Genomic DNA, 72,089 nt, shown 5'->3' on the forward strand with positions numbered 1-72,089 from the left:
GCTTATTAGTTTTAATAAATATAGACTCTAAAACACTTAAATGATACATGTTACGTCATTTACAAACAATTGAAAACATATTATCGTTATAGTTTTTTGCGCATTCTAAATTATTTAACAAATGTTCACCTATTGCCGATTGACTTTTTATTGGCTTATTAGTCCCATAGATCATCCAGTTTCTCAAGGCGTTGGTCACGTGTTGGTCCCTTCTTATGTGAAATCGTTGCGAATTTAAATTACTCTATAATATTCATAGTTTTTAGCAATTTTATTCTGAAGAGAGCTAAACGAAATTAATCAATAAACTTTTTTCGAAAATGAGTGAGTTATGTTTAAACTTTTTAATTAATACTTTTAATAATTGATAAAAATAGCTTATCTACAAGATAAACAAAAAATACTATTATAACTCTAACAAAGTAGTTTAGAATTCAAAGTGGTTGCAATATATATAAAAATACAAAGAAAGTGTAGATTGTTTTTTTGAAATTTAAAGTATTTAAAAATTGAACTTAACTTTTAAAAGAACTGTACTAAAATGTTTAAAAGATACTTTTAAAATCCCTAACAAATATTTTTATATGACGAAAAACAGCGAAATAGCTCAGCAGCAATAGATAAAAATAATAATATATAACGGCTTTTTAACCTGCTATCAGTTATCTTTGACTATATTCAAGTCGTTCAGGTAGTAACATATTATGCAAATTACTACATGAACTTAGTCAAAATGTTCTCGATTTTGAATTTAGTCTGTTATAAATTAACGATTTTTTAGAATTTATTATGATTTAATAAGTCTTTAAAAATTGTAAATAAAAGTATCTAATTTATTAAAAAACTTTTAAGATAAATAAAAATGAGCTTTATTTGATAATCAATCCATAATCAACGATACGGTGGTCACTTGCTTTTACATTTGATAAAAAAGATCAAACTTAGAAAAAAATAAGTATACATTCTAAACAGTGACGATTTGTAATTAAATGACAAACTTTTGATCAAAACGCAAAGTAAAAATTAATTTAAAATCGCAAGTTTATCAAAAATTACTGGAGACTGTATATGATGACGTGTTAAAATTGGTCAAAAGGATTGAACTGAAAAAAACTTGAACTATATTGTAGTTATAACGTCACGATTAAAAAAGTCAAAAACATTAAAAAGTACAAATCCAAAGAATTTTAAAACTTTAATTTTTTCACCTAAATTTTTTTCTTGCTTATCTAGTTCACTTACTCTTATCCTAACTTAACTATTTTTATGTTTTATTTAATGATCTACCGGATAAAGAATACGGCCGAATTTTACCTTCTTAGATCGGGATTTTAATTAAACAAGATCCGGATCTTGCTGCATTCTGATCAAAAAAAAGTCTGGATCCTAATGTTAAGGGTTCGGTACATCACTGAACTCACTTTCTTCGTATCCGCTCCTTCCAGTTTTTATATCTTAATTACTAATTTTTAGCTTTAAAGTTCTACTGTTGGAAACAGCTTACATTAGTGATCTACCGGATCCATTCAGAAACTGACTTTTTAGATCGTAATCTAAGTCTAAAAAAAGTATTTTGATTTAGTATCTGTAGTTTGAAAAAATATCCAAATCCGGTGGATCACTAGATAATTAACTAGTTAAAACAACTAGTTTAAATAAATACTGACCAAAACTTTAGCATTAAGTTTGAACATAGTGTATCGTGTCTTATTTACAGTGTTGAAAACACATTAAAGCTTAGAAAAGCCTAAGTTAAAATTTGATAGTAGACTAGAAATCTTTAAGTTTTATAATATTATTAATTATATGTTAATTTATAGCGTATTGTATTTAACATTTATAATGAAACTTTTATACATAATTACAAGTAGTTTCAATATGTTTTATAAGTTTATTGACATGAGATATGAATAACTATGTGAAAAACTCTTTAAATCTGTAAATTAGCTGATTTTCATTCACAACAAAGAAAATAATTTTGCAGAGGTAATGAGTTTTAAAACTTTAAGTTATTTGTTCAAGTTAACTAGCAGTAGTAATGGTTTATATTGAGTAAACCCGCTAATAAATTCAAATTTGGAAGACAAGTGCTATTAATTTTAATTATGTTTCGATTAAGAGTTTATAGAATTGACAAGTTTTTGAAAAAAAAAAAAAAACTAAACTTTATGTGAAAACTAGTTTTTTGTTCAACCAGGAAAAAATACAATTTTATCATTGGTATAATAACTTACTTGGTATAATTTGTTATCTTTAAACATATATTCGTAGCTCGGATCTTACCTGCTGCCCGTATGTTGTCAACCCTTATTTTATAACAGTGAACGGCCCCCAAAGCTAAGGTCTGCGGTCCGTGAGGTACTTCTCAGTCTTAAAACATTTTTTTTTTGTAGTGATAAGTTACAATTATGCTTTTAACTTAATAATTACTCGTTACTAGCACGCTTTTGTCACTTGTGCTTTAAAATAATATTTTCATATTGATTACTAAAATATTTTTGAATAACTACAACTCGCGAAGACTTATATTTTTGGTATAGTGCGGAACGCAAGCAACTTTTATAAGAAAGTTGGCCCGCAACATACAAAAGGCTGCCGAAACTGTTCTACAACAAAGTCGATTAAATTGAAAGCTATTTAACTATAACATGCTTATCCTATTTTTTAAACTAGAAAGTTATAATACGTTAGGAAATGACAAATTGGCTGGAGCTAGCTCGCCAAGTAGAAACCTCCGGCTTGATACTCAGTTTCCAATTAAGAACAAACTGTTATTGAGCTTTTTTCAGACGAATGTGCTACGAATTAGATTTTTTAAACGTAATTGTAGTTAAATAAAGATTATTTCAATACAATTTAAGGTAATTTTTTATAAATATGTCCCGTCAACTGAAAAATATCTAACAATCTATTAAAGATTTGGTGATTAAAATAAAATTAAGAAGTCTAGTTCACCTTAATTTTGAAAATTCTGAAATTTGTTTACTAAATCCGGAACGGCCGGGTCTTAATTTTGGAAACAAAATCCGGATGCTTAAAGCTCAGTAGAATGAACAAATTTATTAGAGATTTGTATCTTTTCTATTTTAGGACTTTGCTAAGGTATTATTTTTTTTTTGTAAGGAGCCCATTTTATTTTAAGTTTTACTTTGTTTTATAATTTTAAACAGTTGCAATCGTTAATGTTTTATTTCGTTTTTTGTAGCAGCAAAAATTTAACTTTAAGTTGAACGTAAAAAAAAACTTAATTGTATTTCGTTCTTTCTTAACCACTTCATAAAGTCGCTATTGAAATTGTTTTATTACAGCATACAAATAACAATAATACAAGTTTAATGTAAATGTAGATTGTAATCTTATCAAAACGATTAAACTGAAATCCCATTTATGTAGCTTGAATTTTTTAAATCTTATTGATACGTTTATCTTTTAATCGTTTTTAAAATATAGCCTTCAAAAATACTAGTTTTGATTTATCTGTTAAAACGTGAAATTTTTTTTGTTAAAAACATTTTTACTCGAGTAATAAAAAAATAGTTATTGTTATGTGTAAGCTTGAATTATATTTACATCACAGACAAGTTAAAAACTTTAGGATTTAAATTTTAACTTGAAAAAAATCTGAATCCAGTAGATCACCAAATTTACTTTCCCAGCTCTGTACTTTTATGTAGCTTTCTATGTTTCTAATACTAACATTATGTTAAAATATATTTATATTTTGCTTTTGTAAAAATTTTCAGTTAGTACTACAAAAAAAGTAGAAAGAGAAAAGCTTTTCTTCAAAGTCAGGTGTTTGAGGACTTAGTTAAAATTTCCAGATTTGTCCAAAACTATGAAACTCAAACGCTCAATTTTTTTCATAATTTTACACCTTGGTTTTGGATTTTTTAAAAAAACTTATTCAAATAGGCTAACTACAATTGAACTATTTTGATTTTATATTTGAAAACTTTGTTTTTTTTTTTAAAAAATTATTAGGTCGTAATAATACTTTCAGCAAATATTCGCTATAATAAATTAATTTAAAATATTATCTAAATAGAACAAGGGTTCGGCAAACTGCGGCCCTCAAAGTCAAAATCTGCGGCCCGCGAGGTCCTTTTCTGTCAGAAATATACATTTTGAAAACAAAAAAATTATAGAACTTCTGTTAAAAACTAACAATTAGGCTCTTAATTCAATAAATACTCTTTATTAGTACTCTACTATTGCTTAATTTATAATCTTTTTGATCTTAAATAATATTTTACTACTGATTACTAGAACTTTTTTTTAATAAATGCGGCCCTTTAAGGGTTTTTTCTAAATAGTGCGACTTTCAAGCAATTTTTCCTAGGAAAATTTGCCCGCGAGTTACATAAGGCTGCCGACCTCTGATCTAGAACAAATTAAGAGATTAATAAAACAGTTGTATATTATTTCTGTAGAAATTAAGACTTAACAAACCAACATACTTAATTTTTTGTGGATCTGTACATTACATAGTATAAAAAAAAATTCAATTATTTAAGTCACTTTTGAAATTAAATAAAATGGTATTTATGTACAAAAAATTTAAATAAAGTTAAACTAACAACAGAGATTTCAAATTTCTTAACTTTTTATAAATAAACTTTCATTATAATTGAGAATGATGCCGATCAACAAAAGACTAATAGGTAGGTTTAAAATCTATATTTTTAAAATAATGCACACTTAAAGATACTTTAATACTGAATTAATTCGTTCATATGATTTTAAAATGTACTGTACATAAATTGTTTATTTTAAAATTGTCGAAAAAAAAAAAGAAAATACAATATCTATTAACATAATTTATTTCAATATGATTTTTTTAATTACAAGAGCAGAGAAAAACATACTTAAAGTTTTTTATTAAGTTACATTATATAAAACCAGCTGTTTATTACAGGGTTTGTACACAAAACTTTGCATTTTTAGATTGACATTGCTCAGTTGAGACCGAAATTTTCCGTAGTCTTTGTTTGTTGGTGTCCAGTTTAGCTTACAATCAGATGATAAAACATAACCTATTAGATTAGTTGTATCTGATTAGCTTACTAATAATATAAAAATTTAGTTCAACTTTTATTTTTCAATTTCAAAATATTTAGTTAGATATGACCCCAGAACAGTAAAAAACAAATTAATAGTTTTCAGACCTTGAATTATTATGTAATTACAACAGACACTTTTTTCAAAGTGCGAGCTCACTTGATGTTAATAATTAAAATAACTTTAACTACATCAACACTGACAGACTTACTACTACCCACACACTAAAAAGTATACTCACCTATTTGTAAATAATTCTGGGAAGTTTCTATTGAAAAATACACTATTCGTAAGAACTTTAATAAGATCTACTGAAAAAAAATCTAGATTTTTTGAAATTCACAAACTTTTAATTATTTATATTTGACATACTGCCTAAAAAACCAAATGCTTATTAGAAAGAAATTTAAATTTTATTTAACACTGAAAAAACATACTCTCAAAATTTTTTAAGCATTTGAACAGATAATACTGAAAATTTCCAAAATTTAGTAAAACTAAGGCTATAAAATCCAAATTTTTGTTCAGATTACATAAATTCTTAATTTGATAATCAATACAAAAAAAAAGAAAACAGATTATATTTTTTTTATTTTAAATCAAAAATATTTCAAACTTTTGAAGTGAGAAAAACTGACTTTTTGCCACTTTTTTCCAAAAAAAAAAAACTGCTTTAGCCTGACACATATTCACCTGTTACTAGTTGAACTTATAATTTTTAAACCTTAGTATTGTAGTTACTTTGCAAAGAAACTAATTCATTCTCCATTAAATGTATTAAGTAACTGTAAAAGTATTTATTTTGTTCTCAATAATTGTTTAGACTACTTAAAAACTAAAAAAGCAAATAAAACAATCCGGAAAATATTATGTTACTAATCAAAGTTTTACAAAAAGGGACTAAAAGTTTTATGATGAAAATAATAATATTCAACCATTATAGTACTAAACCTAAAAGTTTACAATTAAAAACATTTAACCTATGCATACTTGTTGTTTTTAACATCATCATACTTTAATAATCCTTTCCTCATAAACTTTTATCAAGTGTTTAACATGGTCAAGTTTAGCATGCAATCTCTGCCATTTACATTGCATTTCAACAAAATTGTTTTTGTTTTTTATAGGCTTTATATTCTTTCTTAGATTTTTTGTAGAAGCTCCCTGTAAAGTTTGATTATGTGTATTTCTTAAAAAAAATAAAAACTAAGATTTAGGTATATAAGTTGTTGAGCATTCAATATATTTTGTGCTTCAAACGTTTCTCCGGTTAAAATAGTTAATTTGTAAACAAAAATTATTAGATTACATTACAACTTAAAATTCAGTTTTCAAAAATACATCATAAAAAAGCCAAACTAAAACCTTTTTTCTCTGCTTCTGCCATTCTTTAGTTTTCTCATCCAAATCAGCAATAACTTTTGTATATTCTTCCAAGTAGCTAGTATAAGTTTGATAGTTTTCATTGAACCATAGCTTATACCTTTCGTATTGATCATCAGATTCTATTTCAGAAAAGTCTTGTTTGTAGCTTTGATCCATTTGGAGATGTTCAAGCCATTTTTCCTTGCTTTCAAATAAGTTTTCTTTTGATTTTAAAAACTTTAATTTATTATTTTTTTCATTAAGGTTACCAACATTTACTAATTGTCTATCATTGTTTATATTAACATTGGTAACTGTGCTTGCATCTTTTTTATTTTCAACATGGGTTTTATTACCTTGGTAACTGTTAATATTTGAAACAATTTCAGTTTGTAATGTTTGGGAGTCAACTTTGCTTATAAATTTTGTTTTTGTTTGCTCTTTTAGTTCAGGTTTTTTCGCATCCTGAAAACAACTTGAATGATTTGTTTTATTAAAATCTGACCTTTTACTAAACTCACTTTGACTTTTGTTAATTTTAGTTTTATTGAGTGAATTTTTGTTAAAACTTTCTGTTCTACTGTTTACTCCTACAGAAGAATTATTCTTAGACTTAAGAAAATTCCCGAAATTCTGGGTGAGAAAATCTGTGCTAGGACTCAGATTTTGCGAAGGTGGCCGAGGCAATAACAAACTTTTAGGCTTCAATTGAGTATTATTTGAATTATCTGTAACACATTTTCTTCTTTCATTAGCATTTTCAACTTTTGAATTATGTTTTAACAGCATTTGTTTGACATTAGACTTATTTTGTTTGCTGTATTCAGGCCAATCAGCTTTAACAAGATGAAAATATTGTTCTTTAAGGCTGTAATTTTGTGTCTTTGGGTCATAGTCGCAAACAGTGCTAAGACATTTATTTAATAAGTCTCTCTGCTGCTTGTCTGTGAAAGACCACGTAGATCGTGATAAATTTCTTAGTTTTTCCATTAATGCTTTTCTTTTTCTAGGCATAACAATTAATATTTGTGCTATGTGTTTTTCCATTAAACTATCGTTTTTACAAAACTCAGAGAAATTTGGCTTTCTCAAGCGAGCAACAGAACTACTTAGTGATTCAGAGCTGTATTTAATTTTTTTAACTTCATTATCAAAAAAATTTAAGTCAGGTTTATTGGAACTATTTTTTTCATGACAGAAAGGTCTTTTGCGGTTAGCTAATAAACTAGTACTAGGCTGTGGTTTAGTAGAACTTAAACTACTTGATTTCAAACTTTTTCTAATGCTTGAAACGGAATTAGTTGTTGTACTTATAAGATGTTGATTAGACCTCACAGTTCTTGAACATTTAATATTTTTTCTTTGGTGTAAATCTAGTTCCTTGGTTCGAACTCTTTTTGCTTCAGCCTCAGCAGTTTCAACTTTCTTTTTTGTTGACTTAAATGCATCACTGTTACCTTGAACTTGAATCTTTTGTTGTACTGAACCCAAATCGGAAAGCTTTTTTCCTAAAAGTTTAAATGTACTAAGGGAGTAACTGAGATTACTAGGTGAAAGATTAAAAACAACATCTTTATTGGTATCATATTTGATAACAAAGCACAGTTTATTGTTAGTATTTCGAATTGTTAGTTTTTTGTATTCATAAGATGACTCATTATAAAATTGAATGGCTCTCTGGTATGCTTCTGTTACTTTGAACTGACATATTTTGTTTACTTTTGATACTTGGCGGTGTAGTTTATAACTAAATTCTGGTAGTAATGAACTTGTATTAAGCATCTGGAAAAATAACTATTAAACTACAAATGTTAAAGAGAAAAAAATTATGTAAAAATTTGAAAGTTGGATATATTTTTATACAAACTTTACTAAACTGAAATATACTGATTACAGGGTTGCCACTCGTTTTTTCAAACTTTTTTCCAGGTTTTCCATATTTCTTCCAGGTTTTTAAAAGTACACATTTTTAAGTCTATTTTTAGTTTTAAGTTAATTTTTTTATAAGAAACTGTGTTAAATAGTATAAAAACATTGAAAAGATACTGTAAAGTTACTTTAAATGTGTTTTATGATAAAAAAAATGTTTGATGATGACAAAAAACCTTGTTTATATGATAGATTTTTTGTATCAAATCAAAATTTTACCACTGAAGATGTTAAAATTAATTAAAATTCCAGGTTTTTTTCAAAATTTCTCAAATTCCAGGTTTTTACAGGTTATTTTTTCCTAAATTGTCGAATTCCAGGTTATTCCAGGTTTCCAGGTAAAGTGGCAACCCTGTTTTTAGAATTACTTTAGATTTTCAGATTTTCTTCCAGGTTTTTAAAAGTAAATCTTTTTATGACCAACCTAGGTAGTAAGTTATCTTGAGTTTAAGATAGATTTAATCTACTGAAATATACTGTATTGCTAAATATTTTTTTTATTGCAACCTGTACTAACATTTTGAAAGATGAAATACAATGCAAAAATACAATGCAATGATAGAAGAAGGACTAGAAATCAGATATGCTTTATGTGTTGCTTAGTTTACTATTTTGTTGTTTAATAAAGATATAAATTTTATTGTGATTGTATAGTGAAAATTTAATTGGAGTAATAAAATAAAGCTTATAATAATAATAATAATAAAAGTTTAACTTTTTAGATTTTGTACGATGACTATGTATTGAAGGGTTTAAGTACCTATATGTGTAACATATAAGTGAAATTTGTAGTTAAAAAAGCATTCCACTACACAAAGCTGGTCTTTCTGCAGACTAACTTTGCAACTTTGGACTGACATTGTCCCTACTCTTAGTTAGTCAAATAATGTTAAGCTTATATAACAAAAAAAAATATTAGTATATCTGCTTAGGTGTAGTTTATTAATAATTGGACCTTTTGTTTTTTTCTTAATTTCAAATTACTTTTTTAGATGTGGCCTTCAAAATATCATAAGAATTTGAGTAGTTAAAACTTGAATTGTAACAAAATTGCTAGAAACATATTTAACATTTTACTTTCAGAATGCTGGCTCACTCTATCTTGAATTCAACCACAACTTTTGAAGTTAAAAAATAACCTTTCTTAAAATAAACAGGGTTGTCATAGGTTTTTAAATTTTTTTTAGGTTTTCTGAAGGTTTGTGAAAGTTAAATTTTTCTTTGTCCAAATTTGTATAAAATTAGATTTTGGTAAAAAAAAATGTTTTAAAAAGTTTAAAAAAATTGAAAAAATTCTGTAATGCTACTTAAAAGTATTTTATTTTAAATAAATTTTAGATGATACAAAAAATTGTTGGATTTAATAGATTTTTCAAGCTAATTGAATTTTCATTGATTTACATTCAAAAATTGTTAAAAACTCCAGGGTTTTCCAGGTTTTATGGAAAAATAATATAAAGCAAAAAGAAATAAAAGAAAGCTACTACAATTAGGGGTAGGGACTAGGGAGTACTTAGGTGATGTTTTTAGGACACATTTTAATACTTGATGAAGAATTAAAAAAGATTGCAAAATAAAAGGTTAGCACCCCAAAAATAACATACTTTTTGATTTTACGGCTTATATAGTAACAGAGACACTTATACATACTAGTCTTAAAATTCATATCTTAAATAAAGACTTATAATTATAGGCATTTATTTGAAGCTTTTGATATATTATGATGTCATAATCACACAAAATATGCTAATTTGTCTGTAAAGTTGTACTTTTTTCTAATATAAAAAGTGTTTATAAAGATTTAAAATACATTTTAAATCACTTTCAGTTATTATATATTACGATTATTGAGTAAAAGTAAAAAATTATAACTTTATATTATAAGAACTACATGTAAATTTACAAAAACTAGTGCAATTTTATACAAGGGTTTCCACACACTTTGGGTACTCAGGAAAATTCATGGTATTTTTTAATTTTTTTGAATATCAGGTAAACATAGGGTGTTTTGACTTTTTGCCAACTTCTGAGTTATGTTGTAAAATTCTTAACAAGGTGTGTCTCCAGGCTGCTCAAGTATTTAATTGCCAAACAGGTAGAGAATATGGATTTAGAAAATTTTGTTTGTTAAATCCACCACATGCGTCTGAGGTCAACTTTATAACTAATGAAGATCTGGACGGAGTCCTAACCAATAACTTAGAATCTGAAAGGCATCTTGCTGGATTTAGAAAGCAAGTAGCAGTGGCAAAGTTTAGGAACCAACGCTTCAGCAAAAGGGATAAGAAATTACTGTTCATTACTTAAATCTGATTCTTTTAAACTAAATATAAAAAAAAAGTTGTTAGACTTCTGAATGAGATGGATCAAAGGTGGGTAGAAGAATAAAAAAGTTACAGATAAGGAAGAAATTGAAAAGGGAAAGAAAAAGGATCAATATGTGCAGAAGCCTCTCAAATTGTGTAAAAGTTAGGTTGGGCCTGTAGTAAGGGTGGAAGAGCTGCATTCTATTTTAAAATCTTATTCTGATCAAAATAAAGTTGTTGTTTGCAATGAGTTAACTTACCTAGAGTCACACAAATCTTAAGTTTTATACAATCCACAAATTTTTAAAGAAAATGGTATAATGGAAGGACTTCTTAACTTATGTGCTCTTGTTGCAGAAGATGATGAGTGCTCTCTGTGTTCTTTACCGATAAATGCTGATGCATTATTGATTGTAGGGGCTTCTTCCCCTTATATACAGAAGGAAAAATGAAGTTGTTGTGGGAGGGCACAGTTATGCCACTTTAACTAGTTAAGGGTCATCAGACACAAGGTATATTGTTACTTGTGACGGTAAAAATGATGATGGACCACCTGATGAGTGTTCAAGATGAAAGAAATTTGAAGTGGAAACACCTACCTAAACGTGATTTGCTAAACTTGTATTTAGATTATATTCTTGATTGAAAATTGATGGGGAATGGAATGTTTCTAATGAAAGATCTATTACTTTTTCATTGAGAAATCATATCCAATAGAATTATTAGTCAAAAGGATGTTTTTTAAAGACAGTTAAATGATAATTTTTTGTAGCTTTATGAGTATTATGCTTACCTAACTATTTTAAACTGATAGTCCATTATATTTTATTAATTATGTGACAGCTATTTTATAGTATTATTTCTATAAGTATCAGTCATTTTGCAGTAACGTTAAGTTTTAATACTAAATGACACAAGGCAATATTTGTTTTATTTTTCAATGTTCTTTATTTCTTTATTAGTCTTTATTTTGCAATCAGTAATTTAATGTTTAATGCCATATAAACTTTTAATGTTTCCTTTATGTCTTTAAGCAAAATTACAACTTGTAACAGGATATCAAACTGCATATATGGATGTTTATTATGGTTAATAGTGTGGGTGTAAAACATACTAATAACCATACAAGTTTATCAAGTTAAGTATCCTACATACATGGGTTACAATTGGTGTCCTCTAGGTTTATAACCAATAGTCTTTAAGGTATCAGTTAAAAAAGACCGAGACAATATTTTACCAGCTTATTACCTTTTATTTTTAGGGCATACTTTTTACATTTTTATCTCACATTCTTACACTTTTGTTATTTTTATTATTTAGTGCATTATATTTAACAATAGTTTTAGAGAATTTCCATCATAAAGCTGCATTTAGTTTTTAAGAAGCAGTACTCACATTTACTATCTCCCTTTTTAAAAGCTCTATAGGTTTAACCATAACCAGAAAGACATAGGAGCTTGAAAAAACCATTAGAATATAAGGGTTTATATTGATAAAAATTCCACACGGAGATTGAAAAATAAACCACCAATAGTATTCACACAGCTTAAGTTTTTAAGTCACAAAAAGTAAGCGACTACATTCCAGTCAAAATAAACTAAAAAGGTACAAAGACACACTTCAAGTCCTTAAATCACAGAAAATAGATGACAAACTAAAAGTCAAATAAGTCACATAGGGTATTGTCTCAGTTTTAAATCACAAAGTCGGAATATATCTGGAAAAATTTAGTCTAAAAAGTCAGAGTAGAACTCACAAAATTTCAAGTCCACAAAGTCAGAATAGACCTGACAAGTTTCAAGTTCAAAAACTTAAATAAAACTGACGAAATTTAGTTTAAAAAGTCAAAGTAGAACTGAAAAAATTTAGTTCACAAAAACACAGTAGCAAACACAAATGTTTTTGGCAAATTTTCTTCATGTTTTCAAAATTTCCTCCATGTATTTAAAAGTACACACTTTTGGGTTTATCTTTAGTTTAAAGTTAAGTTGAAGGTAAGAAACTGTGTTAAATTGTATAAAAACATTGAATAGATACTAAATTTATTAAGATTAAAAAAATAATCTACAAGATAGATTTTTTGTGTCAAATTGAAATTTTACTTTTTAACATGTTAAAATTAATAAAAATTCCAGGTTTTTTGGGAACCCTGCAGTAGAGCTGACAAAGTATTAGTATAAATATGTCACAAAAAGTGGTGACCAATTTTAAGTCACAGTGAGTTATGTTAAATTTAATGTAAAGCTCTTAATAGCATAATAGAAAAATACAATATTTATAAATAACTAAGACAGGAAAGACCAGTAAAATGCTATAAGTGAAATGACCAGCAAAATGCTTATAAAAAGTCTTATAAATATTTCAAGTTTGTCTGTTCATGTTTTAACTTTATATAGTTTTCTTATAAGTATAAATTTTATAATTAAAATAACTGCATTTCTACAACTTATTGCCCTTAAAGGGTTGCAACTCTCCATGGTTTATACCTAAAACTATATTGGGTGACCTTAAACTACCCTTAGTCATCCTGAGTATTTTTAAATGCTCAAAAGTGTTTTGCCTCTGGTGCAAACTAATTACACCTCATATTCTAATGAACAGGGTTGCCACTCTTTGAGCCAAAAAATCTTCCCTGAGTGACCAAAAATTTCCCTGAGTAACCCTAAATTTCCCTGAGTTTCCCTGAGTATTTTTCAAATCTTAAAAAAAAAATTTTCTCTTCTAACACAAATTATTAATACCTCATTCTCATTTTTCTTCTTTAATAATAAAAGGAAGGTTGTATGTGTATGCTTCTGCATTAAATTTATGAAAAAAACTGTTTTCAAAAACTTAATCTTAAAAGGTTTAAACCAATTAAAAATTAAAAACTAAATTTTTGCACAACTTTGTGTAAACTTGTTAGTTAACTTTCTACATAAAAGAATAAAGTTTAATTTGTTTGACATTTTAATTGACAAAATTTAATTATACTATAATAATAATTTCACATGAAGAACTCACTTAAATGCATACATAATAATTTCATTATGACTTGTATGTCTTTCCTAGCAACTGTTCTGAATGCAGTAAATAAAACTTAAAAGCTTAACATTATTGTAAAAAAACCTGCAAAAAGAAAGTTTAAAGAAATAGCTAAAGAAATATCTCATATCAAAGTACAACTTAATACCTAACAACTGATACAAAATAATCTAAAATTAATTTTTTTTTTATGTCTTTTAGATGTTCATACACAATCTATTTTAAATAACTGAAAACATAATTTTGATTTTAAAACAATTTCACATTACCTAATAAAAAAATCTTAATACTGTTTTTTTAAGTATGCAATTTCTAAATCAATAGTTTTAATTTTATTTTCAAGTTTATTTGCGTTGTCCTTAGCAGCTATTCCTCTTGCTAATAATTCTTTCATTGCTTCTAAATCAGACTGTTTGTTGGCATCTGCAGTATATTTGTCATAGTCTTCATTCAAACATTTGAGTTGCTTTGTAAGTTTACTTTTTTGTTCTCCTAACTTGCTCAAAGCATCACCTTTATTTGGAACATTTTTAGCAAAGCGCTGTTGCTCAAGATATGCCAAATATTGGGCATATCTTGTACAACATAGTGTTTTTTAAACTACATAATTAACTAAAAATAAAAAGTTTATTAGAACTTTTCAATGAACAGTTAACAACAACTTTCATTTCTCTAAACTGTTTGATTTTACTTAAGTAAATATAAATTTAAAACTAAAAAAAACTACAATGTTAATACTAAGAATATTGAAGAAATAGCCACAAGGATAAAAAAATTCTAAATAACCACTTAAATAATAAAAATTACTACTTTTGAACAAAATATTGAAACTGGATTAGCTAAACCTCATTCTAGATCTAGAAAAAATTTCCCTGAGATTTTCAAAAACTTCCCTGAAATTTAGAGAAAAAATCAAAACTTTCCTGAGTTAAAAGAAAAATGACAAAATTCCCTGAGTTTCCCTGAGATTTTCTACAGTTTGCAAATTTCCTGAGATTCCCTGAGTGTGTGGCAACCCTGAATGAAGCCTCATTAGTAAACCTCATGTTTCTTATCTTCTAAATAATAAAAATAAAAGCTGTATGTATATACTTATACATTTGATGTTTAAATATATATGATACTTTTAAATAATAAAATATAGAAACTGGATCAAGTAAATCTCATTCTATAAAAAATGTATTATGAGATTAAAAAAGAAAATTATCTTGAGTCAGCCAGAGTTTTAAGAATACTCATAAAATCCTGAGCTGTCCTGAGTCAGCTTAAAATTATACAAAAATTAAATACCCAAAGTTTCACTGAGTATCCTGATTGCATGGCAACCTTATCCCTGGTATTCAAATTCACACCAATGGGGGAAATATCACCCTGGTTTAAATGGTTAGAAAACTTGAAACTATTAATGAAGTGCTAACAATTTAAATTTTACCTAGGTTATAAAAAAATACCCAACCAATTAGAGTTATTTGAAAAAATTAGAGAATGATTATCTATTTACAAGAGTTCTATAGTTGAATAAATTGAAAGAATAAGTTTTATCTAGTTGCTTGAACACAGAAGGTATGATTAAGTTTTTTTTGTCTACTACAACGTTGCCAAAAAAAGGTTTTAGAGAAACTTTTCCAGGTTTTCAAGGTACAAGCTTTTGGGTCTTTTTTTAGTATAAATTTAAGTTTAAGGTAAAAAACTGTCTTAAATAGTATAACAACATTATAAAAAGACTGTTACGCTACTTTAAATGTATTTTTTTATTTAACAAAAATTATGATAAGACTTAATTTTATCCTAATGATAAATTTTTAATATTAATTAAAAATTTATTTACCTTTCTTGTAAAAATTGTTCAAAACTATAGTTTTCCAGGTTTTTTAGTGATTTTTGTATAAAATTCCAGGTTTTTTGCAAAATTTCTCAAACTCCAGGTTTTCTAGCCTAAATGTTTAAATTTCAGGTTTTCTAGGATTCCAGGTTTTTTGGCAACTTTGCTATTAGTGGGTTTCAGTATTAGAACTTAAAACTTATACAGTTTTTATTGTCATCAATAGGACCCCAACTTAATGGTCAGATATAAACAACTTAACTAAATTCAAAATAAAATTTTACCATCATAAAAATTTTAATGAAGAATTACATTCTTATGAAAATTTTCCAACTTTTACACTAACTTGGGGTTTTAAAACTTTCTCTTAATCTTAGTTTTGTAACTATAATTCAACTTCAAAGTAACATGCCAGAGTAAGTTAATCTTAAAAGGTGGGATAAAATACCCTAACTAGCAAAAATAAAGTTTATTAAACACGAATAAATGTTTGCTCAAAAATATAATCTAATATAAATACAAAATTATATATATAGTATACAAAATTGAGTTGTAAACCAATAGTAACAGATACTAAAAATTTTAAATAATCTTTAAACTAAGTTGCTTCCTCAGGCTTCTAAAATAAATCATTACTAAGTAGTATTATAATTTAACGAGTTATATAACTTTAATTTTTTTTTTAAATTTAATAGAATATACGTTTTGTTCTTTTTGCATTAATGTCTTTTTTTTACTTAGGTTTTTTATTGTTGTATGATAAAACACCTAAGAAGTCATACCTTATTTAGGAATTACCTACTTTCTAAAATTTTAAAATTGTAAATACTCTAAGTTTTTATTTATATATGTTTATACTATAAGATTCACTTCTAAAATGTTACTAAATTTTTATATTTCTTTTAACAAGTGTAACTATTTTTTCGAACATAAGTTATATAAGATTTGTAATCAGTAAAATAATAATCTGACTTTAAAATTTTCAAACTTTATAAGAAAACTGTGTAGTGTACTATTGGTTAGACAAACTTTCGTATGTTTTAAATTATCTAGAATAAAAATGTTTCTACAGAAACTATTGGTATATTAATGTGAATATTTCTTCAATAACGATATACGTGTTTAAAATTATACTTGAACTAATAAAAAATTGCGTTTTAAAAAACGTATATATTAGTATATGCTCAATTACAATTTGCAACTAAAATAAATTTCTTATTAACTTTTTTTTTAATAAACATTTCTGACACAAAATTTGTACTGTTTTTAAGAAGTAAATTTTATATAAAGATACATACCAAAACAAAAAAATTATAAAAAGTGCTCAAAGTATTGTGTTGTGACTTGTGACCAGTTACCAGTGTTTTTAAAGTATTAATCAAAGTCATAATATTAGCTTCTCTAAATAATAAAAAAGTTAGATACGAGTGTGTTAATTAATCGGTATATAATAAAGTTGTGTTTTCATTTAAAACTTAGGTTTATTTTATTTGATTTTGGGCTGTGAAGTAGCTACTAGCTACTATTGTTTATACCAAGAACAAAGTAACAATACTGTATAAATTTATCATTTTTTGTTATAAATAAAAAACAGAATTTTAGAAATATAAAAATATTTAATTTAACCAAAATATTTAAACAAAGCGACACAATAAACATAAGCAGTAATCTCGATTAGTAATACTTTTTAAAAAGATAAAAATTTGCTAACTATTCAAACACAAACTTTGATAATAAAAGTAGACTAAGGTGTTTCGTATTAAAAACTTTACAAATATGAGAACTTATAAATTAATTTATTGGTGTTATACAGTTAGTCTTCTTTCTTAGTTTCAACTTCAAGTAAGTTTTAAAATTTTATTTTTATAAAACATGATTAGACTATACTTTTTAGTCACACTATCTGAATATTATTTATAAAAGTAGTATATTACAAACGCAGCTTTAAAATTTGTAGCGATAAACTAAACTTAATTTTATATAATAGTAAAACATATTTTTCAAAATTATTTAAGTTTACGAATTAATGTAACGGTATCAAATACTTGAATATATAAAGTTATTCTATTTACTTATTTATTTGCTTGTTTTCAAAACCTAATGGGTCAGCACATTTTTTTGAAAACTAAACATTTTTTTGTTAAAGCAAAGAATATAAAAAAAGACTCCTTTTATTAAATAACGAACTTTAAACAGTGTGTAGTGAAATAATTATTGTTCTTAAATTTCTGTATACAGTTGCTTTTGCTCACTAAATGTCTACTTACTTTTTGTTTTAAACTTCACTACTCCAAGTACCTTCACTCTCTTTTTAGAATAAAAGTATAAATAAGATTTTAGTTCTAACAATATATGTATTGTTTATTTCTTTTAAAAAATAAAAATATGTTTTTTATCCTTTGTCTTTGATTAGTAATCTTTTTTTTATATTAAATTTCATTTTTATATATTAAATTTCAACCCTGAATTAATACTAATAATATAACTGTTATTTTGAATACTGAAGTGAAAACAAACGATGCTTTTAGGTTATTCTATGTTTTAGAAAAATCAGATTCGGATTCCGTTCTGTTGTAAATTAAAATAAAAGTTTTATTTAATTATCACAGTTTAGTTCCGTATCGACTTTCGTTTTCCAGTTGAGTTTATAGATTAAAAAATATCATTGTAAAACAAAATCCATAAAAAAGTCGTAAAAATACACAGTTATATATTAAAATAATAGTTTAATACATCAAAAACATTATAGTAGCTTTAATCGATTTTTTGGTCAATAAATACTTTTATCAATGTTTTGTAAAAAAGATTATTTTTTCGTTTAGTTAGTAAAAATTTAAACTACATACTTCTAAATTCATATTTTTTATTAACCTAATAAAAAATTAGTTTCAGGTGTATGTTGGATTTAACGTGTAAATTTTTGTTTTCTATATAAAAGATAGACAAAAAAAGATATATAATTTACTTTAAGTACATGTGCTCATACATCAAATTTCTCTAAGCTATGTGTACTTTGATTTTACGAAAATTGACAAACAATACATAAAATAGTAAAGTTTTTTAATCTTATTATAAATGGTTACATGACAATTCAAATTCAGAAAACTCAAATTCAAACAATTTAAATTATTAAAAAATTGTTAAAGAGACCATGTCTCAAAATTTAATATTTGTTAAAAGAGGTTGTATATCTAAACAATAAAGTTATGATTATAAAAAAAATCTAAAATAATTGATTATTAAATATGAATAATTTTTAATTACTACAAATTATTACATTTCAAGAATAGTTTTAGCCATACCTCAAATAAATACTTAAAATTTTGTAAAACGAATAAAAGGTCTATAGGTATCAATTAGACCTACATACTATTTTTTTTTTTTAATATATTTAACTTTTTTAGTTGTGTTCTTAAAAAAATTGAAGAGTTTGATTAGTCGTGCACAAAAAATAAATAATTATTACTACTTAGAGTTATTTATTGTACAAATAAGTACTTAATTTGATTTCTATGTAAAGAATAAATGTTTATATTGCGTTCTACATACTACTAAGCTTACACCATTGTCTATCTAAAGATTACAAAATAAAAAACAGTTGACGTTGTATACAAAATAATATCAATGACTTATTAAGACAGAATTAAATATAGACAGTATATGATATATTTTTGCCTTATAAAAGTTTTAGAGTATAATACTTAATTTATTTTCCTTGAAAATATTTACAAACATATTTACGATGAAAACTAAAGTTTACTTAAAAATTAAGCTTATTCTTACAAAAAAGAGTAGATAATGCTTTTTCGTAATGGTCATTAATTCCTGATAAATTTTCTAAAGAGTTTAAGACACATCATAATAATAACTTTTAGTACACTTTAATATCCTTAAAAAGATAAAGTATTTTATTATGAAACAAAACTATAAAAACAAAACTTGCACAATTAAGTATAAAAAGATGTTGGTTTATTGTTTTTTTTTTACTTTAATTCAACTGCTAACTTTCGGTAAACTTGTTAACAAAGAAAAACAAAATAAATTCATTCAGCTTCTCAACTTTATTGTTCGTCAATCCGGTTTTACCTTAATTAGTTCAGATTTTCGTCATTTGCTTTTAAAATCAAAAAGCATTCACTTTTTAGTTTTGTCTTTCTTGTACCTTAAAATTAATTAGATGCGTAATTCTTTAAGTTTAATTAATAACTATTATTTTAAATAACAGTTTGTATTTTATCAACAAACTTAATCAGAACTACTTTATAAATATTTTGATAAATTGTAAATTCGAAAAACTTTAAAGTTAAACACTTAATAACTGCTGACTTAAAGTAATCTAGCTAATTTTGTTTAATTTGAACTTTTAATTTTACACAATCCTTTTATAGTTTAATACTAAAAAAATAATAACTAAAATTCAAAAACTAACCGAAACTTCAATATAGTCAGGCTAATAAAAACAACTAAAAAACACGATGAAAGTGTTGATAAAGCGATCGTTATTTCGTATGTCCAGAATTTATTTCTTGATATCACTGTTTGAAAAATAAGGTCTAACATTAGTCTTTAAAGTCTTGAAATAAACTTTTATAAATGTTTAGTATTTAAAAGCTTACATTTTTCAGTCTTAACTAAAAAATTACGTAACCAAAACCAACTATTTTTGAGGTTTCAAGTTTAATGTTAAATACTTGTTTAAAGTATAAAAATCTCATAGTTAAGAGATAATAATTCATAGTAGGTTGAACTTCTTCGACATACATTTACATGAAGGCAGTTGGTAGTTCCAAGAATTTTCACCCAGACAAATTACGTATGGTTCACCCACCAGCTCGTATCCTTCACTACAGTTGAAGTTGAGTCGATCTCCGAATTTGAACTTTTCAGGTGCTGATTCCAAACCAGGGTTGTAGCACCCTTTAACTACATAAAAAATTTCAAAATTTTAAGGTTTTAATATTGAAAAAAAAATCAAGCAGTTTTTTTTACAAGAATAGTATCGAGTTTAGGTCATCTGCAAAGTCTTTTGAACTCTTAAAGTAATTATTATAATTCTATCCTACTCAAAAATTTTATTGATTATAAAATTGCTTTATACAAATAATTTTTATTCTTGTAGTTGTTTTAAGTATTATTCTGTGCAGGTAGTTACAATCTTTTAAAAAATAGTTAATATCAATGGTCTAGGTTATATTTATTTTGAAATCATTCTTAAAAATTTTGACTTTTGAAAATTAGCTAATTTTACAAACAGTTATTTATGCTTTATTGCTTTTGTTTTAAATTCAAGAAAAAATAGAAGCAGTAGTTAGTTCTACCATTTTTATATTTAGTATAAGAATTATAATTACAAACAAGATATTACAACATTACTTAGTAAAGATCTCATTTTTGTCTAGAATGATTTATTTCTGTTAGACTAAGCAGCACATTCGACGTGGAGTACTAAATAAAATTCAGCGTCAAAGCTAGGAAAAAAAAAACAACAATTGTAGGCTCGAACTAAAGATTGCAATAAAAAAAATCAATTTTTTATCGATGATATATATTATGTATCAAATACTGATTATTAATAATAAGCATTGACGTATAAAAAAATAATGAACTAAATATTAATTTTGATACTTAACTATCAAAACTGTCATTTGAAACTTTGCTAAACTTTTGAAAATGTTTACTATTTTTAAATTTTTCAAATTTTTCTTTTAAAAATTTGGTAATTTTTGAGCTTAAATTTGTGTACTTATTTTTGTTTTTAAATGTTTTTTTCCTACTTTTTAACTTTCATTCACTCTTATTACATTCACTTTTAGTTAAAGTAATACGAAAAACAAACATCCAAATGATATTTATTTCCTTTTTTCGAGTACCTTACATTTTAAAACTAATATTTTAAGCTGTAAAACTATCCAAAAGCGTTGTTCAGAAAAAAAAAATCCATACAAATTAAAATAAAGACATTAATAAAATTGAGTCTGTGCAAAGTTTTTTACCCGTTTTATATGTAGTCGTTTTAACATATACAATACATCATATAATGATATATTGGTTAAAGTTGGATTGAAATCTCTAAAATATAGAAGATGGGAGTTTGATTTGTTTGCGCTTTATAAAATTATTAATGGAAAATATAAGGTTTTTTCAGTCAATTTTTCAGTTTTTCCCATAATAAATATCAGTTAAGAGGAAATAATTAGAAAAATAAATGTAAACATAAATTTAACAACAGTCAGTGGCAACGTTCATTTTTTCACAGAGCAAAGACTATGTGGAACAAGTTACCAAAGAAAGTAGTGTTGTGTGAGAGGGCGGTACACTTTCGCTTGATACTAAAAGGATTTAGTTTAGATGTGATAAATATCAGTAAAATTCAGTAACTTTCCACTAAACACAACAAAAAAAAATAATTAAAGTTTTTTAAATATTTATTTCTTCCACATTAACTACTGATTTCTTCATTTTCAATTGGTAATATTAATTATTTTATTTCCCTACGCCTCCCTCCTAAAAGACTACTAATTTAATTTTGTTAATTTTGTACAAATGTGTTTTTATGTAATAAGTTATCGCTATTTATATCAAGCAAATAAAGTTAAACATATTAATAAGCTTTTTTTGATTTCAACTTTGTTAAATCTTTTTTTATGTTTGTTTTTTGTTGAATATAAATGGATTTATTTTTACTTTTCTTCTTATGTGTCCTGTTTAAGTGGCTCAGGTTTTGATGCCCGAGTCCAACTTGCACAATAAACAATGTAATAATAATAATAATAATAATAATAATGATAATAACAATAATATTAATAACAGTAACAACAATAATACAAAAACAACTAACGTTTCTTCGAAATAAAGTTTTTAAAAAGAAACAGTTAAAATTATTTTAAATAATTTAAGTTGAGAAAATAGGCTAGTTCTAAGAAACAAACAAAAAACTTAATAGCAATACGTTACTAAAACTTTTTTTTAATAAAAATTAACAAAACTTAATTCGCTATTTATACTTTGTTATACGAATACTCTTTTTTTTTGAATTTTAAGATAAAAACGGGTGTTTTATCTGTACACAAAAGTATAGTCGATCAATAAAATATTGTAAAAAATTACCTTTATCGCAAAAGACTCCTGTCCAGTCTTCAGTTCAGTTACATGTGAAAGTTTTGTTAGCTTTGTTCTCATCACACGTCGCTCCATTTTTGCATAGATCCTGTCCACAAATTGTTTTTTCATCTTGGCAATAAATTCCCTCATAACTAGTTTATTAAATTTTTCTTGGTTAAATATGAAAACACGTTATTTTTCACGGTTTTGTTATACTACTAAAAGTGAAGACTCTACCAGAAGTAGATGTTTTATTGAGTTATTTGTTTTCTTAGAAAGAATAGTTTCTAGTAATGTTTTAAAACAAAAGATATAAGTATAAGAGACTTGAAAATTACGCCTTAAATGCTTTAAGTACCAAAAAAGGGGTAATTTGTAATACTCGTATGTACTTAACAAGTAACAAAAAGTGTGACTATAAGAAAAGTTTTAGCATATGTTTTAAAACATTTAGTGGTTTAACATTGAGTTTTTGAAATTAGATGTTCATACTTGTATATACTTTAGCAACTAATGAATTATCAACTTTTGCATATAAAATTTCTTCTAATCACTTTGTAATTTGTTGTCAATATATTTTTTAAAGTCTTTAAGGCGTTTATAAACAATCTAAAGACAAGTAGCAATTTTTGAACGTATAACAACAAAAACTTAAATACTTTTGCGAACCACGAATTGAGTTTATCAAGTTTTAGAATTAAAATGTTTTGTAAAGTTTCAATCATTTTAAAATAAACATATATAAAACAATCATTAAGACGAAAACGGTTTTATTGATAACCAGAATGGCTAAAACTTCATTAAAGTTGAAATCAATGTTATCCAAAAAAAATTTTGTTACTTAATTTTTCGTTATAGAAAACAAAATGTACAAAACTCTATAATGTTGTTTAAATGATTTCAGTTTGTCCAAAAAAAGTTTAAATTTTTTTGTTTTGTCAACAGTTTTTAGCAAAAAATAGTGAAGAAGTTGAACAGAAAGTTTTTAACATCATTAAATTTAATATGAACACTTACTTAAAACAGTTTATAAAAGCACAACTAACTTTTCAGTACATTGACAAACAAAACCATAAACACTTTCACTGCAATTACCTCCGTTCAAACAAGGATTTGGTTCGCATCTGGTGAAGTTTTCTGTGACTATATATAAAACTTGTTGATAGTATATTACTTTTAGTTTTATAAAGTTAATTTAATTAGCTTTTGATCGTGCAACATAACACAAAATAGAGTGTTACCAATTACTTAAGACCATGTTTGAAATTAAAGTTAAAAGAATTAAAAGTTGAACAGAACATTTTTTGCGCTATAATAGCCTATCTTTTTTAGCTTAAATGTTAATTTTATGGTGTTGTGTTTAAAAAGTATTTAATTATTATATGTTTAAATAAGGTTAATATAGATATACTAAATGCGTTACCATCATAAGCTTTTTATATGTTGAGAAAGTCTTTTTACTATATTTTATTGTTTTATCGAATAAATTTATTGTATAGTAAACCTATTTTTATTTTTGTTTAAGTCTTGCAAAGATGAGCTTGAGATATGGAGGTCATCTTTTGTGCCTTACAAAGTTTTTTTAGCTAAAAATCGGAAAAAAATTACGCTCTAGAGCTGTAAAACTTATACTTTTAAAACTTAGCTGCTTTTTTCAAAACGCTTAATCTCAATTTTAGTTTCGATATAAAAAGAAGAAAGACTACAGTACTGCTGAAAGTTTTTGTTTGATAGTTTATAATGTTTTGTTCAATGATTTACTCTTACTATATAATAAAAACTATACATACATTTAACTTTTTTAGTAATAAAAATTAAACTATAAAAAAGCTCGAAATTAAAACATTTAGTAAATATATACAATAGACATGCACAACCTAAGAAGAAAATCTATTTCAGGAACAATTTTTATGCAAAAGTTAGATATCTTAAAATATTGCCTAAAGTTTGTTTTTACTCTTTTGTTTTAACTAAACTCATTTTTCAAGTAAAAACGTCCTTGAGTTTGTAACTAATCCTGTGTTATTTATTCTTATAACATTATTTCTATCTACAAAGTTTAAAGAAAAATACAATAAACAAACAAGTGTATTGAAGATTAAATCCTCGAAATGTGATTGAGTCGTCAGAGCGAAAAGAAACTGAGAAATCTCCTTGACCTTTGAATGTTTCATTTGGTGTATAATTACTGTTAAAAATGGCACTTAGTATTGTATGTATAAGATTGAAATTCATTTATTTCATAATTTACTTTAGTTTGTTGAATTAGTATCAGGTAATCGCTTGTAAAACTTAATGTTAAATTATTCAAATAACTGAAAGATTTCTCCGGCTAAACGCTGTTTAGCAATAAAAAAGTTTGAAACTCTTCCATTTCTTCTAAAACATTTTAGTGTAAAAAATTAATTGTTTTATTTTCTATACTCCAAAAAAATGTTTTAGTTTTCAAAAACTAATAGAAAAAAAAAATCATTTCACATATACTTATACTTATTATAAATTACTACTGTAAGCACTACTTGATATCAGAATAGCTTGATAACTATTCCCAAAATATCTATTTTTCAAAAAAATACTCTAAAATTTTTACAATGAATGCAAAATGTCAATACATATTTTAGTTACTTACTTTCATGTGTTTAAATTTACAATCTCCAATAAACAAAGTGTATTGTATAAAGGCTTTATTCTAAAGAAACAAATTATCTTTCTGTAAATTATACTTCTTTAAGAAATATTTTTAGTCTAAAACAAATTAAAAAACTTCAAATAAAATATAAAAAATGAGTTTTTTGTTTAAATTTAAAAAAATGTAAAGTTTATAAAATGTTCTAAAAAAGCTGTTGCATGCAACCAAAAGAAGTTAGGGATTGATGCTAAAGGATAATTATTTAAAAAATTGCAATAAAAGTGCAGTAAGTATAACTTAAAGAACTTAGTTTATACAGACTATTTATTATTTTTCCTAAGACTTTTGAAAAACAGTTAAAAGAAAAGGCTAACAGTTTTTATTTTGTAAGATTTGCACGTTTTTGTTGCAAAAAACTTTAAAAAAATCTAACAGAAACTTAACAAATTTCGTTTGCTATTAATATGGTATAATTTTATTAAGTTTAATTTTAATGAACAAAAAATTCTTATAACATATATACTAAGGAAATTTGAAAACTAATATCATTATGTAGTTTATATAAAAAAAGTTCAGCAACAAAGTGGTTTTTTCAATTAGTTTGATTGATAAAATATCTTTTTAAATTTAGAAAACAAACATATTTTTAATTAAAAAAAAAAAAAGACTAACCCACACAAAGTAATACTCCTTCGTAGGGACTCAAATTTTATATTAAGGTTGTCATAGTTACAGGATCTATTAGATCCGTTTGGACCAGGCTCAATGTCCAAGTCTAACACTCTTACCTTTAAATAACCTTTTAAGTAATTATATTTTTTCATTTAGTATAGTTGTACTAGGTTTTTTAAAGCAAAGTTTTTTTCTTGGCTAAAAATTATAAATTTGTATCTTCAAACACAATATTACTTTTTTCTAACAATAAAGCAAAAAAATAAATATATGTATTTTTGATTTATCTTTTCAGCTTCTTTTATATAAAACTGTTTATCTATAGAGTTGTATTTAATAATTTTATATAGCGTAAAACCTAGAAATAGTATATTCAGAAAAGTAAAATTTTAAATGACAAAATTACTAGAGGAACAAATAAACTTATTTATCAGTCAGTATCATGAAGTAAAATAATTTCTTTTATTGTTGTTAATATATTAGGTAAACACTTATTTAACACTGTTATTAAATAAATTCATGTTATCTAAAAGAACTACTTCTGTAAGCAAAGTGTGATTTCCTTCTTTATTCCATTTACAATTTATGTTCGGTGGGTATGTGGTATTGTTAAACAAACTGTAGTTTGGACTTGATATAGTTCCTCTGCTTTCATTGAGAAGCTCGTTTCCACATTTATTCGTAGATTTTTCTAAGTAAGATACTAAATTTAAGATTCAAAGTTCGTAATTTAAAAACAAAAGCTTAATACAATAATGTATCGAGTAAAAATTATCAATTACTTACAGTATTATTGTAGCAGTTATACTATCCTTAATTTTATTTTAGTAACTAATAATAGTATGATTATTGTTGTTACCGTACAAGGCTTTTTTTAAGCATATTAATCGTATAAATAAACAAAAACAAATTATATGTAAACGTGAGGACAACAGAAACAAGTCTTAAGTTAGTTAAATTGTATTTTTTACATTCATATTATTTATTATTGTGGTTTTCACCAGACAATAGTTGACTCGCAAAATAAGTTGTTGGTTACGTATCTAACAAAGTTAAAAAATGTCGAATTAAAAATAAAATTTTTAGGTACTCTTGTAACTAATTGTTTCTAATATAAAAACTTACAAATTAGACTGTTCTTTTAGTTATATAGTTTTTATGATTTGTTGAAATCACAACCAATTATAAAACGTTTACATAAATCTATTTTTAACAATTATTTCAGTCTTATAACAGCAAACTAACCAGAAGATCTCACCTTGGCTACTAAAAAAACTAATAAAATATTTAAGTACTGCATTATGAATCTATGAAAATAAGCCTTTTTTAAAGCTTAAGTTAAATAAAATCAACTCATTCGAGACAATACAAAGTTCTTTATCTTAAGTGGAAGTGCTTGAACACTAATTAGTTGATTAGTGTTGAGTTTGTCGCGCAGAAGTTAAATAGACAATGGCTGGTGAGTGTTTAAAAGACTCTCAGACATAAAAATTTTTTTTTAAACAATTAGCTGTAAAGAGGAGGGGCTGACCTTACCTTGAACTCTAAAGCGCTCTATCGAAATAACAATAACAAGTTTTACGTTCTTAAAGCTTATTGATAACTATAATTTGTTAATATTTATATTTAAATATATTGTTAGTATGAATTTTAATTTAAAATCAAATAAGCATTAAGTTATATATGTATATATAAAGTAACTGAGGCTTTTTTGATTGTAATGTTTTATCTTAAAAAATAAATAAATATGTTTATATATTTCTGTGTTAAACCCTAAACGAAACAAAATTACAAAAATTAGATTAAATTAAAACAAAAAGAATAAAAGGAAAACGGTGCTACACTGAAAACGTTGAGCTTGTGCTAACCCGATATAAAAGTAGAACATTTTTTTAAACAATGTCTGGTATATAAAACAATTTGATTGAAGTTTTCTAATTTGTTGATTAAGTTTACCAACAAAATTTTTTTGTAAGGATTAAATAAAAAATACGAAAAATTACTCATCATATTAATCCTTTGAAAACTAACTACTAATGTTTGTCTATAAATATCATGTTTTACAAAATTTACTTTTAAATGTGATGCATTCATAAAAGTTAACCTCTTTGAATTAAATTTTATAACAAAAGCTGTTTATAATCAGCGATAATAATCGTTTATTAAAATTAAAAAAAAAAGTATTTTAGCAAGTTTACACTTATAAAACACTTTTAGTAAGAATGAGTATACTTGATTTTAATTATTAAGGTTATATAGCTAGTTATATTTTTTAATTAGTTACTTCTGGTAAACACGGCTTTCCATTACAAAAAGTTAAACATTTTATTTAACATTTAGTAAAGTATAATAATAATAGTTTTTTAACTAACGATTTTTTAATTTATAAAGAATTTTTTAATAGTTTTACATTGTTTTCTATAAAAAATGTATGTAACAAAATAAAAGAAATCTTAAATATAATAGTTTATAGTATTATAGTCTAGAAAGATGACTTTACTAACAAGTGTATTTTTTATTTTAATTACAAAAAAAATATTTACAGTTATACCATAAGAATAACGTAAACAACTTTAAAATGTTAAGAAAATAAAATTAAATAAATAAGCAGTCTAAAAATAGTTTCAAAGTAACTGTTTAAATTTAAAAATAAAGCATACTAATTTTTTTTAACGATTTTAACTAAATACAAGTTCAACATTCATTATTATAAGCTATACATATTTACTTGTTCCATAACAGCGTTTTACAGATTAATTCTTGTCTTTTTTTTTCTATTAGAGGCTATTAAGGCAATTCGAAAACAACAAGAGACTTTATTATTCTCGTTCTGTGTTTGACTGTAAAATACCCAATTTAATAACCTTTAATTAACTACAAGTTTTTATCTTATCACTTTTGTTTACCTTTATTTCATAGTTTTTTTTATGTTTTAATAATTTTTTGTAGACATGTTGCTTTGTATTTATAATTAAAGCTTTTATGATTTGTAAAAAGTTAAACAAACATTATTGTGTTGACACACAACTAGACTAAAGTTTTGAGCCGTTACTAGTTTTTTTTTGAGCTATAAAGTATATAAACCTAAAAATGGCTCAGAATTAGCTAATTAAAACAAACTATATGGATAAGTTATTCTTTAAAACCATACAAAAAGCAAAAACATATTTTTTGATTTGGAAAAGCTGTTGTTAAAAAAGTTAGTATATTTTTGATCAGGTAAAACGTCAATGTTTATTCAATAGCACAAACTGTTTTTTTGAAAACTTATGTAATAAGAATCTTAAAGAAAAGTTTAACTTTATAAATAGAACACTTGAATTAGAAAAATATATAGATATTAAGTTTAAACGATTAGTTCGAAAATAATAATAAACATAGTAATTTGTACCAACAAAATTTCTTATCAAAGAACATCTAACTCAATTAAATCCATAAGATGAATTATGCTTAAACTGTAAAAGCTGTATAAAATAGAAATAAGTAAAGGTAATAACTATTTCTTTGAAGACCCCAAGAAATAAAAAAAATTATGAATTAGTTTTTTTTTGGACAAAATCAATTTTTTATAGTAGGATTCATTTTTCTCTTCAACAAAAATAAAGGTTTTTAATTCAATCAAGAGTAATTCAAAATTTATTATCAAAAACTAATTTAAAGTTTGTTTTTATTTATTATTTAGGAAAGTGTAAACTTAGCAATCCATAGAAACTGGATCAGTACTGATTTTTAAATCTTGTAACAAGCAGCCGTCAAATTAATACTAATAGTGAACTTACAAACCCAAGAATAGCTTTTATTTTATTTCAAAGAAAAAAAAATCCAGCTTTTACTACCAAAGATTCATTTGAGTATGTTTTTATTGTATGCAAAAAATTAGTTGAGATATTTCCTTTTGGATAACTGATTTACAGGGATACTTTTAGAAGCTTAAGATGATACTGATCGTATGTTTAAGAAATTTGATTTTTTTAATTTCACAGTAAAATAAAGCTAATAAAATTTTGACAAATTTTTTAAAAATTATGTTATTGTTAAAAAGGAAATAATTATTCAAAACTTTTAGTTTATTGATAAAAACTAGTTTTTAGTTAATTTAAAAGATAACATTTATAACTTTTCATTATTTTAATTTCAAATGAGATCAAAGGTATCCTAATTTGTAAATAATTATGTAAAACAACTTTTATATACTCAAAAGCTCAAATTTTACAAAATCCAGTCAAAGTTATTTCCTATATACTTTTTTATTATTTCGCAATATTTAACACACAATAGTTTCCAGTCGATGGATTCTAATATCAATAATTCGGTTAGTAAAGTTTGTATTAACATCATTCCAGATAGAATTTAGATACATTTAATTGCTTTTTAAACTATTAGGCCAAAAATCTGTGATTCTCAAACTGTTTATCAACAAAAGACATAAAAAGAAAACTACTGAAAAAGTATAGTCTAGTGCTTACTTTTTTGTTTAATGAAACTAGTATTTTTGTTTTTTAAATTATTTTATCTATATTTATTATTCAATACTTACGAAAATCTTTAAAAAAAGTATATTACTCACTAAACAAGAGGTACTCATCTCAGTTTACGTTAACAGTAAAAATAGCTATGCACACTACTGCACAAAAATAAAAACTTTGACAAAAACTCTGTAAAATAAAGGTTTTTTAATACTTTTCTATAAAACACGTGTTTATCACAAATTAATTATAACATAGTACTTTATACCCATTAGAAAAATAAGGATTAATTTTAATAACTTTTTTTAAGCTTGTAAGAAAATTATTTTAATGAAGTTTAACAACTGTACAGTATGTTCAACTTTAGTGGTATTATTTGTCATGTTTAGGTTTTTTATATATAAGAATAAGAAACAAAAAAGACCTTGAACCTAGTAGTGCTAAATCAATTTAAAGTAATTTTTCTTTAGCTTATTGTAAACAAAATGAAGGTTTTATTTAATCAAATTGAAACTACTTAATCTTTTATGAATAAGAAATATCGTTTGGAAACTTAAAAGTTCGAATTAAAGTATTACGCATGGTAATTTGTTTTCTTTTGAATAAGTAAAACAGTAATAATTCGACTGAGAGTTGAATTGATCAAAATCAATTTAAATGGATATTGATTCGGAAAAAATGATAGTTTAAATTTTTTAGTTTTAGTAACTAGACTTATTTTCTTACATTACTAGCTGGAATTCAAAGGTTACAAAATTATAAAATAAGTGCAAGTCATCAAGGTCAATTTAGTAATTTATTAAAACATAATAGAGAAACTAAAACTGTTTAAAATATAGTAAGAAAAACTTTTTTATGTAACTTTAATTTGATTATCAAGCATAGCAATTTAAACTTGTAAATTAGGTTGAATAGCACCACTACTTAAAGTTTTCAAAGCATTATATAATTGCAACTTAGTTTTATATACTAATAAACATAAAATATTTAAATTCTAGATAGTAATTATACATTATCAAGAGCTTTTGGCAATTTATTAAGCACTTTATATGACTACTAATAAACAGAATTATAACTATACTAATTAACAGAAGAGAAAAGCAAGCAGCAGACATAGAAAAAAGTTCAAAATAAAGCAGAAATGAACATAATTTGTATTAAATAGGTCATAAAACTTGCTTTTTTTTTGCCATAAATTTAGTTTTTTTTTAATAATTACTTTACTTCAAGTTTAAATACATAAAGCTTAAATACTATTGATAAACTAAAGAAAGTTTTATGTTTTTAGTTTTTACAGCAGTTTTTTTAACAGGGTAGACTAGTTAGCATTTTTTGGTACAGTAAAACATTATTTTTTATCTATTTAGGTTAGAAAATGAAATAAAACCAACCCTGTAGACAGAAAGAAACGAAAAATTGTGTTCTTAATCCCCCATACTGCCAATCAGTTAAAATTAATATTGAAAAAAAATCTAATTGACAAAAATTTAAAAATCGAGAGCATATAAAAGATTTTTAACAGAAACAACTGCAAAGTATCGTACTGTTGAATGGAAAATGTTAAATCATTAATAAGTCGTCACAATAAGAAGGTACTAAGTAGAACGAACAGTAAGAAAGATCAAGAGAATAGTATATGCAACTACCGCAACAAAGATTCGTGCTCGTTAAATAGTAGGTGTTTTCAGGAGAATGTGGTATACAAGGCAACAATCACTACTTAAAACAATTTAAGGAGTACATAGAATCTACAGGAGGTCTATTTAAATAGAAATGGTACACGTATATTTGTGACATAAGAAATGAAAAAAAAACAAAGGAACAGAAATGTTTAAGTACATTTGGAAGTTAAAAACAATTACACATGCTACGAACTTAAATGGAACATTACGCATAAGATTAAAGAATTAAAGAATATAGGTAAGATCTGTAAAACCTGGAAAAAATTGAGGTAGTACTTGTTGACAAAAAAATAAATTTAAATAAAAGACAAGAACTTTTATACACCTGTCCGCACTTTAGAACTTAAAGTATTTATAGCTTTTATTTTTTGTTTTTGCTTGTTAACTTTTCCATACTTATACTTCTTAAATGTCATTTTTGATTTGTGCTGTTATAAGCTATATCTAAAAATGTATATAACATATCAATACTTGTAAGTATAAAAATCCCTATTTATAATTTTTATTTTGGTAAATTTTATTTTTGTCCACTTGAACAACAATTTTAAATAAACGTTTTGATTTCTGTAAGTTTTATTATATTAATTGTTTTGCACTATTTATTTATTAACTTATTTCATCGTCTTCAATTTTTACTTTGCAGGCCTGAAGATCTAAATTTTGGGTGAAAAGACGTTGCCTTTGTGTAAATAAAATAAACCGATTTGCCCACTCAGAAAAACATATACTTATTAGGTGAACTTATATATTCAAAGAGGAGTTATATATTTTATAACTATTTTTAATTTTTACAGTACAAAATAAACATAGAATTTAAAGTATTTTACACATATACAACAAAAAAGTTTATTTTAAAATCCGAGACGATTAATAACGTTTTAGTAGATTTTGATCAAAGCAAGTTTACGGAAATAAGATCATTCATCAGAAATTGTTAATAAAAAATTATAGATCAAATTTAAAGTTTTAAAAAACATGGCTATATAAGGAAATAAAATTATAAAAATAATAAAAAGAGAGGTCAATGTAATAACTTTTTGGAAAAAAGTGTTTATTTAAAGTTATAGTGCATATGTTACTAAAATCATTTATGGACGATAATAAAAATAAAAAGAGTAAATATTTAAAACAGCACTTTTCAAATGGTGGTAGATAGAAATTAGTAAATATAAAAATTCAAAAGTTAAACCTTATTTAAACTTTCAAAACTTATTTCTACAGATTATTTATAAAACAGCTAAAAACAAACATTTTTGTGATTTTTTTAAAGAATAATTTTCAAAGATATTGAACAAAACAAACTTCAACTTTTATACCTTTTAAAAAATTATTTTTTTAACTTGATCGAGTTTAAAAATAAAACAAATAGACAAAAAAATATTATTGACCAGTTATGTTATTTTAAGCTTATTTTTACGTTTAATAACTTTATTAATGTTCAACCTTTTTTACATATTCAAATTATTTAGTAATTATATAAGAAGAACCAAAAGTTTCTGTAATTCTTGAAAGGATCATCACTAAAAAAAAAATGCTTTAAAACTGTAGTTAAAAGAAGCAAAGTATTAAAAATCAAAGATACTTTTTGATTACTGTACACACTGCAATTTAATAATAAATAAAAATAAAAACTGTGGAGAGCTAAAAAAAAAATTAACCATTTGATTAAAATTTAAAAACTGATGTAGTTTAACAGAAAAAGCATGATGCAACTTCATAGCTTTTAAATTAAGTTCTAAATCAAACATAATTAGACAGATTATTATCATAGTTAAGAAGTACTATAAATTTTACACTAGGTCAACACAAAAAACGATTAATCTTTAAAAGTTGAACTACAAGATTCTCAAAATTAAAAAAGCTAAACGTTTGAGTTGAGTCCTAAAATAAGTTAGCAACAAATAAAAATAAGACCAAGTAAATATAAAAACATTATACTTGTTTTATAGTAGCATGCAAACTAAGTGTAGATGCAGAGTTTGTCATTTGGCTCTTTACATACCAACGCTTTCAATGTGACATTCATTACTCCGAGAAAAAAATGACATTTTTCTTTAGTCAGTCAGTAACTTATCCTTACTATCAGCTTATCTTAAGGTTTTCTTAAATTAAAAGAATACCAGTAAACAAAATGAGCTTACATATTTTCGTGCATAAGTACAGGGTTTTCACTGGTTTACAAAAAAAATTCTTCCAGGTTGTTTTAAGTAAACGTGTTTGGGTCTATTTTTAGAAGTTAATTTCAAGGTTAAAAACTGTTTTCAGTAGTATAAAAATATTGAAAATGTACGGTAAATCTACTTTAAATGTGTTTTTCAACTTATATTTTTTGACAATGACAAAAGCTTTTCATTTGTTTGATAGACTTTACGTGTCAAATCAAAACTTTACTACTTGATATGTAAAAATTGATTAAAATTACAGATTTTTTAGTGATTTTTGTTCAAAATTCCAGTTATATATAATTTTTTAGCCTAAATTGTCAAATTCCAAGTTAGTCCAGGAATTTAGAGTTTGCGACAACATTGTAAGTACTAATTTTTCACATAGTTTTCATTGAAAAAAAAAACATAACATATTCTACAACTAAAAACTTTGATAAAAAACATCTATTACATACAAAGTTACTGTCTTTTTTCCTGTAAATTGTGCAACAAAACTTTCAAAATAACTTTTAAAAAAATTAACAAAAAAATAAGCTACTTTTTATTGTTGAGGCCTCGACTGCTTCCTGGTTGGAATCCTGGGTGGAACCGGAGGCGGAACTTCATCTTCACTGCGCGACGGACCAATCAGCGGCCTGATGTAACCGTCCGACCCTTCCGATTGGTTGCCGCGTTGTGGCGGCACCGGTGCTTGTCTTGTCGGCTGGTTCGGCGGGAAAAAGTTTCCTTGACGCGGGCTGGACGACAGCGCGGAGTTAATGTTAAAAAAATGGCCGTTGTGCGGGCTGGAAGAAAGATTTCTGAGCGACGGACGCTGGACGGGCGAGGAGGAGAAAGGGCTCTGTTGCGGCGACGACGACAACGTTCTGGTCGGGTTGACGGCTTCGCGCACTTGTCTCGCTCTCGACTTTCCTTCTATGACGTCATCACGAGCAGGCACCGGGGGAGGCGCCATTTGCCTGCTGTTGCGCTGCTCGACCCTCGCCGGAAACTGAAACATGTTCTGCTTTTGCCTGAACCTCTGTTCGGGCGAGGAGGGCGGTGGGCTCGGAAACCTCTGCTTTAGTATATGTGGTATTTTGGATCTCGAGTTGCCGTAAAAGTCGACTTTTTCTGCTTTTGAAACGCCGTGAGGCAGGCGATCGTCTCTGACGGGAATCGGGGGAGGCACGCTTGAGTGCTTGCCTTCATTTTCTTTAGCGGCGCTAATCGAAAGTTTATTAACTTTTTCGTTAATACTCCTCTCCTGGGATATTGCTTCGTAGTAAGACTGCGGAAACTGCTGGATTCCCAACATCTCGTTGAACTCAAACTTGCTCTTGTTCTCCATCAGGGCCGTCCCCGGCGTCATGGCAACGTCGAAGTTGATTCCTCCGTATTGCATTCTCGCGTACGCCGAAGGATCGGGGTTCGTGGGAAGAAAAACGTCTCTCGGGGGTACAGGGGGCGCCGGCGGATCCCGCGGGGGAATGTTTGGCGGTCTTTCGCCTTCATCAGGAGACGATCTTCCGCTGCCAGTTGATTCCTCGACACTTTTCGATTGGCTGAAATAGGAGCTGGTGTGCGGTATTGCTTTGGATTTGGCATCGGGTCTGCCCGGCAGCAACCAGCCCAGACCCCTTTTTCTGTTTGCTCTGAGCGGGTACTTGACGACTTTGGGTGTTTTAAGATCTTTGTCTTTGTACTGGCGAGGCTGTGTGTTGATTATACTCATTGATATTTTATTAAAGCTTTTTTTTTTGAAAAAAAGAAACTTTTCAATACAACTTTTTATTCAACACTAATTATTAAAAGAAATATTTAGAAAAATTTGGCAGTCACATACTCAAAAACGTTTATTAAACACAGGGTTGCCACTGACTTTTGGCAAATTTTCTTCAGGTTTTTAAAATTTCTTCCAGGTTTTTAAAAGTACTTGTTTTTGAATCTACTTTTAATTTGTTAGTGTTAAATAGTACTAAAACATTGAAAAGATACTGTAAAGCTACTTCAAGTGTATATTTTAATAAAAAAAAATTTTGATGATGACAAAAATTTTTCATATGTATGATAGATTTTTTGTGTCAAACCAAAATTTTTGTACTTAGAATGTAAAATTTATTTAAAATTCCAGGTTTTTTTGCCTAAATTTTCAAATTCCAGGTTTTAAGGTAAAGTGGCAACCCTGTAAACACTAGAAAACTTTTTGTATATTATAGATAACAACGTACAAAAAACAATTTTCCTTTTAATTATTATTTTGATAAAAACTGACATGCTTTATTCCAGCAACGTCATCATCTTGCACTTGTTTGGAAGCGAAATAACATTCCACGTCCCATTCTTTGTAAGCATCAGCTGCGAAAAGAATTAACAGTTACGAGAATAGTTATTAAATTAGTAAATGATGTTTTAGGTAAAAGTAAAAATTATTACAGCATACCAAATAAGGATGGCCAGCTTTCAATCCATTGCTGCATTTCTTCATGTTTTTTTAAATTGTAGGCGTGGTTTTGATACTTGAGAAGATCAATCTTTTGTTTGCCAACTATTTCTCTATAATTAAAAACACCATATTTTTAGCTGTACTGGTATTTTTGAAATAAAGTTTTATATAAACTTAAAAGAAGTTCGAAAAATAAGACAAACAAACCGCTTTGCGAAATTGATGAGTTTGAAACCATCATCCGCTTCTACTGTATAACTTTTTAAATCGTCAGATTTAAATATGAACGACAATTGACTTCCTAAAAAAACATTATAATTAACTAAAATTGTCTAATGTTTTCCATAAAGAACTGCTTAGTTACAAAAATAAATACATTTAAGTTTTAAAAGGAAATTTCTGTGCATGATAGTTGACTGTATGTAAGTTTACAAAATTAAAAACCTACTTTTAATGAAATAACTAAATATTATATGCACTTTCGAACTTTTTATATTTGATATTATTTAGTTATTTTTATTTCTAATTACACGTGTACCAATAAGTTTAAGTCTTTGAAAAGAAGACTGAAATTCTAAATTTATAGATAAATGAAACAAACCAATAAAAGGTAAGCAAGGTGGGTTACAATTTTCAATCTCGTCCAAAAAAGCTTTGTTAAGATCCATATTTTGCATCCTCTCACCAAACTTCTTTAGGATTTTGTGGTAGAAAGTTGGTAGATTCTGATTAGAAAAACAAGAAAATAACAATAATTAAAGTTATCATCAAAAAATCTGTTTTGCTTTTTTGTTATTGTGTGACTTTATAAAACTAGAGTGTACTTAACTAACATATTGTAACTTTTTCAATCTCCTAAAAGCACTCATACCAAGCAGTCCGATACAAGCTGAGAAACTAGCAAAATTGTTCAATTTTTCCAAGGCGATAGCAAGATCTAATACTCGGCATACCATGTAGATTCGCTCTTCTAAGTTTTTGCACTATAAATTAAAAATACTTCAGGTTTTATAACTAAGTAAAATATGTGTTTTTATACAAAACTATTAAAATAAATCATTCAAATATTATTTTAACTTACGCAGACTGACCAAGATTAAGCATATTTTGTTCTATAGACTCAATTTTAATGTAAGTAAGAATGGTTTGAAATACTGAACTTAGCTTGAGTTTTTAAGTACCGTAATAGATTATTTTGTCACATTTAAAATATTATTTTTCACTCATTCTTAAGTTATTTCATAGTAAAAAAAAACTATTGTAAAACATACATATCAGTTCATTATAAAAAAGTTAAATTTATTAGTAAAGAAATCAAACATATAAAATAAATTTATAATTACTTTAACAATCTGGTCGCACAAAAAGACTGTCAACGCATTTACTTTCTGGGTATACCTAAAAACGTGGGGCGCTTCAGTTATTTTATTTTTTTTAGTCCATCTATGATTTGATATCTCGTAGTTGGTGATGCATCTGAAAAATTAACAAACAAATGTTTCGATATTTACAATACACACAGTAATTTCAACACTTCTTTTTCATTTAATCTTTTCTTGAACTTGGTAAATAAAAAGAAATGTTTAAGAAATATTCACCAAACTCAAAGACAAACCTGTACAGCTCGTAGTCTCGTATTGTGAGCTGCCTGGCGAGTTCGGTGGGATGAACTGACAGCAGGTTCATTTCGCTGATGGTGCGAGCCGTGTGGTATATGATCTCCGGTGGCGGCTGATCGAACTGACCAAGGTAGCCCAGGTGCTGGTCCTTCACTCGTTCGTCCATGCCCTTTACCCACACCGTGAGCGGTGATTTGTTCTTCCTCTCGATCACCCGTGTTATGGCGCTCGCCCACTTCTTTATACTAGCTCCTTTGGAAAAATCATTAACAGTGTTGATTGAAAAAAAAAGTGTCCTAAAAATATTAACTACTTGTACGTCTTTAGTTTTAACAAAAAATATGTTAAAATATACAAATAATATTTTTTTTTTCTTTTATCTATCATAATCTTTTGCAAAAAAAAAGTTTTTGCAACCATTACTTGAAATTACCTTCCAAGCCTTCGATAAATCTTTCCAGTTTCTTAATTAAGCTTACATGCTCGTCTTCATCAAGATTCTTCATATAGTCTTCAATGGGAACTCTTAAATCTTTTTCTACGTCAGAATTTTGTCTACTGAGGTCGACACTCAGAGATGTGTCTTTTTCGCTCAAACTGCTTTTTTCCTGAACATTTGCCGCATTTTCTTGTTCTTTGCTTTTTACAGAGTCTATGGTTTCTTCTTGGGTGCTACTTGTTGGGTCCAAATCAGTTGTTTGTTCCTCTTCCAATAACTGTTCATTATTCGCCTCTTCACTATGCACTCCCTCTTCTTCACCTTTTTCTGTTCGCATAGAATTTTAAATTATTCTTTTTTTTTTAACTAAAGACGTACAAGTACTAAATGATTAAATATTTAGGACAAAAATAACTTTTTTTTAATAATACTGTTAACTATTTTTCCAAAGGAGCAAGTATAAAGAAATGGGCAAACGCCATAACCCGAGTGAGTTTTATTAGTTTCAAAATATACTTTAAAGGTTTTATTTTTAAGTTACCTGCTTGAGCCTGCTTTTGAGCGGCTTGTATTTCCTTGGCCGCCCTCGCAGCCGCTTCCCTCCTCTTTTCCTCAAAAACCTCCTCCTTCAACTTTTTTTCCTCCTCCTTCCTCGCCTGCTCAGCGACGTACTCCTCCTCTGTGACATCACAGGCCACTAGGTAGGCGAGGTTGCGGTGCTGGTCAGATCCGAACCTCGGGTCGAAGTCGTAGAAGTGATGGTCGACCCACTTGCGTATCAGGTTCAACACTCTGTTGTTGTTTCAAATTGAGTTTGTAAAAGTTTTAGACTTGTGTCAGTTGATATGTTATCAAATTTAGCTCATTTGTAAACGCTGGAAAACAAAACTTAAAAAAAAAAAGTTGATTTTGATGATTTAAAATAGATTAAAACCAACTTCAGCTGCACGGGCCTCTGATAATCAACTCTGAACCTCTTCAGGTCTTTTCTGACATGCAGCAGCCCCCTGTCGATCTGATCTTCGTATTCCGCGCCCGCTTTCGGGTTCGGCATGTCAAATCTTTGAATATTTATCAACTTTTATTACATTTATAAAATTTACTTCAATTTCCTTACACCAAAATTTCTTTTTTTGCTTTAACTAGAAATTAACTGTCATGAAATTTAAAAATCTTCTATATTTTCCTCAATTAACTCAGCCAGTAATTATTTGATTATACTGTTTAAAACTTTAGTTGTTTGAACCTACACTTTTAAGATATTCCACTTTAAAAATATATAAAAAAAAGTATCAAACTTGATTTAAATGGTTTACACACACATAACAGTAGTAATATTTATTTAAGTGCTGCTTAAAAAATAGTTAGGTGTATGTGATCTTAAGTGAAATTTGTGTATTAAAGTTAGAGCAATTAAAAATATTTTCTTCCATAGAAATAAAAGTTGTTTCATTAAACATAGTTTAAACTAAAATAAGACAAACATAAGACTTTAACCGTGTAATTAAAATGCATGAATGTAAGCAAAATAACGATTATTTTGAACTAATAATCCAATTTAGTATAAAAAAAATATTTTGTAAAACATCTTTTTGAAAATTTAAATCTGAATTATCACACTAATTCAACTTAGATAATAACTTGTTTGATAATTGTTGTCTTAAAATATTAATGTAGATCTTTTTACTTAAAAATAAAACATTTATCCAGTCCATACAACTTACTTGATATAATGTATTAAATAACTATTGTAAATAAGTTTTCGAAAAAAAAATTAACAGAAGAAGTTTCAAAAACATAATTTGTAAGCTACTTGAAACTTTTAATTTTTCTCTATATTGAAAAAAAAAACTTACATTATTAATTTCGAAATTAAGCTAGTTAACTAAATTAAGTCCATTTTTATTGTTTATTAAATCAAATTCATTAAAATATGTTTTGTATTCGTTTTTTTTATATCTAAAACAAAATTTATTATACTATACTTACTTATTGATGTTTAAAACAGTATATATTCTAAAACAAATAAGGCAGCTAAAAATTTTTAAAGAATAAAAAAAAACTTTAAATTAAACCTTTTTGTTTAAAATAGGCAACATACTCCAAACTAAAAGAAAACAAAAAATAGTTTTTAAATGTTTTTAAAACATCTTTATACATATGTATAAAAAAATATTAAACAGAAAAACTGAAAATCAAAAATGAACTAGTTTTTAAAACTACATGCTTTTTACACTAAACTTTTATAAAATAAGTTATTTTATTGTATTATATATCAAAAAGACATTACGATAAACGTCGATAATTAATAAATTTTTAAAAGACTGCCTTTTATAATAAAAAGACAGCTTCGAGCATTAAAGGTTCATATAAGTTGAAAAGTCAGGCAAACATATGACGTTTCATGGCGCGATGAAACTCTCACAGAGTTTTGTGCTGCATAAAACTCAAGCAGCAATTAGTCGATTGAAAGTTTCGCAAGGTTTCTAGATTTAAGATGGATTTTATTATATGCGAGTTATGAATTTTTAAACATTTTTTATTAAAGACTATCGAATCTAGCATGAAATTTTTAAATCTTGATATACACGATTACCCTTAGTATTAAATTTTATTAAAACCTTTATATAAGCAATTCTACTATAATTAATGATACCTTAAAATTAGGATATATAATAAATTATACAAGACATGAAAGTTAAAACTTCAATATAACAAAAAACCTTTTAATCAATAGATCGAGCAATCTGTGTGGGAGACAGAAACATCGATAAGTTGCAAGGAATATCATGGCGAGATTGCTTTGCGCGAGTGCCTGGCCAACTGCTGTAAAAACTTATTAGAATATAATTGAACAAACTTTTTTAGTAAATCAAACTAGTGTACTTGATAAATTTGGTTATTTAATAACAAACTGTAGCTCAAATTTTATTACACTTTATAAAGTATTGTCAGTTTAGAATACGGTTTAATCTTTAAGTAATTAAGAATTACCATTTTAAACAAAATTATCTGAACACTTATTTGTATTGCTTTCATAAAAAAAATATAAAAGTTTTAAAGTTAATTTAATATTTTACCTCCAAATTGAACAGTGTTAAAATTAAGTCATCATACATATTGCAGAAGATTGACAACAAATAAACTATCTTATATACATTTCTAAATATTCTTTTATACTAAAGCTTGGAATCAATTCATAATTATAAACATTAATTTTACAAACCTTTTCCATAAAACTCAGAACAATAGATTAATGGAAACTGCTGATATTATTTTATTTTTTTTAATTATATAGCGTAAACTTTAGAATGTTTAAAAAACTAACCATTGATTTCGTGACAAGTCAATTTTTCAATAATTTTTTCCACAGTAGCAGCTTTTATGTCACCAGTTTCTGTGTATCTAATATTAATACCAGGCTTGTCTGGTTCCAAAAACAAATACCTTGAAGATAAAATAAATTAAACATAAAGTTAACAACTCAGCCTGTTTTATTTTTATTCAAACAAAATCCAGTTTAAACTAACTTTTAATAAATATTAAATGCGACTTTCTAGAAATTAGTAGATCATAGTAGATAGCTAATTCTAATATATTAATTACTCATATTTTAAGTAACTTCAAAAACTACTTATATAAATATGTACGACAGCATGGTAATTTTTATTTTTTACATTATTATTTAAATTTATAAAAAACTCGTAGCTAGCAACCAATAAAATTAGACAAATTTAACTAGTAGTAAACGATTCATTGTATGTAAAAGTAACATATGTGCTGTAAAAAACTTTAACTATTAATTTATCGATTCCTCATTACAAATTTAAATCCAGTGCTCTAAAATTATTAAAAAAATCCAATATTGTGTTAGAGTAATGTAATTACCAGATTTTTATAAAGCTAACTAGCATTTACAAAACATATATATAATATGAATTTAAATGGCTTTATTATGAAAATAAAATATTTATATAAATAGATAAACTTTATTTATCAAATGAAAAGCTTAATCTGATTTTAATAGCATCTTTTGAAGTAAAAACCAAACTAAATGCAATAAAAACTATTTAATAGAATATTGCTGTTAGGATCAAAACAAAAAATAGTTAAAACTATCCTAAACTTATTAACTATTAATTATAATTCCATAATTATTGTTTACTGAAGTTGATAAAGTTTAGTTGTTTTAAACAAAAAATTGCTTAAAAACTTACTTTTGATAGATTTACCAAAACTTTAAAATCAAAACTTTGTTTGCTGTTTTATTTTGTTTTTGTGTTAAATAAAGTGTTAAATAAAAAACATCCTGTATGAAATAAGATCCCATTAAAATCATGACAAGTAAACGTTGTTTACTTGATTAAGTTTCAAATGCATTAAACTATGTAGTTGGAAGAATAACACAGGAAATATATTAAAACTATTTTTAAAGTCATTTTCATCAAATGTGTTAAATAATTTTAGAATTCATGACAAAAGTCACCTAAGAATATTGGAAAACTGAATTTATAAAATCTTTTTGAAGACTTTAAACACGGCGTATCGCCATATTAAGCTAAAAGTTTGAACGCAATAAAATCAGGGGTTGCCACTGGTTTTTTTTTCTCCAGGGTTTCAAAATTTCCTCCAGTTTTTTAAAAAGTATACGTTTTTCGGTCTATATTTAATTAATATTAAGTTTAACGTTAAAAACTGTGTTAAATAGCAAAACAACATTACAAAGATACTGTAGAGCTACTTTAAATGTGTTTAAAAAAAATTGATGTTGTAATTTTTTTTTATCTATATGATATATCTTTTTTGTCAAATCAAAAATTTAATACTTATCATGTAAAAATTGTTAAAAATTTCAGGTTTTTACAAGTTGTTTGTTCAAATTTCCAAGTTTTTTTTTAAATTCTCAAATTCAAGGTTTTTCTAAATTTTTGTGGCAATCCTGTAAAATTTTTAAAATACTCTTAATTTAAAATTATCTATCTGCCTTTATATATATTTTTAATATTTTTTGATGATATTTACACCATTTTTTTAAGTTTTCATTTTTAAGTTTGAACATATTTTTTATTCTAAACCTTAGAACCAATAACCAAACTAAAAGTTAGACCTAGTCAACATTTATATTCTTCACTTAAATTTAAAAAAATTCTAGTCAAAAAAACTTCATAGAACAAAATTATGATACAATTAATACTGTTGGAAAATAATAATTAGCTTATTTTTAATTTATAAAGAAATATTAGCATTTACAGTGAAAAATTACAAAAACGAACTCTTGTGAAGTGGGCAGGTTCAAGGGGACCTTCAACTCTTCCCTTACCATGACGTCATCGATCATGCGGTCGTACCTGGTTCGCAGCTGCAACCTGATCAAATGGCACAACCACTCGCGCTTGCTGCCGATATCGTTCAACCGGAACTCCAGCCACTTGGACTCGTTGTCGGGATCGTACAGCACGAACGAGTTGCTGCCGGCTACCTTGTACTCTTTCAATATGATCTGAGTAAAAAAAAAATGTCGTTTACTTTACTTCGATAAAAATGCACTTGTCAAAACACAGACTCAAAGAGTTATAGATGACCTAGGTATATAAATATATATATATGACATGTACGAATTAAGTTTACTGTTGGTTTGAAAATCAATCAAAATTAAAAACGTCAATTTTACTACTTCTTTTTAGTTTCAATTAAATATCGTATGTTAAATACCAATCAAAATAAATTCTTTATTTTTTAAAGGTTCATACTTCGGTTTTTTTTTATTTTTTTTTTTTGGAACAATAAATATTGAGAAACCGAACAGAAGTTTGTTTTAAGTTTTTTTTTTGTTCTAATAACCACAAATAATAAACAAAAAGATTTAAAATAGAACATTTTAATAAAATACAAAGTTCATATTAAAAAAATTAAAATTTATTTATATTAAAATAATATATAATATTATGTTTAAATAATAAACGCATTATAAAAAGAATGTATTAAAAATTTGTCAACTAATTAAAACATTTATAAAAATTTTGGAAGCAAAACTTTTTTTCAAACATTATACTTTTTTATAGAACTCAATTAATAATAAATTAAAATCTATATCTTAACTAAATGCTTTAAAAACATAAAACTGTGGTTTAACATAGTCTACCTAGGATCACTGATTGTAGTTTATAGTAGTGACTCATCATACATAAAATTTTGAACAAGATTAAAAAAAAAACAGTAAATGCTTCTCTCAAAGCGAAAAAAATTATAAAAAATTGAACTTTATCACCATATCACAATTAAAACTTATTTGTATAAAATAACTAAATGCAGCAGGATGAATGGTTTTTTATAAGCTGCAACAAAAAATGCTGATTTTTTAATCGAAACTTCCTAAACTTAATCATTTTATTAACTCATAAATAATCGTATTTCTAACTATGTTACTTTTCATGTTATAATCTAACTTTTTAGTAACAAGTATTTGAAATAGAGAAATTTAACAGCCGTAAGTAATTATTGTTCAGATTATCTTAATTATTTTAAATTAGTTCTAAATAGAATCTTTTTTTATGCATTAGTTTTCAAAAACTATATATAATTTTATTTTTCAAGACCAATAACTATTCTAATAAGAAATTAATTTACTTTTTTTTGTTAAATAATTGTTATTTTAGTTTTCCGAAAGCTGAAATATTTAAATATAAATAAAAATAAATTAAAACAAGAAATATCTTTAGAATTAAGATATTAAAATATAACTACTGTATCTAACCTTCTTATCAACAGCTATTTTCTTTTTGAAGGCAAAAACACTTTTGGTTTTTGATTGCGTTTCGACACTTTTAGCCAAAATCAAGATTGTGTCAAATAAAAAACACGTTCTGTAGACTGCTTTGTTAGTCCTGAATATGTTTCCCTGATACATTAGAATTAGGTTAGCGTAACAAGCAAATGATATGACTTTATAGTTTTATAAACTAAGGCTAAATTTAATATTTATAACAGCAAAACTGTAAACAAGCGATGTATAATGATTAAAAAAAAAATCTTAAGCTAGATCAAAATGTACCTAATTAAAAAACGAAGTTTAATTCGTATTAACTTTTACACTATTGTAAGTTAAAAATTAAAAAATTAGTAACAAGTAAATATAACAAAAAACTCAATTTTACACACGAGATATTTTAGAACTGGTATAAACTGCATACCTGAAAAACAAACTCGTTGACTTCTAACGACAGCTCATTCTGATTGTCCCAACTCTCTAAGGCGTTTTGAATTCTTGAAATTTCAAGCAAGTTAGATTCATAGCGGTGAATTGACCATTTTCTCAGTGAAGAGTGGTTCCTATCAGTCAAATTTATATATTTTTTACTTTCATGTAGACAAGTTTTCTATAATAAAATTGAAAACAAATTTTTGTTGTAAAGCTATCTATATTTGTAAATCTTTTATAAGATATTATTTTTATTAAATATTATATTAAATATTATAAGACAACCGCCAAAGATCAGCACCTGAATCAGACAAACTCAAAGCCTTTTAAAACGACCTATACGAAATCATCAGAAACCTCAAGTTCTCAAAATTTAGATCAAAATACCAAAAGACTCTAAACAAAAACATAAAAAAGCTACTGAATAAGAAAATGGTTATAGTCTTTTCAGATAAAACATCAAACTTATACTATATAAATGCAAATAAATTCAAGAAGCTAATGAAAAATAGCATAACTAGCGAATATTCAATTGACAACGAAAATACCATTAATGACATTAACAACGAAGCAGCACAAATCCTAAGTAAACAAATGAGTTTAAAGAACAAAAAAGTTCCAAAATATGAAATAAATGAAGCATTCCTTTCTATCAAAGACCATAAAGCGAACTTTCCACGCGATATCAACTGTAGAATAATTAATTCATCTAAAACCCACTTAGGTAAACTGTCAAGAACCATTCTACAAAAACACATAACAACCATAAGAAAAAAATCCATGCTTAGCCAATGGAAAAACTCTGGCGAAGTGATAGATTGGTTCGAAAAAATCAACAGCAAAAACCATAAATGCTTCGTGAACTTTGACATAAAGAACTTTTACCCAACTATCAAAAGAAAGCACCTAATAGATGCAATCATCTTTTCCAACTCTTATTCAAGGTTCACAGAATTTGAGATTGAGACAATTTTGCACACATGCAAATCAGTAATGTTTTACGATAATAATATGTGGAAAAAAACCAACACCAATGACAACTTTGATGTACCTATGGGCTCATTTCACGGCGCCGAAATATGTGACCTTGAAGGTTTATACCTATTACACCATTTGTCTACGATTATAAACACTGAGTCAATTGGACTCTACAGAGATGATGGACTTGCCGTTATCAATCAAACAAATAAGAGTAATATTTGCAAAAAAAAAAACAAAATTACAAGAAAACTAGCAGACATAGGATTCGACATTACAATTAGCGCAGGTGAAACCTCCACCAACTTCTTGGACATACATTTAAACCTCCTAACTGATAACTATTGCCCATATGTAAAGCCAAACGCAAAGACCATCTATATTGACAAAGATTCTAACCATCCTAGAACAATTAAGAAAAATATCCCAAAAATGATCGAAAATAGAATTTCAAAACTAACAAAAAGCAAAGTATCATTTGATAACGCGAAACAAACCTACCAAAACGCTTTAAGCAAAAGCAACTTCCATCATAAGCTCGAATATAATCCTACAATTAATAACAACAAAGCAAAAAACAGAAAAAGAAAATGTATATTTTACAACCCACCTTTCTGTGAATCAGTGAAAACCAAATTCGGAAACCTCTTTTTAAAACTGCTTGACAAGCACTTCCCAGAATCAACAGAACTACACAAAATTTTCAATAGAAGTTCCACCAAGATATCATACTGTTGTTCCCCAAACATTAAAGCACTAAAAGTGGACATAATAAGAAGCTGCTAGAAAAACCACAAATAGAACCGAAGCTATGCAACTGCAGAAACAGAGAGCAATGTCCAGTAATGAATAAATGTAAATTAGAAAATGTAATATACGAAGCAATCGTCTCATCTGAGAAAAATGAGAGAATGTCATATATTGGATCCACCCGAAGAGCATTCAAAAATAGATTGTACGAACATAGAGTATCATTTCCAAAACCCAACAAGAAGAAGCCCGCCAACTGTACACAACTCGCCAACTACATGTGGAAACTATATGAAAAAGGCGAAAAATCCACTATTGAATGGAAAATTCTCAGACAGACAAAAAGCAGATTTAAACCAAACTTCATGTGCTCACTATGTAACCTTGAAAGACTGTTTATAGCAAATGCTAACCAAAGAAAAATCCTTAATAAAAGAAATAAACTAGTCATGCAATGCCCTCATTACCCTAAGGAATACTTTTAGTTTATTTTTTATCGCATTAACTTAGTTTATTTTATTTTATTCTATTTAATTTGATTGTTACATTGTATTTATGTTTGTATTGTGTAAAGATTTTCTTTTAAAGTTACAACATTCCCGTAAAAAGACCATTTCTGTTTTCTAAAAATCCCCTATAAATCTTAGTATTTACATTTTTTCCAAAGCCCAATATATTAAATGCTTAGTAAATAAATTTTCAAAACATATAAAATCTATAGTTAATAAATTATTTAAACTAAACTTACCTATATTTCATTTTAATTTAACTTAACTTTAAAATTTAACTTTTGTAAACTACATATTAATTAAAACTCATATTTTAAATGTAAACTTTATTTTTACTTATGTGTGTATTTTTATTTTCCAATTCATCGCCCTGTATACTTTTGTTTTCAGCTTTTTTTAGCGTCTGATGAACTGCTCTGCAGGGAAACGGCGTAACGCAATAAAAGTTTAACAATAAATTTATATAAATATTATATTACAAAAACATTTCATGCTGAACTAAATTAGGTATGCCAGGTTTAGCATGATATATTGAAATTTAAAATGTAATAAAATCAAATAGAGATTATATTAACAATAATTTCAGGCAATTACTTACTATCAACAAAAAGTTCAGTTTTTAAACAAAATACGATTAAACTTTACTCTATTTTTTTTTTTCAAAGTTTAATCTTACTTAAACTAAGCATTAATTAAAGTTAATAATTAGGACTTATAAACTCTGTGAACCTCAAAATTTTTATTAATTACCTTTCGTTGTGTTTAATCCAATGTCCGTGAGTCTCAAGAAAAATACGAATGTTTGAAAGTGCAATCTGAGTTTGCCTGAGTGAATCAATATCCTCCTCATCTGATGTTAGTTCTTCTAAATTCTGTCAAGTTTTTTTAAGTAAGCTCTCTTTTAATTAATTTGCACAGTGACACTGCAATTGGAAATAATAATTTTTATTTTTAAAATCAAACAAATGCAAACAAATCAAAAATGTACTATTGTTTAGCAAAGAATTTACATTGTAGTTGTTGCAACCTATATTATAGTCTAAAATAAGTAATTTGCTTAAATAAAATTCCAGTATACTTGAAAACACAAAATAATTTTAAAGTTTGTTTAAAACAAATAGTTACAAGTACTACTAAAATATTCTAAAACAATACAATATGTAATGAAAATTACACTTGACTAAATTCATGAAAATAATTTCGAATAATATACAATCGAAAATAAAAAATTAATATAGCGATGATAAAAAGTTCACGAACTTCAAGATGTTTCAACCAAAACAAAATATGGTAGGCTGGAGCGAACATGAGTTTAGGAAGGACGTACAAGACCAAATCATCAAATCCTTGGTGAATTTTCTGTTTTTATTTAACCTTTTGATTAAAATCAGCATTTAATTTAACAATTAACTTTATTTTTAATGTTCTACAACCTCTTTTTTTATCTTCAAAAATTTGTTATAAGTTAGTTACTTTGTGTTTATTTAAATATTTATAGCTAAATATAACTTTTTGAATATCTTCACAGCTAACATAATATATATAAAAAATCATTTTCGTTTTAATTTTCCAATAACTAATTGATTGTAACTTGATGGCTTTAAATTGTATAAAAAAATTACTCTTCGTCATCTTAAGGAAACAAGCGTTTTACTAAATAACTCATGAATTTTATTAACTTAATTGTACTAAGTAATATTACTTTTGTAAAAAGAGTAGAATTTATTAACTAAAAGTTTAAAATATAACTATTTACAACTAACAGCTAAAGCATCAAGAACAACTCTTTGATCAATAATAGTATAAAACTTCTTTTCCCAGGTTAACCCATCCTCCGCAGTTCGATTCAACAAATTTTCAATGTAAGAACCGTACAAAGAAAACCAGTTTTCCTGAAGAAAGTAGAAAAAAATTAAAATCTGAGTTGTTAAACAACAAAAAACTGTCGTAAAAATGTGTTTAAAATACAAAACTTAAAAATAAAAGTCTATCAATTGATTAATCAGTGAAGAAACAAAACTATTCAGACTTTTATCTTTTCAATTGAAAACTGACCATAACAAGATCCTCAAAACAACTACCAAAAGATGGGTTTTCTTGAGGAGTGTCACGTTGCTCATAAGCTTCTTCCATGAGATGGATCAATATTGAGGAGACCTCGGCTAAATCTTGAACCAATCCCAACATGAAAACGCTTTCGAAATCCTGGTTGGGAAAAATTTAAAAACTTTATTTTAGGCTATATTTTCTTATCATTTTGGTTTTCTTTATTGTAGGATTTAATTTTCAACTTCAAATCATATTTTTCAAAATAATTCAGAAGTTTTATAAAAAAATACATTTCAAATAAATTTTTTTAATTTTATCTTTACATTTTAACAAAATTTACTTGTTCACTTATATATTGAGCATCAACTAGTGTTTTTACTCCTTGTAAAGCTATCTTTGATAAAAAAATCAAATCACGGTAGTACATTTTTTCTTCATTAAATATACAGTGCGCCTGATGCTCATAAGTTAAATCTGAAGATAAATAATTTGTTAAAATAATTATTTCAAATTAATTACAAATAATTCAACTACTTCATAAAATAGAAGATTTTAAATTGTTTTACTAAACTAGTCCATCTAAACAGTTATAGTAATTAACACGATTGCCACTGGTTTTTGAGAAGTTTTTTCCAGGTTTTTGAAAGTACATGTTTTTGGGTCTGTTTTTAGTTTAAAGTTAAAAACTGTATTAACTAGTATAACAACTTCAAAAAGATACTGTAAAGTAAAGCTATATTAAATGTGTTTGTAAATAAATAAAAAAGTTTGATGATGACAAAAATGATGATTTAAGTGTTTTTACTTATATGATAGATATTTCGTGTCAAATCAAAAATTTTTTACTTAACATGTAAAAAATGTTTAAAACTTTAGGTTTTTCCGGGTTTTTAGCCTAAACTGTCAAATTCAAGGTTTTTCCAAGAATCCAGGTTTTGTGGCAACCCTGAATCAAGTAGCTGTTAAACTGTGCAAAACAATGGCTAATTAATAAATTTAAAAAATTGTTTATAATATTGTAATCAAAAAACCTATTTTTATTGTTATTACTTGTTTTTACCTGGTTTGGTTGGAGTCATTATTGGTTTTTCTTCATCGATTGATTGAAACAAGTCCATAAGTGTCTGGTAAAATGGTGAGTGTTTAAACACGAGTGTTAAATAAGGATTTTTATAAAAAAATTAAAAGGATTAAATTGTCTGTTTGACTTGAGCAATTTTACAATAAGGAAATTTTGAAATTACATAAAACTACATTATGAAAACAAATAGCATAGAGAAATTTTTCAAGTATATTATAATATAGCACATAAAAATAAAACTAATAACCTTGTCTGCAAACATGCTAACTTGAAGATCTTCAAAAGTAATGAAAGTTTTGCTTGATAAATTATCAATGTAGCTAAGGCACAACTTAAAGAGGTCTTTAACTAAATATTCTACAATTCCAGCAAAAGCCACGAAAACTTGTTTATCTATGTGATTCATTGGCATGCCCATTACCTTAACATTTTCAATATATCTAATTAAAATGTGTTGTTAACAAGTTAATACGTAACTATTTATTATAAAATTTATAACTTAACTAAACAGTTAGTTTAGTATTAGTTTTCCAAGTTTTTTTTTTACATAACTGAAACAAAGTATAACATTGATTTGAAACTATAGGAAAAGTAAATGAAATTGTTTACATTGATAGTTTAAATTCCATACTTGACTAAATCAGCCTTCAATAACTTATTAAGAACATGTTTGCACAGTTTTTTGTCTTTAATACTTAGTTTATCAATGGCTTCACCTCTGGAAAACTTGTTAATGATCTACAGGATGATTTACTAGAAAGATATAAAAAAAAACGAAAATCTATTAGAGGAAATTATGTAATGTATTACGTGTTTTTGTGAATGAAGTTCAAGTAGAGCAAGTTTATTGATCAATAGAACAAACTTCAGAAACAATGACTTATACCATCTTAAATATTAAAATAGAAAAACTACCCTAAATTGGTATGAGTTTAAAAATAAAATATAAATTAAAATAAAAAAACAATTTAGAAAACACCATCAAATACTATTTTTTCTATTAATTATAACTCATTCACACTCTAGTCATGAATGAAAAACATAAAAGATATTAACTTGGTATTATTAATTTTTTGACTAAAAGAAGAAAAAAATATTTTATTTTTTAACTTTTCTTTAATTTTTAAAACACAACTGTTTATTCATAAAATAAATTGTTCTCATCAAACTTGAGAAGTATTGCTTAAAACGTAGAAAATAGATTTTTAATGATTTTTAATTTTTAACTTGGCCCTTCCACAAGGATCCTATTAAACTCTTGAACTTTGTCTACTAATGTTTCTAAAACTAGTTTTCATAATAAAAAACAAAAAAAAACATCTGTTAGCTAAGTTAAAGATCATTAAAATAAGATCAACATGTAAATTAGCATTATCCCCTATCCCCTTAATGAATTAATCAAAAAATTGTTCATTTACACAAAACATACACTATTTGACCATACAATATTTTAGGAGTTGAGAAATTGCGGCCTACAATGTATTTTTCAGCTAGTATGCAGACTTTTGTAAAATATCTCAGTTTTATTATGGTAAAAGCTTACAATTAGCTGCAATTTTTAAAATTTACTAATTACTATACTGTTATGAAAACATACGAAAAATACTAATCAAAATCTAAATTGAATATTTTAATATATTGCTTTTCTTAAACTACTTAAATAAACAACTTTGTTTTTACTTAGTGGTTTTTGTTAACTTTAGTTTTATAGTATTATTTACTAATTACTTTACTTTGATTTCTTTGCAACAAATTAATTGGTTGAAGAGTTTAGTGATTTAAGTGTTAAGTTCTTTTGAAAAAAAAGCTTTTTTAGCTTAAAAATGTAATTTAAATATCTACAAATGTTTTAATAAATTTCTAGAACAACAGTATAAGCTATTTATTGCAATAAAATTGTTTGTTATAATTTTTTACAGTATTAATCAAAGTCTAAGAAGAGCTTATGCAAACAATCATATCTTATTTATCACATCAGTTGTTTCAAAATGTTTTTAATTTATTGCACTGCAAACATGGGAAATTCAGTGCACACTAGATCAGTGGTTCTAAACAATTTTTAAATAGTTCCCAACAAAAATTACAATTTAAAACAAATACTTTTGCACATTATATTGTATCTACTTTAAAATAGTTTACTATTAATATGCTTTAGTTCATCAAAACTTGTTAAAATATTAAAAACATTGCTTTTAGAAGTAAGAAAGAATTTGTGTCTACTTCAAAAACCTTAAAAGAAATTATTAAAGTTTTAAGGCACATAAATGTTAATTCAATGTTTAGTATTGTGCAAAGGTTAAAACTTCTGAAACATTGCACTATATTTTTAAAATATTTATTTAATCTAACAACTACTCATATTGTGTCTTAATTATTACCATTTATCTAAAACACAGAAAAACTTATTTTAAAGTGCTATAAAACAGATTCCAAAATTATAAAGTATATTTTAAATTAATCTTTTAAAAAACTTTGCGCACAGTAAAATAACTTCATGCATATTTTAGGAAACACTAATATAAAAGGTAAAGATACATTTAAATGTACATTTTAAAATAAAACTTATTTGAAATAAACAAAATATATACTTTTAACAACCTAGCATACTTAATTTACCTTAAAATGTTGTTGAATTTTTTCAACAGTAACAATTGGCTTTACTTTGTTTTTACTATCAAGGTAAACTTCAATTTCTCTTTTTAAACCAAGCAGCACTGTACTTGGTATATTTTCATCCATCTGCTTATCTAATTCCTTTAAGATAACATACAAATTTAAATTTATTTTACTAGAGATTATTTTTTAAACTTTTCTTTACATTATGTACTATTTTTTTGAATAAAGTAATCAAAACATACTTTATTTAATAAAATATTTTTTTCATAAATTCTGTACAATCTGTAACATTTAAAACGACTAATTCAAACATTATTTATGTACATCATTAATACATAAGCTTTATAGTAAAATAAAAGAAATACTATTTTCTCAACTTATTATAAAGCTTACTGTTAGACTCTTAGGTACACTTGGCCCAGTAAGATACAAGAGACTCATAAACTGAGAAACAAGCTTATGAAGATGATGGAGCGCTTTTTCTTCCATATCAACAACTCGCATGGAATCTAGCAGCTAAATTATTGAATTTATTGTATTGTTTTTATAAATATAACATCATTGATATTATGTATAACATGTTATGGGGAAAATTTTAACAAAAATTATAAATAAAAACAAAAAAATTTATTAAAAAACTTTAACTAAGTTTCATAATTCTTTTTTTTGAGTATCAAATATAATTTATTATATAGATATACATAAATTATATTTAAAATTATAATAATTTATAAAAAGTAACTTGAAATTTTTTATTCTATTAAACTAACAGTTAATATCTAAGGATAAAATTTGAGGATTCAAAAGGGTTTGGAGAACATAAACTATCTAAAATACAGTTTTTTCTATACCAAAATGTTCTCTTTAACTTTTTTATACATTAATTTCAGATTTTTAAAGTGCAAGTTTTCTTGTCCTTTCAGTAGAAAACTAAATAAACGCTAAAAATAAACTTCTAATTATATAATACTACCAAAAATAAAAACTTAAATGCTACTTTAAATGTTTTTTATAATAAAAAAAACTTTGATTAACATGTAAATCTTATATTGTATTTGTTAGCTATTTCCTACTTAAATTCAACTTATTTACTTTGACTGTTTAAACTTTTGAAATTTTGAAATTTTTCCATGATTTATGGTCCAAAATTCTAGGTTTATCAAAAAGTATTAAATTCTAACTTTTTTAATTTAAGATGGTCACCCTATTAATATAGAAACAACGATATCTGAAGCATTTTATATTGTTTTGTACCATCTATGAGTATCATCATGACCTTGTCTCTGATAGCTTCTTGTCAAAAAACAAATATCATATCAAACTAAACATACAGTCTTGCAAAAAAGTACATCACTAACAATTTTTTAAGACCCCAAAAAATATAAATAGGTTAAAACTAATATGTATAAAGTTGTATATCTAACCTTTTCAATCGCAACAATTAGTGGTTTTTTGTCATGTTTTTTAAATCGTGAGTGTTGGTGCTCTACTTGCATTTCTTTGTAGTTTTAGACTTCCAATTGCTATTAAAATTATATAAGCTTATTAACACATTCACTACTGTATATTAAACCTTACAAAACTATAATTACATTTTTATTTTAAACTTAGTAAATTGAATATAATATAGCATTCACTTTCAGTTTCACAGGCATATTTTAAAAACACTAACAACAAAAAATCAACTTAAATTCATAAAATACTGATTACCTTTTTAGGGGACAGGTCAAATATGCACAAAGACATTTTTGCATGAAGGGTTAAATATGCACAAAAAGACATTTTGCACAAGAGGTCACTTTTACACTAAGACAATTTTCCACAAAGAGTAACTTTTGCACAAGGAGTCATTTTTACAAGAGATTATAATAATAATAATAATGCCCGCTATCAGCCGAGATCAGCTATGCGTGTTGTGCACAGAGAAAAAAAAAAACATACACAGTGATGCAATAGACAAAACACAAACACAATACAAAAAATCAATTAAATTCATTCTGCTTCTTATTTCTTCATCTTCTTCTTTGTTGTTCTAAAATATTCCTTTTCTCTTTCTTGCAGTCTTTTGTGTATAGTTGATCTCTATTTGGCACGGTCATTTGCAAGCAACTCCCAATCATCAGTTTCAATGTTCAAGCTTTTTAGGTCGCGCTTGCATACATCCTTAAAACGTAATTTTGGACGTCCTCGGTTTCGTTTGCCAACGACCAACTCCCCATACAATAGAAACTTTGGGATCCGCTCAGTATTCATTCTCAGGATATGACCGAGCCAGCGAAGCCTGCGCTGACTGAGGGTAAAGTACATAGTGGTAAGACCAGTACGTCTCAATACTTCCTCATTGGTGATCTTTTGCTGCCATGTAATTCCAAGGATGCGACGAATGCATCGTAGGTGGAAGGTATTGATTTTCTTCTCCTGTACGCTAGGTAACGTCCATGTCTTGCTACCGTAAAGCAGAGTACTGCAGACACAGGAACAGTAAACGTTAGCCTTTGTTCAAATGCTTAGCTTTTGGTTATCCCAAACTCTTGCAGTCAAGCGAGCAAAAGTGCCTGATGCTTTGCCAATGCGACTATTTATTTCTTTGTCCAATGATGCGTTTGACGCAACATTTGAGCCAAGGTATACAAAGTTATCTACATTCTCGATATCCTTACAATTGATTTTGATTGATGGTAAAATATTTGTTCCTTGACTTAGAATTTTAGTCTTCTTAAGGCTTATAGTAAGGCCGAAATCCAAGCATGCCAAAGAAAACTGATTCAGCAGTGTCTGCAGGTCTTGGGCAAGAGATTAATAACTATATATAAAATAATCAAAAAACAAAGGAAAACTTTAAAAAAATTAAAAGAAGAAAAAAAGTTAACGACCAAGGATAAGGGTTAGGGGTAACAGTGATAGTAAAAAGAAAAATGTAAAAAAAATTATAAATTATTAACTTAAATAAAAATACTATAAAACATAAAGAATAAATAAAAATGTAGTTAATAAACAAAAATTAATTAAAGAAAAAAATAAGTTACCAAACAAGAGTAAGGGGAAACAGTGAAAGTAAAAATTAAAAAAAAAAATTCAACCCATACAAAAAGAAACCCTCAAGGACACCGTGCAAAAGTTTCCCTTTGTACGTATTTGACACCTACCCATCGTTTTTGTCGATTATCTAACAGTTAATTTGCACTTGAATTATTATTTAAACAAGCTCTTTTCCAAATTATTGAGCAACTATTTTATATTTAATAAAAATAATTATAATACAGTCTAATTCTAAAACACTACTAAGTAATCTTAAGTTAAAAGTTAAAATTTTCTTATAAAAAAGTTACTAAAGTTGTCAAAAAAATTATTTAAAACTTTGAATTTTTCAACTATGAAGTTTATTATAGTAAAACGTTAAAACTAGTTAATTTTTAGAACTAAGGAGAAGCATAGTTGTCAGTGTGACAATGACTGTATAGCCAAAAATTACTTGAGCTTAACATTTTAAGTTATAAGTAAACTAAGTTTAATTCTACATTAGTATTAATATACTTCCAAATTTTCAATTTGAAAATAAGTTTTTGAAGATTGTTTCAAACTAAAAAATAGTAAGAATTATTTTAAAATTGACAAACTTTTCAGCTAGAGTTCAAAAGTATACTGATATTTTTTTAAAGTTGTGTTTAAACAAAAGTTTGAAAATAGTCAATTATTTTATATTGAGTAAGGTATATTAGGGTTATGTTATGAAAGTAAACTAAATTTTGAATAAGTTAAACGTAAAACAATTCAAATTAAGAACTATATGTGCTTAGATAGGGTTTAAAATGTTCTACTTATTGATTGCTTACAATACTAAAACTTTGGATAAGTTTTGTATAAAATTTAAAATACGTAGTTTTTGAATAATGAGATAAATATTTACCTATTAAAAGCTAGTTGGTCCAAAAGAAAAGTTTTTGAAAAAAGTTTTCATAAAAAAATTGACAAACAATTTAAAGTTGATTAATGTTATTGAATTTTTTGACTGTACTGGTATTTAACAATATTTATTGAAGGGATTATCAATACTCTTGAACATTTTTTAATTGTAAAAAACATCAGTCTCATACTCTACATTTTGCAACAATAAATTTTTTCTAGACAAAAGTAAGTGTGTTACATCATGTGGAATTTTACCTGCCCAAAATTTTGAGTAGAAAAATATCAGACTTATACTTCCCTCTACAACAATTGATGTTTTAATTAAAATAAAAACAAAAACCATTTTTTACAAAAACAAAAAAACCTTTGGAGATACACCATTTAAAGAAAACTCACAAGGGTTAAATCTCAACAATAAAAATAAGAAAGTGTGAGAAAATAATGAATCTCAAATCCCTAACCAAAGTGCTCAACCCCTGTACAACAAAAAGTTAGTAACTCCAAGTCAGTTTAAATATGAGCTTTGCAAAGAGGTCAGTTTTCTTTACTAAGGCAAAAATTGGTGATGCATAAATTTTTGAAGCAAAAACCAACTTTTCATAAAATTCAATGGTTTTATACATCTAACTTAATGCTCTTTTTGTTTTGGAACTACTAGTTTAAATTAAAATATATAACACTAGTATTCACTTTAATAATTGCTTTTATAAACTTACTTTTAAATTGTTATCTTTTGCTTGTGGAATTTTTAAAAGTAGTGTGTTTAAATTTGTATCTTCAATGCTGCATTGGTTAATCTGTACATATTTTAGTATAAATGCAGAGAAAATATTTTCTAACAATTGTTAACATAATTTACTATTAATCTATTCTTTCGACATGATCTTACATTCTTGTACATTAACATTCACAATTGTGATAAATTACAAGACTTAAAAAACTATTAATAAATACAAACGGTAAAGGCAGCTGTTCTAAAACTTTTCTTGAATGGTAAACAATATTATTCATTCATTTCTACTTCTAAAAAAACATATATATATATACAAACTAAATGCAATATTTTTTTAGGAAAGTAAAGCTTTATATTTAAAGTGATAAAAAATTTAGACAAGTTAACAAAAGAAATTATAAAATTATTATGTTTTTAAAATTAAAAAATTAACTGAATTAGTTTTAAAAAGATGCAATTCTAAGATAACTTTACATTCGTTCAAAAAAACAGCAGTTAAAACTTAAAAAAATTATAAAAATTTTTAGACAATAATGTATTTTTTATATTAGATTTTAATGTTTATAAAAAGTTACAAAAACTACTATATGTAACAAAAATAAGCAGTAAACTACTTTTCGTACATACAGGTTTCGTACAACCAAATTTTTTTAAGCGTTTGTTTTTCAATAAACTTATTGTTATCATTCTTGTTATTATTATGTTATTAGTACTATTTCTTTTATCAAGATAAAGTAGTTTAAATTTTCCGAGTTTTATATTATAAATTACATCGACTATAGTTTAAAAGATTAGCTTATTTTGACTAGGCAAACTCTCGATAATGCTATTTTATTATTTTTAGAAAAGCCTTTTGTATTAATTTACGATTATAATGAATAGGTAACTAATTTTCACTGATTTTTACTTAGATCATTTCTAATCGGTGCTAATTAAGTTAGAATAGAGTGAAAAAAACTCTCACAATAATTTTTGCCTTCAAAATAGCATTTGATTTTTAACTAAAACTAAAAGTTTGATCGTAAATAAGTATACTATATGGAAAACATTTCTTATTTGTGTGATAATAAGTATTAAAAAGATTTTACTTTTTTAGTTTTACTAAAGTTACTTGTAGTTAAGCTTTAATATTTGTAAGTAGAGAAGACCCTTAGTTTAAAACATTTCAAATAAAAATTCAACTTTATCAACTGATAAACATTCCTTTAAATTCTTTATGTAGTAGATTTTCGTTCATATTTTTTTCTACTACAGGTGCTTTTAGTTGTTTTGAAGCACTATCTTTCAATTTCATATATAACAGCATTAAAGAAAAATTTATCTAAAAGCAGCTAGCATTAAAGATATGTAACTGTTTTTATTACTTGGGCTATAAAAGTATTTGTTAAAATGTTCAATACAAATAATTAACTGGAGAAATTTCGATCACAGTACATGGTTTTAGATTATGAAACAAGTTTAATTACTTTTTATTTACTATTTAAAAAATTAAACTGTTATTTCAATAATATAGATCAGTACAAAACCATCTGCAAGGTTTTCAAAACCAAAGTTTGTTTTTAACTATAATTTTTGGAAGGGCTCATAAATCTCTAGCTTATGGGTTGCCATTTAATCTGGAATCCTTTGAAAACCTCTAGAGTTTTGAACAGTTTTTACATGTAAACTAATGAAATTAAGATTAGATACAAAAAACTATTATTTTACACAACAACAAAAATTTTAGAAAGTTTCTATTTTTTATTAAACACATTGAAAGTGTGGCTTGTTGGCATAGGGGTCCTAATGATGGCTTTGAAAACTCTCTGAGTTGAAGTTGCAAGATACACTTTATGTTTACACTATGAGAATTTACATGGTAAAAACCCAGTGGTCAACACATGCGCAAAAAGTATATGTCTATGTTAACTTTTTTGTAAGTATATATTATTTAAAACTTGTTTACTTATTTTTTACTAAAAAGAGCCAAGAAAACTTGTACTTTCAAAAAACTAAAAGAAAATTAAAATACATGTAATAAATAAATAACTAGTAGCTACCCTGATCCTGATAGTATGATATGGGCTTAATTAAATTTTAACTTAAATGGCAAGAGCCTTCGTGGTATCTTTCAAGTAGAACTGACAGACATATTACCAAAAGAAAAATAAATCAAACCTAAGTAGTTTGCATGAATAGTTGTTTTTTGTGTTACAAATTACAATTTCACATTTTTAGTATAGCAACCACATAAAACAACAGATGTTGCAAAAACTTTCACAAGTAAAGTTACTTACTCAATTTACTAGAAATTTTTAGCATGTATTTACCAAAGCCTTTGGACAGATTTTTGTTCAATATGATTGGAGCAAAAATTTTTTTAGCCTGATTAAAGAAAGTTATGAAAAAATAAATAAACATTAAAAGAAATGTAAACAGTTGATTAAACAAAAGCTAAAGATTATCTGGTATTAGAAATTTGTATACTAAACTAAGTATTAAGGCTTAAATCTTAGGGATTCATTTTATTTAACAACCCATTTAATAACCATTAAAATCTTGTAACTATGTTTACAAGATTTTAAGGTCAAAACCAAGTTACAGGTTGTTTATAATGGTTTTGACAGGTTTGCCACACACTAAAGATAACTCGAAAAAATTTGAAGTTTTTAGAAATATTAGGAAAGCTCGGCATATTTTAGGATAATTTAACTTTATTTTCAAAACCTTGCTGATTTATAATAATTCTGTTTTTTATTTAGAATAAAAAGCATTGATAATTTAAAAAAATTTTAAATCCCAGGATAGATTTTTTTAGATCCTGAATGAGATTTAGTTGATTTAATTTAAATATTTTGTTTTTTTAATTATCAGTTGTGTCCAAGAATTGAATACATTTATTTTGAATAGTTAATTTTTTTCTTTCAAAGATTTTACAAAACTCAGGATGACTCCGTAAAGTTTAAGGTCACTCGAAACAGGTTTTTTTGCTGAAAGAGTGCCAACTCTGTATGAAGTTTAGTGTTATTCAATATTTGCAATTGTTTATAATAGAAATTTATACAATCTGTTGTAAAATTTACTTTAAGATTAAGATATTATTGAAGAAAAATTTTTAAGATATTAATTTAAAACTTAGTTTTTGTACTTTATCTATACTATATATAACAACATGTAATAAATTTAACAAAGTATATATAGGACTAAAAGAAAACAAAATCAAAAAAAATTACAGTTCATAAAACATTATTTAAGATTGACCTAGATCAAAGGAACCATCTAAAATATAAGAAGTTAACCGAACTATCTAAAGAAATCCACAAACTAAATAAAAAAAAAACAAAATTATGAGATCTTTTGGAGAACAATTAAACAAATGCAAAAAACTAGACAAGAAAAGGACATGCAAACTATGTATAACAGAGACATTAATAATTTTAGAGGAGAAAAGGAACTGTAGCAACAGAATAGACAAACTCATGAACACTTGTAGGCATCAAGCAAAATACCTATTTAAGAACTGGAAAAAGGATTAGCAAAGTGCTCTATATAATTTGTAATTTCTAATGTGCTTATTTTTATTTGTTTGCATTAAAAATTTATTTTTGTTGTTTTTTAATGTCTTTTCTGTTAAGTTTTCATACACTAAGTTTTTACATGAAATTTTGTTCAAGTATTCTATTAATTTCTTTTAATTATACCTAATTAACCAAAAGCAAGCTAATTAACTTTACTTTTAAACAACTAGCACACCTAATTATTACACCATTATACACAATTACACCATTATATAGCCATAATTATAGCCATATATAGTTATTTAAAAGTTTATTTTGACTGAAGAGCACTGGTAGTAATACCACTGCAAACTCTAGTTTTGAATTAAACTAAAAATCACTGAACTGTTTATCACTGAACGATTCAGAATCGTTTATCTGAAATTCTTTAAAGTTTTTGTAGCAGAGTTATATTTGCTTATTTTCAAGTGGTTTTGAATATAAATTTATTACAAAATAAAAAATTAGTTATAAATTTCAAGTATTATTCTTTACTGCTTGTTTTAAAAACTTACCAAACTAAGTATAAAATCAGAAATCCTTTAAATAGATGTTTAGTTGATAAAAGCTGTAATAATTTAACTTTGAAAACATAGATCTAAAAAATTACCATTTTTTTACATTTCTTATTTCCACAGAAAGTGTACCTAGATCCATTAAAAAAATAAGTTTTAGCTGTCAAAATTGTTGATTTATTTTAGTTTATAGTAACTTTAAAAAGTATTTTACATTTAAATTTTTTTTGGTGTCCTTGGGGTATAAAAAATCTGAGAAAAAATTGTGCTTGACCTTTAAAAATCTATTTATGATAGTTAAAAAATGTACACTTTAGTTTGCAGCATAAGTACTTTCTAGATACTAAATTATCAATCGCTCAAAAACTGTGCTTTTAGTAAATTAAACCTTAATGATATTAAAAACAAATAACCATTAAATTACTGCTTGAGTTTGGAGGAAGAAACCATACCGCTTTTTTAGTTTTTTTGGTGCTTTATATATATTTTATTTTAAATTTACACAAGGGTAGATAAAACAAAATTAAATTAAATTTACATTACTAAGTAGAAAAAAAGTCTCTATTGATAATATTTTGTTGGGAATTAGTATCATTTATGTTCTCAAATAGATAAATTATAACAAACCATATACTTAATATAAAGCTCTTACAATAAATTGGTGATAATTTTGAAAATTTTATTCTTTTTAACTCAAGATAAAAAATCATGGGAAAAGACAACAATATTAAGTTTAAAATTTTATTAATCACCTAAGATTTTTTGTATAATTGTAAAACAAAAGTTTTATAAACGTTTTGTAATCCTGATTCTTTGATTTGAACTTTTATTAACTAATAAAAAGTAGTTGTTTTTGGTATTGAACTTTTTTTGTTGTACTTTTAGTTTTAACTATATTTAAATGAATAATAAAGTGTTTCAATTTACTAAAATTAGTTTAAAGAAAAAATAATTGAATATTTATCCGTAGTAATAAGACAAAAAAAAAACTTACAAGTACAAAGTATTTATGCAAATTTATTGCAAAAAATATAAATTTTTTGTTTATGTTTTTAAAATTTTGACAATTTTTTTTGTTTTCGAACTCAATTAGAAGTTAGAATTGAAACTTTATCGCTTAATTTTTTAGATTGTAATTTTTTTAAATACACATGTTTACGAAATATAATTTTAACTATCATCTGGTTTAGTTTTTTTTTTAATTCTATCTCATATAAATTTTAACAGGTCATTAAATTTAGTTAGTTATTAGTCAAGAATGTACAATGCTTTGAGAGAATTAAAAGAACTATCAGTATCCTGAAAAAAATAAAGTCTTTCATTATGATTAGACCTTCAAAACTAGCATGGGTATTTTTTACAATTTTTCTACTGTACAGCTTTATAGTGGATCACTTGTTTAACTTTGCAAGTAGGTCGTATAGTTCAAGAGGAGATTATAAATATGATCCTCAGTTCAAAGGACAGGATGTTAAGCAGATACGTGATCTAAACAATATTAAAGACTCCATAAACAATGAGTTGAAAGGACTAGAGGCAAAGTTGAACCAAATTCAAGAAAGCATTACAAATAAGCAGAAAGTTCTAAATCTAATTGAACAAAATATAAAGCAAGGAAAATCTGAAGTTGGACGTTTACAAAGAGAAATATCTCAGCTTAAGAATGAAAAGTATGAAGCATTGCTGCCAAAAATGCCAGCTCCTTCAAAGTTGCTGGCTTCAGCAGATGACGATGTGGTTATGAAACCACCAAATAGATATCAAACTTGCACTATGGAAACTTGTTTTGACTACTCAAGGTGCTCTTTGTTCTCTGAGTTTCCAGTTTATGTCTATGACTCTAAGATTGACATTGAACCACTTGTTCCAGAAAGTGAAATAGTTGAGCAAGTGGCTAGCTTGCTTAGTGAGAAGTCTCCTTACATAACATCTAGTGCCCAACAAGCTTGCTTGTATGTTGTTGTAATTGGAGAACTCGAAGAAAATGTGTTTTCAAATGTGGTTGAAAGTTGGCTGCACGCCCTTCCTTACTGGAGAGGTGACGGACGAAATCATCTTCTTGTACAAGTGTCTTACCATAAAACTGTTCAGAACATTTTAAAGAATGTAGACAGTGGTAGGGCAATTCTAGCACAAAGTAATTTTGAAACAAACCAAGTGCGTTTAGGTTTTGATTTTGTGCTGCCACCTCTAACTTACTCTAATTTTATACAAGAGGAAATCGACTTTGGAAAAGCAAGGCAAGATGTAGAGTATCAAGTTCCAGCAATGAGACACTACTTCTTATCATTTGAAGGGGAATGGGGTGGTAACACAGAAGATGAACTTTATAACAACTTCAATTCAATTCTTACAAAATTCAGAGAAGAACAAATAGGAGGAAAATATTTAATCAAGTCTCATTGCACAATTGACCAGCAAAATGTAAGAGGTTTTGATTCAGAGTGGATTTTGTGCGGAGATTCTACATCAAGAATGGCAGCCACATCACAATCAACTTATGTTATAATACCTCCTCCTCCTAAAAGTAAAAAGTCTTCAGTTCTGTTTTTAACAAGATTGAAAGAAGCAATAAAGTCAGGTTCAGTTCCAGTGGTAGTAGGCAATGAAGCTACTTTACCTTATAATGAATTTGTGGACTGGAACAAAGCAGCAGTCATAATTCCAAAGTCAAGAACTTCAGAGATACCTTACCTTTTGTCAAGCTACCCACATGCTGACATTCTTTCAATGAGAAAACAGGGTAGGTTTATATATGATAACTATATGATATCCCCAACAAACATACTGAAGTCTATGCTTGCAATTATAAGAAGCAGGTTGATGATTCCTCCTCTTCCAGTTAAAGACACAAACACTGAGCTTATTACCCACCCTTCTTACAGTGTAAAAAGCAAAGAACCCCAGCCAGGTGATGCAAAATCAGAGTTTGGTATTCCACCACCTGAACAGAAGTTTGCTTCCGAAAAATACATAAGAAACTTTACAATTACTACAATGGACTCTAAAGAAGTTTGGAACAAAATTCCTGGCCCTTTCCAGTTGTATCCAAGCTTGCCTGATGACAGGACTCTACCAACAGATGCGCAGTTTAAAGGTTCAAGTCATGGGTTTAGACCAGTCAATGGAGGTCAGGGAGGTAGTGGTAAAGTTTACCAAGAATCATTGGGAGGAAACCATCCAAGGGAGCAGTTTACAATTATCATGCTTACCTATGAAAGGGATGAAGTTTTGATGCAAGCAGTATTAAGGCTTAAAGATCTTCCACACTTAAACAAAGTAATTGTGGTCTGGAATTCACCTAAGCAACCTTCCCTAGACCTCAAGTGGCCTGACATAGGAGTAGAAGTAGCAGTTGTTAGGACAAAGTTTAATAGTTTGAACAACCGATTTATTCCATATGACATCATAGAGACAGACGCAGTGCTGTCATTAGATGATGATGCTAATCTGCGTCATGACGAGATACTGTTTGGATTTCGGGTGTGGAGGGAGTCCCGTGATCAAGTGGTTGGATTTCCTGGAAGATTTCATGCTTGGAATGAGAGGGACAAGCAGTGGAACTACAACTCGAACCACACTTGTGAATTGTCCATGGTTCTGACGGGTGCCGCATTTTTACACACCCACTACTTGCGCTTGTATACTCTCTGGATGCCTCAGGTGGTTAGAGATTTGGTGGATGAGTTCATGAACTGCGAGGACATTGCCATGAACTTTCTAGTGAGTTATGTCACTGGAAAACCCCCAGTAAAAGTAACATCAAGGTGGACGTTCAGGTGTCCTGGATGCCCTGTGGCCTTGTCGTCCAGTGACGGCCACTTTGATGAGAGACAGGTTTGTATAAACAAGCTGGCCAGGATATTTGGCTACATGCCACTCGTGTTCACTCAGTACAGAGTTGATTCAGTGCTGTTCAAAACAAAGCTGCCTCATGACAAGAACAAATGTTTCAAGTTTGTCTGATATTAATTTTTTGTTTTAACTTTATTGCTTTTTTTTTTTGAGTGTTAAAACACAGGTTAAGAGCTTCAAGATGTCTTAAAAGCTCTAAGCTATTTTTTACTTATACTTATTTAAATTTGAGAAAAACAAGATTTTAAATAACTGGGTCTTACAGATTTTTTTGATTATAGTTTTTTGTTCAAGTTTTTAAGGATAATAACATTAATTGAAAAAAATTAGCGTGTGCCTTTAAAATATTTGCAAGTTTTCTTTAAAATATTTGCTTACCTTATAAAAACCATGCCAACAAAAAGCTTTGTATTAGGTACTGCTTATACTTATAAAATATAAAAATTGAAAACATTTCGCTTTATGCAATTTTACATTTTATAATGTTCTTGAAGCTGTTAACTTATTATTTATATATATATAAGTATTAAATTATTTTATATATGTACACGAGTTAAACTGTAGTTTATGTAAATTGATGTAAATACAGCTTTTTGTTAAAAATATATTTTAATTTAATTCTAAAAAGGTTTTCACAAGTTTGTATTTGATTATAAGTTTTTATAGTTTCATTTTAGTTTATTAGTTTTGTTAAATTGTTATATCTCTAAATTTAAATACATACTAGTTTTCATATTCAAATTTATAAACTGAAATGTTTCATGATTTTTACTTCACTATGTATCAAAACTCAATTTTTATACTTACTTGTCTCTTTTTAGTTTACAATATTTTGTTTTGAAACTATTCACTGTATTGCATTTTTTATAAGCTACAGTGCAGTTGTTACAAAATAATGCTAATAAATGGTACCATTTTTTTTCATTTAGTTTATTTTATATCTGCTAACACAACCATGAGTTACTGTATAATGTTTAATCAGTAAAATATTGTGTAATTAAAAATAAATTCACTTATTTATATAATTAAATCAATTTATTTAATTAGTATATACTATTATATGTTTTTCTTTTAAGAAAACAAATAGAGAGATCTCAACTACTGGAGGAGAAATAATGAATTTATTCTTTCAAGAATATATTTTACAGACTAAGTTTCGGTCAAAGCTTTTTGACCGAAACTTAGTTTGTGAGATAAATTCTTGAAAGAATAAATAAATTAATTAGTATATACTTTAAAAACTTAATTACTTTTGTAAATAAGAATTTTTCGTAAATTTTTATATTGAAAATTTTAAATTAGACAATTTGTTTTGTTTTTTTTTTGTTAAAACCCAATAAAGAAGTATTTGCGTTTGTTACAGTTTTTGTGAAAATAATCTATAAACTTCTTTTGATGGTTTTAATTTAAAGTTGTTTTGAATAAAGTACTTTGAATAAAATGTTGTTTATAGTTTCGATAATAAAATAGTGCAACTATCAAAGTATAGAACTTTTAGCACTTACTTTATTGTTTATTCAGTGTGGTAACTTTTGAAACTAATGTGTTGAAAAACAAAACCACAACTCACTATAAATTTAAATTTAAAAAAAAATTGATGTACTAGTTCAATACTACTTTAATATTGATGTACTACTATAGCTTTAAAATGTTTTTTTTTTCAAGTCTGGTATCTGTTTTTAAGTTTAAAACCGATTTTGTGATGAATTCAGTAAATGAAAAAAAAAATCAACAACTTCAGTTTTACAATGTTACTTTCATAATCGTTTATAAATAAAAGTTTTTGTTGTTGAAAAAGTTTTACAACTTGAAAAAATCACTCGATGTTTTATTATGCCTTAACAACTTGCTATCACAGAGTGGTTATTAAAAGTGTTTATACATTTCTCAAATCAATAATCACATGTCTTATCTTTATTACATTTTTTTATTACCAAATCTTTAACAAAATTAAGTGATAACATAACAACAATTTAAATACTTTTTAAAATTTGATTAAGTATTTTTTGCACAGTACTTTTAACAATATTAAACTTTTATTTTAATTATTAAAATTATAGACTGATATTTTGAAGAACTTAATGTCTTAAATACTATTTAACTTTGCATGATTTGTGAATAAGGTTACAGTACATTTTATCAAAACAACTACTTTTGTAAGTTTTATTTAAAAAAAAAAATTATTTCTCGATGTCAGGGGTCAGCAGCCTTTACATCGGTCGAAGTAACGATCAAAAAAGAATTTTAATTAAAAAAGGCTCATCAGGTAGATCACTAGTTTTAATTTTAAATATTCAGGTGTGATAAAAATAAAGCACGAGTATAATTTATAAGCATAACGACAATAAAAACTTATTTCAGTAATAGAAAGCAATTGTATATTAATAACACTAAAAACAAACGATATTAAATGATTACCTTATTTTTCCTGGGTAAAAGGAATCTTTTTTTAAGTCTGGTGTGTTTAGAGTAATGTTAACCTTTTTTTTATAATTAAATTATTGAAATTAGAAATTACGTTTTTGATAAATAGTTGTTATTCTTATTAATTAAATTTACATCTTATTTATTAAATTGTTTTTTTAACTTTTTAAATTAATTTTAAAGTAATATGCTTCATAAAACACCATCTATACTACTTTTATGCTTCAAAAAAATTAAACTAATTCGTACACATTTTTCTGTTGAAAATAGAAACTGAATTTAGGTTAGGTGAATATTATGGAATAAACACTTGTTGTTAAACATTTAAAATAATTTTTGAAAATTTAATTAACTTTAAAAGTTGCTTCAGTTTTTAATAATTAATAACCTAATTAGTGTAATTAAGATAAATTATGTCTATAATTTTTCCATTATTGTATACAAAAACTTTACTCTTTTTAAAACTAAAGTATAAGAATTAACTTGTATCATAATTTTTACAAACAAAGTTGATTATTATTATAAAAACATTTCAGAAGTTATTAGTTTTACATCACAATTTATAATTTAAGTTACCAGTTACATTAAAACAGGTTAAAGATTCCTACTAAGTTGTTTTTTTTAAGCAAACATTGAAAATAACTAAAAAAACTACATGAAAACTATTATCTGTTTAAATTTTTTAGGGTAATTTTTAAAATTCCAGTTTTGTGTGCAAAGTTCAAGCTGTTTTAAAAATTTCTTAAATCTCAGACTAATTTTAATGACTTTGGTCAACTAAAATATTTCTTTTATACATAAATTCTTTCTGATTTATTAAAATTTTTATAGTTTTGAAGTTTGATTGTAACTTTATTCATGTTTTGACACTTACTAGATAGATAAGACAAATAAGGCTGACTTATTTCTGACAACTTCGGTGAAATGGTAAGAATATTATAAAATCAAAGTACTACTAAGTGTTTTTACTTTTTCATTTGTTGGAGTTTGTTATGAATTTTAAACTTAAAGCCAATATTTTGTTTGTAGTTCGATTAATAAAAGGTCTTTTTATACATAAGGTTCTTAGACCAATGTTTTAAACGTTTTATTATTTTTAACAAGCTTTTTTTTATTAGGAACATTCCAATAATTTTTTTTAAGCTAAAGGCAGTCAATAAATTCAGCTGCAATTTAAAAAAATTAGCTGTAACAGCTTAGAAAAACAAGTGATAAAGAAATTTTTACGAAAGTCTACTATAGTTTTTAAAAAAATAGTTCTGATGAATTTAAATATTAAAGTTATGTCTATATAAATATTATTAGTTTAGTGAATATTACTTCCATTTCTAGCTGCTTCAATCAATATATAAAGTATTACATAGTTGATTTGCTTTTAACAACATTTGGTACCCTTCCTTAACTTCATTTTTTCAATGAAAACGTTGTTTAATCAAAAATCTTAATTATTTGTATTTTTTCTTACTAAGCTTTTAATTCAAAAAACAAAACTACTTATTAAGATGTAAAAATTAGACTTAGACAGGTATATGTTTTGTGCTGTGTGTGCACTACTTAGAAACAGCTGAAACTAGTTTTGAATTAATAGTTATCTTTGATGTCCTACAATGTTTAAAAGTTTTGATAGAGTTTTTTGAAATGAAAATATTGAGTAGTTTGCAAATTTTTTTAAATTGAAATTCTAATATCAGTAAATAAGTTAAGGTTATGCGCTTTTTTACGTGTATAGTTCACTTCAAGTTACATAGTAACTAAAGTTTAACTACATTTGTTTTCTTGTAAAACTTAATTTATGTTAACCAAACTTTAATCTATTTTTGATATGTACTAGTTCTGGGGACGGCAGCCTTTTGTAACTCGCAGGCCAATTTTCCTAGGAAAAATTGCTCACGGGCCGCACTATTTAGAAAAAAAAAAGCTTTGAGGGCCACATTTATTAAAAAGAAATTTAGTAATAAGTAGAAAAATATTAATTGAGATTAAAAAAGGATAAACTGAGCAATATTAGAACACTAATATAGAGTATTTATTGAAATAAGAGCCTAACTATAAGTTTTTATTACAAAATTTTAAACTTTCATTGTTTTCGAAATGTATATTTTTGGCTGCAAAGGACTTCACGGGCCGCATATTTTGTCTTCGAGGGCCGCATTTGGCCCGCGGGCCGCACTTTACCGACCCCTGTACTAGTTAAAAGTTAGTCTACATTAGAGCAAAATCACGCATATATTTAGCAATATATTTCCTTTTTAACATTATTGTTCTTTTAATTTATAAAACCTAACCTTGTCATCTCAACAACGGAAACAATTCAGTTAAGTTGAGCACATTTTCAAAAACTGACATTTTACTTAAAACCATTCATGTTATTACAAATTTTAATGACCTTTCAGTAATACTAAGGCTAATATTTTTTATAGATTAAATTTTAATTTTAATAACTAAATAAAAGAGTTAAAAATAATTATGTTTAGTTTCAACAGTTTATCTAAAAGTTATTATCTTTTAACATACTATCAAGGGGTTTTTTAGTTATTGTTGTTGAATAATAGCTTGTTTTTAATTAGAAATTTTAACCAAAAACTAATATCTACTAAAACTATCTACAAACTTTACAAAGTTTTATTGTTTATTTGTTTTACTTTTTAGTTCTTTTATCTAGTTTAAAATATTTTTGTGCTAAAGTTTAACCAACAGTTATTGTCTACTAACGATATTTGATAAATAAATAAATACTATTTAATTAAAACTTCAAGTAGTAACTATTTTATTCTTGAATTTTTACAATTTTTTTTATCTTCGACAAGACGTTAAACTGTATCCAATGTGTTCGACTCGATAGGTTTTTTGTACCCCTAGTCTTAGGACCAATTATTTTGAACGCTTTTTATTGTCTTTCAATAAAAAATTTTAAAGTTAAAGTTTTATCCAATACTTAATGTCTATTGACACTATCTTCTAGATAAATTAAATGATTGTTGAGTTAATATAATAATCAGTATTTATTAATAATATTTAACATTTATTCGAAAAAATCAAAACTAAAATACAGATAAAAACCTATGAAACATTACTAATTATTCAAAATTCAATAAGAATACTTTGACTAAAAAAATGCTATGCTTACAGTCACGTACTACATTTTATAAAGTGTTTGACTTATTGAAAGTAACAACATGAAATAATATAAAATATGTGCTATCTCACTTTAAAATGCCTATAACAGTCACTGTTTAG

At 26.1% G+C, this 72,089-nt stretch overlaps 4 protein-coding genes across 8 annotated transcripts; 1 reads left to right on the top strand and 3 right to left on the bottom strand.

Annotated features, from left to right (window-relative positions):
- Positions 1-4,856: 4,856 nt before the first annotated feature.
- On the bottom strand, positions 4,857-8,205 carry LOC145828510 (uncharacterized). The gene is made up of 3 exons (XM_082936265.1): positions 6,424-8,205; positions 6,039-6,222; positions 4,857-5,033 (listed from the first exon to the last, which is right to left on the bottom strand). Exons 1-2 carry the CDS (start codon positions 8,203-8,205, stop codon positions 6,067-6,069), a joined length of 1,938 nt encoding a protein of 645 aa, XP_082792391.1. The 3' UTR covers positions 4,857-5,033; positions 6,039-6,066.
- An 11,139-nt stretch (positions 8,206-19,344) lies between these two features.
- LOC145830169 (bone morphogenetic protein 1-like) lies at positions 19,345-27,278 on the bottom strand. 2 transcript variants are annotated; one of them, XM_082938069.1, is made up of 9 exons: positions 27,152-27,278; positions 26,446-26,597; positions 25,907-26,022; positions 24,690-24,793; positions 23,652-23,748; positions 22,612-22,711; positions 20,266-20,427; positions 19,934-20,039; positions 19,345-19,666 (listed from the first exon to the last, which is right to left on the bottom strand). In XM_082938069.1, the coding sequence occupies exons 1-7, from the start codon at positions 27,204-27,206 to the stop codon at positions 20,314-20,316; spliced, it is 738 nt and encodes a 245-aa protein (XP_082794195.1). In that variant the 5' UTR covers positions 27,207-27,278; the 3' UTR covers positions 19,345-19,666; positions 19,934-20,039; positions 20,266-20,313. The 2 variants fall into 2 exon arrangements, with proteins under 2 accessions (XP_082794195.1, XP_082794196.1); XM_082938070.1 differs by lacking the exons at positions 19,345-19,666; positions 19,934-20,039 and having other exon boundaries at positions 20,290-20,427; positions 22,612-22,757.
- Positions 27,279-33,696: 6,418 nt separating this feature from the next.
- On the bottom strand, positions 33,697-58,624 carry LOC145830168 (son of sevenless homolog 1-like). Of its 4 annotated transcripts, none has more exons than XM_082938067.1 (28): positions 58,506-58,624; positions 55,308-55,406; positions 54,277-54,399; positions 53,884-54,021; positions 51,515-51,688; positions 51,247-51,310; positions 50,527-50,660; positions 50,193-50,342; positions 49,901-50,029; positions 49,398-49,496; positions 48,888-49,009; positions 45,893-46,031; positions 45,457-45,600; positions 43,976-44,202; positions 42,031-42,149; positions 41,426-41,537; positions 39,641-39,763; positions 39,244-39,494; positions 38,697-39,029; positions 38,260-38,515; positions 37,988-38,120; positions 37,478-37,627; positions 37,246-37,369; positions 36,852-36,945; positions 36,642-36,754; positions 36,474-36,556; positions 34,758-35,912; positions 33,697-34,145 (listed from the first exon to the last, which is right to left on the bottom strand). In XM_082938067.1, the coding sequence occupies exons 2-27, from the start codon at positions 55,377-55,379 to the stop codon at positions 34,761-34,763; spliced, it is 4,758 nt and encodes a 1,585-aa protein (XP_082794193.1). In that variant the 5' UTR covers positions 55,380-55,406; positions 58,506-58,624; the 3' UTR covers positions 33,697-34,145; positions 34,758-34,760. The 4 variants fall into 4 exon arrangements, with proteins under 4 accessions (XP_082794193.1, XP_082794192.1, XP_082794194.1 ...); XM_082938066.1 differs by having other exon boundaries at positions 33,697-34,156; XM_082938068.1 differs by having other exon boundaries at positions 33,697-35,912; positions 41,426-41,528.
- A 5,180-nt stretch (positions 58,625-63,804) lies between these two features.
- Positions 63,805-66,880, top strand: LOC145849743 (exostosin-like 3). The gene has a single exon (XM_082954788.1). The coding sequence runs from the start codon at positions 63,897-63,899 to the stop codon at positions 66,537-66,539; it is 2,643 nt and encodes an 880-aa protein (XP_082810914.1). The 5' UTR covers positions 63,805-63,896; the 3' UTR covers positions 66,540-66,880.
- Positions 66,881-72,089: the final 5,209 nt, after the last annotated feature.

This window comes from Thalia democratica, chromosome 2 (genome assembly GCF_965202585.1).
Source record: "Thalia democratica chromosome 2, ktThaDemo2.hap1.1, whole genome shotgun sequence".
In the NCBI taxonomy this organism is placed as follows: domain Eukaryota; kingdom Metazoa; phylum Chordata; class Thaliacea; order Salpida; family Salpidae; genus Thalia; species Thalia democratica.

Excerpts from the sequence above, each read along its gene's own strand:
- LOC145828510 (XM_082936265.1), bottom strand. The coding sequence starts at position 8,205 with ATGCTTAATACAAGTTCATTACTACCAGAATTTAGTTATAAACTACAC. Across the intron at positions 6,223-6,423 it reads GGCAGAAGCAGAGAAAAAAG|GGAGCTTCTACAAAAAATCT; the intron begins GTTTTAGTTTGG and ends CAAACTTTACAG.
- LOC145830169 (XM_082938069.1), bottom strand. The coding sequence starts at position 27,206 with ATGCAGTACTTAAATATTTTATTAGTTTTTTTAGTAGCCAAGGTGAGA. Across the intron at positions 24,794-25,906 it reads AGGAGTATTACTTTGTGTGG|TAATTATACACCAAATGAAA; the intron begins GTTAGTCTTTTT and ends CATTTTTAACAG. Across the intron at positions 20,428-22,611 it reads AGGAGTCTTTTGCGATAAAG|TTAAAGGGTGCTACAACCCT; the intron begins GTAATTTTTTAC and ends TTTTTTATGTAG.
- LOC145830168 (XM_082938067.1), bottom strand. The coding sequence starts at position 55,379 with ATGCAAGTAGAGCACCAACACTCACGATTTAAAAAACATGACAAAAAA. Across the intron at positions 46,032-48,887 it reads TGGATTAAACACAACGAAAG|GAACCACTCTTCACTGAGAA; the intron begins GTAATTAATAAA and ends TTTGACTGATAG. Across the intron at positions 39,495-39,640 it reads CAGAGGCCCGTGCAGCTGAA|AGTGTTGAACCTGATACGCA; the intron begins GTTGGTTTTAAT and ends AAACAACAACAG.
- LOC145849743 (XM_082954788.1), top strand. The coding sequence starts at position 63,897 with ATGATTAGACCTTCAAAACTAGCATGGGTATTTTTTACAATTTTTCTA.